General features: G+C 46.0%; 1 protein-coding gene across 4 annotated transcripts; it reads right to left on the bottom strand.

Annotated features, from left to right (window-relative positions):
• Positions 1 to 10,718: 10,718 nt before the first annotated feature.
• Positions 10,719 to 47,586, bottom strand: LOC119461367 (uncharacterized). Of its 4 annotated transcripts, none has more exons than XM_049672535.1 (10): positions 47,325 to 47,586; positions 46,593 to 46,807; positions 46,425 to 46,454; positions 39,613 to 40,002; positions 32,913 to 32,981; positions 32,717 to 32,821; positions 27,983 to 28,418; positions 17,073 to 17,142; positions 16,908 to 16,983; positions 10,719 to 11,477 (listed from the first exon to the last, which is right to left on the bottom strand). In XM_049672535.1, the coding sequence occupies exons 1-9, from the start codon at positions 47,420 to 47,422 to the stop codon at positions 16,981 to 16,983; spliced, it is 1,416 nt and encodes a 471-aa protein (XP_049528492.1). In that variant the 5' UTR covers positions 47,423 to 47,586; the 3' UTR covers positions 10,719 to 11,477; positions 16,908 to 16,980. The 4 variants fall into 4 exon arrangements, with proteins under 4 accessions (XP_049528492.1, XP_049528493.1, XP_049528494.1 ...); XM_049672536.1 differs by having other exon boundaries at positions 47,328 to 47,586; XM_049672537.1 differs by having other exon boundaries at positions 47,320 to 47,580.
• Positions 47,587 to 62,996: the final 15,410 nt, after the last annotated feature.

Below are 62,996 nucleotides of genomic sequence, written 5' to 3'. Positions count from 1 at the left end.
TGGCCAATCCTTGCAAAAACGGACGACATTCCTGGCAGCGATGGGTTTCTGGTTGGATGCTATTACGGAAACCAGAAGCTTGCATCTTGACTTGAGCTTTTGTGTCTGCTAGTCTCCAAGCTGTTTGAGCTTATGTATAGCGAAATACTGGTTTGCCATGCAGATTTCATGTGACATGCCAGCTCAAGCATGCAGAAAGGTGCATACAATAAGGGGAGGGTTGCGTTTCTGGAGACAACAGACTTTTAACAAGCGATGTTGACATTTTGCAGAAAGCTTAGGAAGAGTACCACGTGGCAGACACGCTTGCCAATTGGCCTTGTTTTCAGCCTTCCATTGGATTATATGCATTGGGTCTTCATTGGAGTGACAAAAATATTAATACAGCTATGGATGTGTTGTCCACTTCCTAAACTTCTGCCATCATTTTCAGTTTAGCTAATCTCAAACCAATTCTTGGTGCTTGCAAATATTCAGTGTGTGGTATTCAACTGCAAGCCAAAATCACTGAGAGAAATAGATTGGTGGAAAGCAACTCAGTTGTGTTGCTTCCTCTTCTATTTCAACCTAGCTGTGCTTTAAGACATTTTTTGCTCTAAAGATTTCTACACTCACTCTTTGATACTGCATGTGGCTGTCGTCATACTGTCCAGCAGTGATGTTCGTTATCAGTACTTTAACAATGCAAATGAGCTCCTAGTTTGCTTTGCGATGGCTTATGGACCACTTTACGGGAAGCAAAATGTATTGTACAATGTTTACTGCACTCTACTGATGTAATTAAGCACATGTTGATGTACGGACCTGCTGATAACTTTAGTGCATTTCGAAGAATTGTATGCAGCACCTGAAAAAGTTGCTAAACTATTCGAAGAAACAATTGCAACAGATGCTAACTGCACGGCAGAAGGCATCTTGGCTGGAACATTATTTCTACTAAAAGAACAGCCTCAGCAAGGAACAAATATACAATGGTGGGCCATTGGCAGAAGACTGTCATGGCCCTCAGTTTAGTGTTGCAAGTTTTCTTTTGTGCACCATGACTTCCAAAGGCAATATGACACTTTCAGCTTGACATATTCAAGTGCTGTCAAGATAGCAAACGTTCTCACGGCAATCACGGCTGTGAAGTGGTTGTTGGCAAGAAGCTTGAAATTTTCAGTAACTTATGCACAAGTCCTTTGCACCAAAGGTGGGCATATTTATTGTTAAACAAAGTGGTGGGCCTCTTCAGTGTTGGAAGCTAACCCATTTTAAAAGCAAATGTACTATGGGCTGGTATAATGTAGAACTATTCCAATCTGCTTTTCCAAATCGGCCATTAGCTCTTCGTGAGAGGTCAAAACGGCTCCAGCTCTGTATGGGCAGAGCTGGAGCCGTTCTGACCTATCACGGAGGGCTAATGGCCATGGTGCCTTTTGGGGAACTGCAGTCTCTTTTTCCTCTCATTCATTCAGTGAACGCATAGGCTTGCTGCAGGAAAATACCATACTTCCCAGTTTTGAATGTAAAACGTCTGTATTTCACATCAGTTAAAACCAGACCTGTTGCTGTAGATTATTGCACAGACACCATGTCTCCTGCTATGCAGTTCACCTTCTGTGCTTTTTGGACATGCCAGGCACATTATATACAGGGTGTTCTTTTTTAGATGATACAGAATTTAAAAAAATCACCTGTGGCATTCTAGCTATGGAGCTGGATTACTCAGAGATGGAAATTATTTTCACAATACATGAAACTGACTAATTAACAAAAAATTCTCAAATTAACTTTCTGATTAATTAATTTACAGCACATATTAAAATTAACTATTTGCAGCCGGTGAGCTTGCAATGAATTTTCAGGATAACACAAGTTTCAAGATATGAATTCCCAAAGTGTGTGACAAAATACATGGGCGTCCCAGCTACTTTGTGCCTCAGTGCATAAAACGGTTATGGAATAGGGCATTTTTACCACAAATTTCATGGCGCATATCTCGAAACCCGAATGATCCTCAGCGGGGCGCCTCGCTGAGAGATGGCAAGCCACCCTCCTCAGCGAGGCACCCGAGGACCAGGAGTGGGCCGTCCAACGGGCCAGGGCCATTGCCGAGGATCTCTAAAGATTTTTCTCCGGTGATGGACCCCTGGCAGCCTAGCCCCGGGCACCAACAGCTATAACCGTTGGACAAATAAAGTTTATTCCTATCCTATCCTTAAAATTTATTCAAAGTGGATATGCCTTGTAAGCTCATCAGCAACAATTTGTAAATTGCAATATGCGCCCTAGAGTAATTAGTGAATTTTAGTTAATTAGTCAATTGTGCATTCCAATTTATCTGAGTAATAACCACCGTTTTGCATAATCCAGCTCCAAGGCTAGAATTACACTATCTGCCACAGGTGATTTTTAAATATTGTGTATCGTCTAAACAAACCATGTAGGTATATACAAAGTGGTGCATATATGTAGAAGCAAATATGGAGTTGGGCTTCTGGTGCGTGAATGGACTCAGCTTTATGGGATCCTTGAAGTGACTTCCGTTCAAAAGTCACGCAGCTTTGTATAGCTTTAGTGGCAACAATACACTGACAGGGCTGCAAGCCACTAAGGTAATGGCAGGATCCAATTCTTATTTTGGAGCATTTAACCAATTTGTTCGAAATTCGTGACAACGGGTGTTGAGGGCTTAAATCGTGCCTATGTAATGCTCTTCACCCTTAATAGCTAACTACCATGCACTAAGCCCCAAAATACTAAAATGCAGTGCAAAATACCTGCTCTGGAGTTGCAGCTAGAATTATCTGTGCCGCAGACAAAGGGAAACATTAATCATTCATTCATGAAATGCCAGCTGTATTTTTGGTCCCCATTATTAATCTTTTCTGCGGAGTGGGTGGCAGTGCTATGTGCTTGAATAATTGAGTGGCTTCGAGAAATCGCACAGCCATGATCCACTGTTGCCGCTGCCCGACAAAGCACGGATGAGTTGAGAAACTGTGAAACGCCATCCCCGCTGGGCACGATGTGTACCTGTTGGTACAGCCAACTACGCAGCAATTCATTATTCCAATCAACTAGGCGTTAACGACGCGGTCATAGCATACGGGTCTCCTGCTCAGGTTCTCAACGCGTGTCTTCTCTGATAGCCGCGCGGCAGTGCACCATTCGCAGCGCACGGAATGCATATACTATATACATATAAAGATATCACCGTGGTACATATATATGCTGTATGCCTGATTGCAAAAAAAGATGTGTCGTTTGCCTTCAATTGTTAACCTGGCGTTCTGTGTTTACGCCACGAAATTTAATAACCAACAAAAGGTATACAGCTTCGCTGTAAAAATTATGCGTGGCTCTGCTACTGCAAACACCAGAGACCAGCGGAGCTGGGGAAAGCCTACTAAAGTAGTGCCAAACCACACACTTAGTTTCCTGGCGCTCAGGATTTATTCGCGATGTTCTGCGTAGTATCGCAATGAATTCTACCGGCCACGTTCACAAGCCTCCGGATCCTCATTTCTTCGCCTACGCGAACTCTCGGCTTCCCTCAATCTAAACTCGGGATGTTCTCTTCTGCGACGCTTGGTTTCAGCTTCCCTAGCTCTCGCTTCAGTCTTTCGGAAGCAACTAGCTTCCAGTTGTCTGGTCGAAACCTGCCGAGCTGCCGCCAGAGGCATCTTGTGCACTCACGGACAGGCGCGTTCGGCGCGAACGCAAGGAAACGCGATCGGCGTCGGCAGCAGCTCTACGCGTCCCACTACCACATGCCTCACTCCTATTCTCCACCTCGCATCCGCTATGCTGCGCGATGCTCTGCTTTCACTCTCCCCCAGCTCGGCGAAGCTATCGCACAGCTGGTATGGGGTATGGAGTTTTGTGTTTACGCCGCAAAATTTTCCGACTGAGAGGTATGCAGCTTCGCTGTAAAATGCGGGGGGCTGTACACTGCGCGACTGCTCCAAAGAAGACGCCCCCAACCACAGCCTACTCTGCTATCACTGCGGATAAGCGAGGCACATCTACCGCCCGCGCGAGATGGGACTACGAGGGTTCGCCGTCAATGCGCCGCATCCACAACAAGGCGAACGACCATGCGATACCGCCGATTACATCGCAGCAACCCGGTAGAGACCTTGATGCCCTTCCCATTCACCCCCGCCAGGCCGCTACCTCTCGCGGCAGTGCCGACCGTACACACGCCCTACCCGTGGCCAGTCCGCTAGCCCATATCCAGAAAACTATAAAGGCAGCAACCAATGGAAGTGTGGTTTCTGTTTGTCAAAATGTCACAGAGGACGACGCCGTTCTCGCCGACAGTGACAAAGACGTCGGCACTCGTCCTTTTACTTTATTTTGCGATGGTATTTTGCAGTAACAATGAATAAAGCCCTGCAGGTGCCTGCTTTTATGTGTTCTTTTCCGTTTCTTAGCGGCATCACTTTGCAGTATCATTTTCAAAAAATAAAATACAGGAGCCGACTATTATGTTTCCAGTGAATCCTTCGCTACCAAGTTGAAGAAAGTTGGGACATCTTTGGACGGCCCTCAAATCCGGACAGCAGGAGGTCACCTAATTTTATTTTTTATTTATTTTTATTTATTGATACTGCGATCTTATACAAGACCTTAGCAGGGTGGGCATACAATATACAAGTAAAGGTCCGTTGGAAACATCCAACGTAATTCCAAATAATAACGCTGACGCTAATAACGCTGATGGTAATCAGCACGGCAAGAGTCACACTTCATGACCAGCCTTACTCTGCAATCTTCGTAATCCTTGGCACGAACTTCCCTGAGTCAACACGGCGCAGTAATCAACTTAGAGCCTATGTTGACAGACCAAGCCGATACCACAGAATAAAATTCTCAGTCACCATGCCCTGAATATACTTGACGATCAAGTCAGTATCTGCATCGTGTCAGCATCATGATTTCTGTCGGCACAGAAGCAGCCAGAGATATGGAAGTTATCATTGAAAACAGCCGACACCTGCTGCTCGACTTTGAAATTGGCATTGCAAGGGGAATTGTTCAATTGCACAAAGGAAAAGCGCAGGTAATGATGACAAGCTTCAGCGAAGAATATAAACACCTGAACAAGGGTACGAAGATTGCATACATAAAATAGTGAGTCAGCAATGCATTTGTCCTTTCAGATTCTACCCCACCTACCTCAACAGCTCAAGTACCTGAACCAGTCCTACCAAGAATAAACAGGCCCTATGATACGACTGTTTTTCGTTGTCATCAAAAATTCTCCAAAATCCAGTTGCTAAGCATCGCATAATAATTGAACAATGTGCTTGACCACTCTGTAAGAGCCCATACCAAGTTTCAACACAAGAGAAGCCATAAAGTAACAAGTTGATGAAATGCGATGAAATTGTCTAACTGCTGAAGAGCCCATGGGTGTCTCCTGTAGTGTTAGAGAAGAATGGAACTGCACTTTTGCATCGATTACCGTCACCTGAACAAAGTCACAAAGGCGGACGTGTACTTCCTCCCAAGGACAGACTTGTAGGGCACTGAACCGACTCTGCAATGCTAAGTATTTCTTGTTGATCAATGTCGAGATTGGTTACTAGCAAACTGAAGTCGATGAGAGGGATCGAGAGAAGACCGCAGTTATCACATCAGACGGCCTCTTCAAGTTCAGTGTCCTGCCGTTCGGGCTTTGCTCATCACCTGCACTTTTCCAGTGCATGATGGACACTGTGTTGGCTGGCTTGAAGTGGCAGACCTGTCTCATGTACTTGGATGACGTCGTCACTGCTGCAAACTTCAACGATCACCTCAGCCGGCTTGGAAGCGTTCTGGAGGCAATAGCGACATCCAAACTCACTTTGAAGCATGAAAAGTGCTGCTTCATGTACGAAGAACTCCTGTTCCTGATCTACATCATTAGCAAGTCTGGAGTCTGTCCTGACCAAAGAGCTTTAAAGAAAATTCCTGGAGAGAAGGTGATGTCCTAAACGTGATGCTACACGGCTGCCATCTTACCACAGGCATGAGAAAACGTTAGCGAATAGTGGAAAATATATGAAGCACTTTCTTCCCACTCCATGCTATTTAAGATGACTAATTTTGTTGACAGATATTGTCTGGTGTCTTTCTGTAATCGGTTTGTAAAGGAAGCCTAAGCGTCTTGCAAATTTTTGTGCCACATTATGGTATCAGTAAGTAGCCAGAATGAGTGTTTTAGCCACAAATCATGAGCTTTTATTTCCCAATTAGCCCAGCATTTACAATACCTGAACAAAAGCAATTGACCTGCGAGCGGACTTAGCTGTCGCAGCCCTCTTTCAGAGGTGAAGTATGGGCAAGCTTTGGCTTTATCTCTACTGGTAAAAAACTGTGGGGGCTGCCACTCCAGCAGCTTTTTTTAAAACCTCCTTAGTCCAAACCTGCAGAAGACAGCCACCATCACAAAGTTCTTGCAGCATGTTGACAAAAGCTGGTATGCAGATTCCTTGGATTGTGTGCCTACTATAGGCCCTTTGTCACGTTTTCACACAAATAGCCGTGCCCATGACTCGCCTAACAAAATCAGACGTTGCCACCAAATTAATTTTTTTTTTTGATAAGGCTTGGGAGTAGATACTGAGGCAGTCATTTTGCACAGGCTGCCCAATTTATCCAGGGCAGAAAAAAAATTTTGACATTTATGTGCAGTGCGACTTTTTTCAAGTTGTGTGCGGTTCTGTGCATGTACAAAATTACTGCAGTTCTTTGTTTATTTCGAGGTGGTCCATTCAGACTTATATTCAAAATAGACAAGAAATTGCCCAGAAGGCCTTCAGCAACTGAGATTTGTACAAGGGTTGGGTAACCTGTCGTAGTTAACCTTTCAGATTGCTCATGGAAGCTGTCGATCATCTTGTGTTCGCAGGATTTTCTTAGGGAAATAGCATGAGCTAATAATGCCACGTTTTACAAGTTTAGAGTGTGTGGAGTTAAGTAGAAGTGACTTATTGCCACATGGATAGTATATCCAGCAAGAACGGCTTTCATGCAATAACTTAATGTCAAGGAATCTTGCTATGCCTTTGTCAGAAAATGTGTGTGTTAATTCTAGTGGCCTATGATTTACGCACTGTATCCAGAACATTAAAAGCATCAGACTTGTATGAGATGGCATCACGCATCAAGAAAAATGCCGTCAGTGTATCTAAAACCAGCTAAGATGTAAGTGTTAATGAACACATTCGAAGCAGATGTGAAGTTTAGCTAAAAACAAATCACTGATTATGGGAGCAATGCATGATCCGATGCAAATGCCTTCTTTTTGAAGGTGATGTTTTCCATACCAATGGATGTACGTAAACTGTAGATAAATGCCAATTCTAAGAAACCACTGACAATGATGCCAGACTGAGTATGTAAATTTGAAGGGCCGAACTCGTCAATACATTCATCAATCCATTAATGTATTAAATCCCTTGGTAAATAATAATTAAGGTCCTCGATGTCAATTGAAAGAGCAAACAGGCTTTCCTTACATTGGAAGCTGGCAAATTGCTGTAACGCACCAGAGTTTTTACAAAAAAACAGATCATCCATTTTGAAACAATTCAATTTTTTTTGCAAGAAAATAGTGACATTTCTGCTGGATTTCATTTTCTGAAATGATAAGCCTAAAAGGCATGTAAGCTTAGTGAGTTTTTGGATTGAAGGCAACTTCAAGAAAATCATTCTTTGAGCTGGACATGCTTTCTAGAACAGATTCCAAGTATAACCTGCGACAAATGCCCTTGGCCAGGTTTTCTACCTTTTGCAAAAAAACAGTGTTGTGACAGTAAAAAGAGAAGAAGAAGAGGATACCGTGCATCGTGCCTTCACTTGATACAATTGAACTGGCATTACTGCAAAACCATCATCTTTGTTCTCTGGGAGAACACACAAGGAATGTTCTTTTAGAAATGATGCAACATACTTTACCGGGAGTTTTGTAGTTAGTTGGCTTACCGTGGCTCAGAACATCAACACCATCTGATATGCAGCACTCGCCCTCTTGCTCGGAAGCATGCCGGGCGACCTGCCAGACGGTAACCAGGAGGTCTGGTGGAGAACGCTTCGGCTTAACCACAAACTTAGGTCCCAGAGAAGGCATTTCAGTGACATGCTGGGGCAAGTTCATGTTTTCTGGGTTGTGAATCGGGTACTTGGGCAGTTGCGAGCTGTGCTCTGTTTGCAACAGCGCTCCGTTCTCTCTGGTGTCCTTGTGCTGTTGATCAAAACTTTGCAGATAGAGTTAGTTCGGAACTTAAATATGTCTCGAACGAAAATCCCAGATTTACGGTACCGAAAGACCTGTGAAATTCTCCGACCGGAAAAATTGCGGAACTTGAGAGGACGTTGGATCATCAAAATGTTGTGACGTACAAATTTGTGCCCTTAACTTTGATGGATGTTTAGCATTCCTTTTCTGCATACAAAGCAACACTCGGAGAAGAAAGGTGCATCATGAAACATGAAGATCTTGAGATGGCGCTCGTGTGTCACTGCTTTCACAACTTTTCTCCTGGTGCATAGTCACAGTAAATTTCAAATAAAACTTGTAACCTACGCAACTTGCCTTATTCCCTTTTATTGAGAAAATAAATTGAATCTCAGAAAACGGAGGATTAGTGGGTTGTGTTCCTCAGAAAATCATAATTTAACCTCTAATACAGTGGTTGTTATTTTTGATTCAGCCTAAAGGACAGTATATGGCATCTATATGTGCCTTAAATGACAGGTTTAATGCCTGTTATAGGCGCCTAAAACAGCATTTTTTTGTTGTGCCTAAACCTCCGGTCTCTACATATATTGGCTTAGCTGGGGGGCAAAAATATGTGCAATGCGGAAACACAAAACCTGAAATTTTCTGCTTTCCCCTTGAGGGGACAGAAAAAAATCTGTTTTCTCTGTGTCCACAACAATGGGAAGCTGAAGCAGTTAGCTGCAGATGCCTAGCAAGTGTTGCTGAAAACTGGTCCATCAATGCTCCAACTTGTGAAGGTGATAACACAAAAATGTGACATGTTCAGACATCCATCAGGAAGACTTGCCAGAGATAGCTAGAAAGCTTAAACATTCATATCTGCAGCAATTTTCTGCCCATTACCTGTGAAGTGAAAGAACTTGTGATTGTCTGGCAAAAAGAAAGCAAGTTTTACACGTTTGCAAAATGTGAAGGAGAAAGCCTGCTAGCTGTGGAAGACGATGACGAACGCACAAGCAGTGGCACGAGCGTGAGCAGTGTGGGAACGCTGGCATGATCAGCGGCATCGGAGCCAGCTGTGGAAGAAGACGACAATTAACACGTGAGCAGTGGCACGAGTGCATCTCTGTGACCACGTGACGTGTGCAATCAGGCACGCACTAGGCCACGCTGTAAGATATATACTCTTTAGGCGAGGAAACTTGCGAGACACGATAAACCAGATAAAGTAGCAAAGGGGCGCGCCTATCGGCCCGGTGACTGCAGCGGATACTTGTCGGCAGGTCGACGAAACTTCAACGCAGAAAATGTTTTATCTCCCGTTGGTATAGCAACAGGCGCTGCGCGGGAAATCCGGAATGATTCAGTGACGCGCGAAAGTAGGTCACCACATGTTGAGGGGACAGCGTGGGGGAGAGGGCATGTGCACGTTCCTTGTCTGCGCAAGCTCTCGCCTGCGTTCTAACTGAAGTTGCGTTGTTCCGCCGATAAGTATCTGCTGCTGTCACTGGGCCGATAGACGCGCGCCGTTGCTACTTTATCTGGTCGATCGTGTCTCGCAAGCAAGCAGAGGAGTGTCTCCACCTAAAGAGTATATATCTTGCACCACGCACTAGGCACACCTTTCGCAGGCCAGAATCGTGGAGCAGCCGTGGCTTCAGGGAAGCATGTTTGTCTCACACCGCAGTGGCCTGGGTTCGATTACCACCTAAACTCAAATGTACCAAATTTTCTTTTCAAAGCCACTAATTTACTTTGTTTACAGGAACCTCCCTGAGAAATGCGACGTCAATCCGAGCATTTTTAGAGGTGTTTTTACTCTTTGCGGTGTAAGCGATTTTTCGTCACGGCACAGTTTTGCCATGGTCACCGCCAACATAGACACCTAAAGCTCTCGCCTTAAAAAGGCTCAGGAAGGATTGGTCGCCACAGCTCTACGGGCCTTTCTACTTTTATAGGGGTAAACATTTCAGTGGGTGTTCCTTGATTTGGAAGACTAGAAATAAAGAAAGAACTTGTGGAGGGAAGTGCTCATAGCACATGCAATATAGTGTTGTCGTAATCAAAAGTTTGACAAAACACCACCTGGTTAGGTAAAATAATCTATAATAGAACAGGCCACTAGCCAACACAAAAAAAGAAAAAGAAGTTTAGGAAAGTGCAGATGCATTATTCAACAAGAGTATCCTTTGACAAGGAATCTATTATAGTTAGTTCTACTAACTCTATGACTTGAACCAGATCTAACCCAGGGTATAAAGGTACCGTTGTCGAACAAGCGATTCATGTAGGTCCCAAAATGTCGTTTTGTTTTTTGACATTGCCTAGTTGGTAACCAGTTCTGTTGATGATACTGCATATTGTTATTTTCTCTTCATAGTAAATTGCTCTGGTGCTGGATAGAGAGATATGCAATACTTCAAAAGGAGGAATGGAATTCTGCAAAGTAAAGATGGTCACATCTGTGAAAATAAAACATATATGCTGTACCTTGACTGACATAAAACCACAAGTTTAAATAAATTTCACTTTTTATTGAAAAGCTTTGAACTGTACATATTTCAGTGTTCTTTCACTCCTATATTTTATTTCACCATATAAATATATTTACGAAATGTGTTTCAGAGTATCATATTCACAACATATACAGCACATGCAGTGCCTGCACATCATATTATTCAACGGCATTTTTAATTGCACTTATGAAAGTGATCGCTGCACTTTGCAAAACCCTACCAGGACAAGCATATTGAAGTGACATTCAATTTATGTGGCTAGCATGAAGATGAAATTTCATAATGCTGCTTTCTCAATGATTCCAGTAGCAGCATCATTGTATTTTACAAAACAATGAATTCAACCGAGATGGATGAGACACAGAATGCAGCTCAGAACTGGTTTTGGCACGTAAAACCCCAGAAAGAAGAAGAAAGTCCAACACAGTCAGCAAAGACAATGTGACCAAGCAAATGAAGTTCAGTGGTGCATACTTGTATAGCAAACAATCATTCAAAGCCAATAACTTAAAATCTCACTGATATCTCTGTGATCTTAATGGCAGAACTAGGTAGTTAATGCAAATAGCGCTCGCACTCAAGCAATGTTCAGTGTGTGGTGTTCTGACAAGAAGCACAGCATAAAACCGCAGCTATAGTTTGCGATGATTGTGCAGAAACTGGTCTACAAAAAATTTGCGCTGATGCAGTTGAACCATCCATGTTGCTTGTAAAAACATGAGCTCAGCCAGGGACCTGGGATCAAGTGAAACCAGCATTCCAACCTAAAAGGGGCAAGAAAAGACAGTAATGGCTTTGATGCTTGACAAAACCATATAAGTAATGTCGTTTCATATAAAAAAGTAATGGATGGACAAAAAAAAAAGAAAGGTAAGACGGACATGGACGAACATTACTAACAACTGTTTATTCACAAGCCGCCCCACCGATATAGGTACATCCTGCATCGGAAAAACATTAGGATAAGCGAATGATGGTCAGGGCAGAGAAATCGCGGAATGCGGCGCTTGTTTCTGAGCTCCCCGATAATGACAGTGCCAGGCACCCCCGCTTTGAAACATGGATCGTGCTGGCACTCTTGTTACCGGCATACTCGGGAACAAGAGCGCTGCATGTCGTTATTTCCCTGCTCTGGTCATTGGTCACTTGCGCTAATCTTTTTTCGTTGCAGCTGTACTACTTGGTACGCATGAGCACAGTCACATCACAGGCAGAAAAAACTGTGACATAAAGTTTTGCGCATGTTATTAAAAAGCGGCTTACATAAAATCACACTCACAAGAGTGCAGGTTCATGGAAGCTTCGCTGATACAGACAGAGGCGTTCATTTTGATTAAAAAAAAAAATGCCGCCAAGGCTAACCGAGATGTACAGCTTTTGCTGTTGCCTAGAATCATGGCATTGCTGCTCCCGAAGTCATGGTTCACAACTGCATGCGGTAACATGCGCGACCAAATGTGCGCACTTTGCATTGTTTACTTTTTGAGCATGCTCCCCAAGAAGGTCATTAAAGGGCCCCTAAACCACCTCAGATATTTTTTTAACATTTCAAGTAAACACGAGCATCGAGTTCAGAATGCCGTCACGATCAACGATGCCAAACACTGCAGCGCTACGCACCGCTGGAGCGCCACAAAATAAAAAAACAATGCCGTCCTCCACCCCTCGCCTTTCCGGTATCTCCAGCAGTCGTCACAATGTCAGCAGGGGGAATCTGGTGATGTCAACTGTGGAAACGATGTCCATTGGTGGAAAAAGAACCTACAACTTGCGGTTAGTCGGCTAGCAGGTACCCGCGCTTTCTGCTCTTCCTCGTCGTGTTGCTCGTTTGTGCGCCCTTGTGAATCGGTAATTACAGCCCGCAACACAAGTGCCAAATCGCTCGCGTTCCAACACAGTCGTGCTTAGCGGTCTGATTAGCTGCGTGAACAGAGTGCGACAGTGTTATCCTTTCCAGACGTGCGTGCAACACAGAGTCTATAGTGATACGCTTCACATAACCCGGGCTGGCACCGCAGCAACAGCGGGTAGCCGAGAAGCGCCAAGTCCACGTCCACGTTACCGGCACGGTAACTCGTCGCACGCCGTTTGCCATTCGCGGGTCACCGTTCGACAGCGGCTTTTGCTCGCGAACGGCGAGATTTCCTTGCCGTATGTAGAGAGGATGAGACCGGGACACATTTGTGCGGCAGCCGCACCGCCGCTGATTGCTCGACGGCGCCGATATCGTCGCTAGGCCTTTTCTGGTTCCCTTCAAAGCTAAAATGGATGGCGCTTCGAAATGAAATACCGATGCTCACAAGCCGCAATATTTTCTTATCGTTGTTATCGCTCTTCGCAATAATTGTACACAAAGAAGAAAAATACGCTGATATTAGTGGCGCCGTCGGCTGCGATGCGAGCACAGCCGATCCCTTCGTCTCCCGGCAGTAGCCGTGCACTGCAGCAGAGCTGCAGCCGATGTTTTCATTGCCGGTGGCGGAGGCGTGCAGCTTCGCGGTCATCGATTGACCCATTGATCGTGCAGCGGGCGGAGCGCCGGCGGAACTGGTGTCTACTTTGGACACCTCTTGCGTGGCAGACGTTCTACGGCACTGGCGGCCAGTTCGCCGTCGGTATATGTGCAGCTAGTGTGGACGTGCCTTAACCAGAAGTAGGCAGTGTTTTGAGAAGCGCATTGGCGATGACGTATGTCGCGTGACCTTTTGAGAAGCACTCGGCGAGGAGGGGAGACCAGCCGATGAGGAGAGTAGCGAAGGAAAGAGCAAAACGAGCGAGGGCCTTTTTAGATGCGAAGCAGCTTATGGTCGGGGCTATGTCACTCCCTCCCTCCCTCCGCCGTGCGGCGTCCACACCTCTACTGCGCATGTACGCCAAGCTCCGGCTTCCGGAAGCCAGCTTCCGGCTTCGAGAGAACGAATGATCCCCCGGTGCTTCACCCACTCATCATCATTCACTTCGTGGATATGCGGTGTTGAGAAGAGGGCTCGAGCCGCTGCCACGAAACGGCAGCAGCGACAGGCCGATCCCGAACTTCGGGCTCGCGAGGCCGAAAGGAAACGTCAACGCCGCTGAGAAGCTGCTACTGATGCAACGAGGGCTCGCGTAATGGGAACTTGAGTCAACCCCACGGCTCCTTCGCATACTACTCAGGGTTCCCCTACGGGAAAGATGGTGTAATTTTTTTTTATCATCAAACGCAAGTAACTCCGCTATTACGGCACTATTCCGAAAAACTCTCGTGGCTACGTGTTCGTTGTAGACTCGTGCACAACTGCAACACCACAACTAAATTTTGACATCTGAGTGGTTTAGGGGCCCTTTAACGCATAGTTCCATCAGGCCAATGTAAACTTTCCCACAGGACATGGGGATGGAGTAAACAACTCCAGTGGAGCATTTTACAAAGCAACACTTGTATCTTGTTTAGCATCCTCGTTTGCTTTGAAGTGTCCCTATCACAATATATAAACTTGCTACGCTGCTATGTTTTGGCAATGTCACTAAGAAGGAGACTGACAACAGGCACACAATGTTAAAAACTCACTAAAAGTTGCGACTGTGAGAGCACTCCCCAACATTACACACAATACCTAATCCCAGCATGCAGCAGTTATTGAGGACAAAGCTGGTTTTATTCAAGAGTCTTAGAAAACAGTGGTAAAACATTGCTAAAAAGTTCGAACTAATATTTTGATACTTGTTTGAAATATTCAAATTGTTCGTGAAGTCATCATTACGCACTCAAATACCTCGCGCACCCAGTCTCACAGGTTTTGAGAACTTATGAAATTCACTTGAATTACTTTTGCGGTGCAAAGCCACAACCATGGTTCCATGATCTGTCAGTAAGTATTTTCAATAGACAATTACTGATTTTTCTAAATGACTTCTTTAAAAAGTTGTTTTGAATCAAAAGAGAGTCTAAATGCTGTGGGATTAAAAATCGAATCAGGATCATGAAGTCAGAGCTACGCAACTGACAACACCACTCAGAACAAAGTATCTGTGGGATGGAAGAAGCTCTAGACAGTGAAAAGACTGCTAAACCAGGAGTGTTTGGCAACATTCTCGATCTATTGATGGAAGCAACAAAAGCTGATGGGGAGGTTGCTAGCAGACATATATATTTACTTGTGGGTAGACTGCCAATGGTGAACAGAGATTTGCATGCAAACAGAATGATGATGTATGGTGCATGAAGAAGCAGAACTGCTCGCATAGTTAAACTCTATCCTGGAAGAGGGAATACACCAGCAGCAAACAAATGTGACATTGATGCTGACATTGGCAAAAGGCCAGAGTTGAAGATGGGGTAGCTAGACTTTGCCAATGGTAGTTGCACTTGCCCGGGCTACAGCTGCTGCCTGAAGAGACTTACAGCCCCGCAACATGGCAGTAATAACAAGAATGAACTAATTTATTACATGAAATACAGCAGCTTATAATACATCAGAACATCACTCCTGCAACATGCACATGTGCATACACAGTTTGTAATGAGAGATTACTTAAAATACTAAAAATTACATAGTCAAGAGTTCGGCGAAAGCTCGTCTGGTCAGGTAGGCATGTTGGGTTAATGAAAATTACGGTCACTGACCAAGTCAAAAAGTTGTTTTGACGTTTCGGAGCCTGTACAGGTTCCTTGTTCAGAATGCAGCAGACGCAGTGTCGTTGTCCAGTTAAGTATGCAGTATATGACGTAATGAACGGGCATAAACTTGAGGCATGTTTCCATCTGTCCTGTTAATGGTATCTGGCGTCCTCTGTATCACCAGATTCCAGCAACAGTCTCGTTGTTGGATTTTTCTCTTTAGCCATGACTGCAGCATTTTCCCAAGCGATGTCAGCACAAGAGTCAGCACTCTATCACTTGGGAAAATGCTGCAGTCATGGCACAGCATCAGAACCAATTTCATGGCACAGCATCAGAACCAAAATTTATGCATTATCATATATGTTCTAAATAGGCCACTTTGTGATCACATAACGTAGAAGAGAGGCTAGCACACACATTGGCACATTTCATTATTCAAAGCAGCTCGGCTATTTTACAAGTTACCATACCTTTCGCATATGTAGCTCGCATCCCCATATAGCTCGCAAGATCATTTGCAATACCCCGATAAGACAAAAGAAAAAAAAAGTCTGTGCGTATAACTTGCAGAAATAACTGAACACAACACTAAAATCTTTACAATACAGCCTCGTGGATGCACAACTCTCCCATGTCGTGTCTTCGGCTAGTGGCTCTGCTCCCTACCTCTTTAGCAACGTTGATAGTCTTTTGTTATAATGTAAACTCCTGTGATCTGAATTCGTGCTTGCCAGCACCACGCGCACTATTCGCCAACTAGCTGCTAACACAGAGAAAATGCAAAATGGTGATCCGAAAGAAAGAGAATGATTGATCATGAGAGAGAGAGGAGAGGGAGCTTCAAGACGCGGGGGGGGGGGGGGGGGGGGCAGGGTTCCTTAGGAAATAACCTTTATAATGGCGGGGAACTCTGGCTTGAGGTGTGGCTTCATGTCAGTGCAGCTCACACTGCCATGAAGCCACACCTCTAGGCAGAATTGGCATAAAATTTACACCCTGACTTTGTTGCTAAATTTAAAAAAAAGTTATGGGGTTTTACGTGCCAAAACCACGAAAGTGTTTTTCTGAGCGTGAAAGAAGCCCGCGAATACATGTAAAATTGCCGCGCAACTGTCCGCTCAAGGCACATTGCGTGTCTTCGCAGGCATCCTTCACACTCGGAAAAACACTACTACGTAGCACGTATTGAGCAACAGAAAGCTGTATCGGATGTTTTTCATGTTGCTCTACAATTTTCTCGTTGACGCTTTTAATCTAATTATAATAAATGAGAAGTTGATTAATTAAGACGAATTATGTAATTAGGTGAAATTAAAAAAATAATCTGAGTATCTCCAAGCGATGGCAAAGAGCATTACCTTGCTTCTGTCCAGCTACGTAGCATTTGCAAATTTTAAAAGTCTGGTCCAAGTTAAATGAAACTCTCTGTATAAGATAGAACCCAAATAATCTTGGGAATGATTTTGCCATGCTGGCCATAGCTGTGGCCCTATCTTGGCTTGGGAATCCTCATTTGACTGTGCTGCTTGAACACTACACATCATGCTAATGGATCAAATAAATCTACACATGCACACTTGAAGCACATGCTCACCTCACATGCTGTCATATTGCCATGGTCTAGCAGTTGCAACTCCTTTGACTGCATGGCTGCCCCTGTTGGTTGTTCACTGCAGCGCGAAAAGAACAGGACATTTTTTACATAAAATTCAAGGGAGCACTGAATTATGCAGACAAACATATGCCTGAAGATTGATACCTGCTTGCATTCACCTTGTCCCTCAGCCCTGGATGGCTTGCCAGAACAACTTGCTTGCTTCTTCTTGACCCTTGAAACAATATTCAATATTGAACTCAATATATATTAAAAGGTCTACACAGATATCAGATAGATATATAAAGGAAAGCTTGGGATGTTAATGAGGTTTTAATGTGAACCGCTTTTCTTGGTTATATTTTGTTTTCTTCGTTGGATTTTTTCTGCTGAAGACACGCTCTCTCACGCAATCGAGTTGCGGCAACTAGCTCTTAGAGATGCACATGCTCTATCACATGTGGCGCCTGAATGTTGAGATACTGTGCTCGGTGGTGGAGCTGTGTCACAGTTTCCCCCATCTTAGCTGATGGCTGCAAGGCAACTTTATCGCTGAAGTCCTTTGTGCATCTCTTATCGAGATGCCGCCATTTCATATTGCTGACTCACCACAGCTTTGCTCAGACGGACTTCTACAGTGTATGGGTATTGGACGATTTTAACGCCAATGGCCGGAGGAGTATCTGGCTGCAGTGAAGTGAATGAGCAGAAAAGAAAGGCCAAGTGAACAGCCATTGTAATGCCACTGTCATCACGCTGTCGTCATTCTGTTGTCGCCAGGCCGTTGCCACCCTGCTGTTGTCGTCACACTGTCACGATTCCATTGTCGCCATGCCAGCTTGGTCATGATGCCATCGTTACCACATCCTCTCCATCATTATCACAGTGTTGTTGCTGTGCTGTCGTCATCCCCGTCACTATATCATGCCGTCTACCACAACATGCCAATGATAATTTGCCCTGCCATCATCAAACATCATTAGCAATGTCAGCAGCATACTTTAGCAGTACTGCAGGTGTGTCTATTTGATTTCTGTGGTTTGCATATGCTACGTGCTTACCTTGACAATCATCTTTGATGGTTAAAAATTAACATCAGAGATGGTTTTCGCAACATTTTTTTTTCCTGGTTTGCTACCTCCAAATTGGAGAGTAGTAGGGGTGTGCCAAAAAGGCAGCAGGGAAAATTTAAACACACATGACAGCATTACATGGACGTTCAAGGCACCTGCACAGCTCAGTTCTTCTCGACAACTACAGCAGGGCTCTAGTAGCCTTTTATGTCTTAGACTTGCTTCTGTGGCCATCAGTGACGTAGCCAGAAATTTTGTTCGAGGGGGGGGGGCTCACACTGCAGTGCAGCCTCCTCCTTATAAAATTTGTCGAGGGATCAAATACATAAATAATAACTGCATTGTCATTTCCAATGCCATTGTATATTAGACACTGCAAACGAATTATTCAACGCTACGCACTGTCCAGTAAAATATGTATCTTTTCATAAAAGAATGTATTCGTATGTCTCAAATATTGTGGCAGAAATAACTGATAGCAATGCTTCAAGTTTTTTTTTTTGTCTGTTTAATAAGTAAAGAAATAATCACACAAACTTTAGAACTATATCAGTTCGAAAAGTGCGAAACCAGCAAAGCAGTGCATGCAGCTGATATGAAAAACTTCAAGGCCATGAAATGAACAAGTTGAGGACAAATGTTTTGATGAATCTTTGTCATTCAAGAACCTTGTTTACATTTTTGTACATATGCAACGGCCAGGGAAAAACCTCAATGTCGACGTCCTTCATTGCAATAAACTGCGCAGAAGCAGCTGTTACTGGTCGTGTATTGTAATTACACCGAGATTATAGTCGCAACAGTGAGTACAAATAAAAATCAGGAGTAGGAGCGCAAGTAGTTTTTTAGTAAACTCTTGTTAACAAATATTCTCTCTGCGCTGGCAGTGGTCACTGGAAGGGTGACCAGAATCTGCAGCAGTATTTACACATTTACATAGAACCTGCAATCGCAATGAGAGAGGGCATCTATTCCGGTGCTAAAACCTAAAAACACTCCCTCGATGTCGTTGGCATCCTTGTTTAGGTACCTTGCACAAACAGTAAGCTGGTCGATTCCAGCAATATCTATCGTTTCGTCAGCAAGCATGGAGAAGCTGCCTGTAGCGTTTACTTTTTCATCTAGGCTTTCTTTGATAATTTCACCCACAAATTTCTATAATTTGGTTTTGTACATCTGGGCTTAAATACGAGGCATTACTGGGGCAACTTTCCAAACGATTCTTCGGATATGTATCTCCACAATCAGCTTGCATGCAAAGAAGCGCTCTGAAAAGAACAGTATTTTCAGCAGGGGGCTTTGCTTAAATCCATAGGACCACTGTCCTTATGGCCATGTAGAGCCAGACCTTGTCATCCGCAAAAAAGAACTGCCCCAATAATAGGCCGTTAACATTCTTCTGTGTTCTCTTATTTTAATTTGCCAGCCCTGGTCCATCTGAACCTGATTGATCACATTTAGCGCGCTTCGTGAAAATGTTTGTAGAAAATTATCAGCTGCCAGCTGACAGTCACGGTGATAATTAGTATTTTCACGTGTGGGTAAGATTGCGAGCGCGTGCTTCCATTTCTGGAACGGCTTGAACACGAGGTCTCCAGTGCGAGCATGTTGGCCCCAAGTTTATAAGAACATTAAACCCATAAAGTTCCAGAATTGAAAATCCAAAGCACGCCTCTGGAAATGTCAGTGCACCTTTCGCGTCAAAAGTTTATGAGAACTGTAAGTGAGTGAGTGAGTGAGTGAAATAACTTTTATTACAGGTCCGGCGAGGACGCGAACTCGTCGCGCACCCGGCTAGTCCCACGTCGGGACCGGCAGGTCTATCCCACCAGCCCGGTCGCGGGCACACCGGACAGCCAGGATTTGCTTGTCTAGAGCGGGGCTACGCAGAAGCGAGTCCCACTCATCCTTGCTGAACTTGGGGTATCTCGACTCGCACTCCCAGAGCATGTGTGCTAGAGTGGAGGTCTGCCCACAGGATGGGCAGGCGTCGTCGCAGTATACGTCAGGGTAAACTTCGTGCAGAACGGCCAGACACGGATATGTGCCGGTCTGTAAAAGTCTAAGCGAAACAGCTTGCGCCCTATTCAATTTGGGGTGAGGGGGTGGAAAGACCCTTCTGGACATGTAGAAAAATTTTGTCACCTCGTTGTGAGTAGCGGGAGCATCCCTGTGGCCGTAGGGGGGAGGGGTGTCGGCTCTCCTTACAGAGGAAGCGCGGTCGGTGAGGTCGCGCGCAGCCTCGTGAGCAGACTCATTGAGGTTCGGGGGAGCACCCTCGACCGACCCTACGTGAGCGGGAAACCAGTGAATCGAATGATGCGTGAGAGCATCCGGATTGGAGACGCTAAGAAGACGAGCAGCCTGCTCGGCGATGCGACCCTTCTGAAAAGCCCTAACTGCCGTTTTGGAATCGCTGTAGATCTCAGACCCACGACCGTCTAGCAGGGCGAGGGCGATGGCGGCTTGCTCGGCGACTTCGGGGTCTGAAGTGCGAATTGAAGCGCTATTGGTAAGCTTGCCGCTGGAGTCGACCACGACGACGGCAAAGGTCTTTCCATCGCTGTACTCCGCGGCGTCGACGAAGCGTGCTCTGATGCCTTGTTGATAGATCTGTTTCAGAATTGCTACTGCTCTCGCCTTGCGTCTGCCCTCGTTGTGGACGGGATGGACATTTCGAGGCACGGGGGCCACTTCGAACTTGCCTCGAATGCACCTAGGGATCGGGGTACTGACCCTCGAAGATACCACAGGAGGGTAACCCAGCTCCTCGAGGATGCGTTTACCTGCCGCTGTGGTGGTCAGGCGAGCGAGTTGCGCGCGTTCTTGGGCTTCGGCAATCTCCTCAGCGGTGTTGTGTACCCCCAGCTTGAGTAGATCTTCGGTATGGGTCCTAATGGGTAGCCCGAGAGCCCTTTTGACTACTTTTCGGATGAGAGCATTGAGCTTGTCTCGCTCCGCTCTGAGCCAGTTGTGCATAGAAATCGTGTACGTGAAGTGGCATAATACGAAGGCGTTAGAACTGTATACCCATAAAGTTTCAGAATTGAAATCCATGCGCTCCGTAGATTCCGCAGCCGCTGCGAGATGCAGCAACGCGCCCGCTCGCAATCAAAAAGCCCTTGAAAGTTTGTGCTCGGACGGGGCTCCCTGCGTTATGTGACTCCAGGTGCAAGGGCGCTGCCATGAAATCCAGCCCAAGTTCGCAATGTTCGTGCCAAAATGTCTTTTCGATCGTGAAAAGGACATTGTAGACAAAATCCAGAATGATTCCCGGCGCCAGTGGTTGTTTTGGTCGGCGGAGCATGCCAGCACGAAAGAATTTCGGGGGGGGGGGGGGGGAAATACCAAATAAGAGAGAATACACAATACAGTGTAGACCGCTGATAACGTAAGTCGCCGGAGTCGCGAATATCTGCACTATAAGCGGTACCGCACTATAACCAAAACACCGATTTTCAAGCCCTGCACATATGCAAAACATGTAGACCAAACATGCAGACACGCTTTGTACTATCGCGCGCACATCGCGATTACGTTTTCGCCAGTGAGTTGGCGAAAACGCAATCGCGATGTAGCCGTTGCTTTTCAAGCTCGACAGCTTTGTACCGAGTCAAAACAAAACAACTGTTTGCCGCAACCGCTGCGGAAAAAACCGTGACCGCTAACGACGCAATTATGAACGGCGACTTTGCGGTGCTGAAGGCACGCGCCCGATGCACGCAACGATTCTGAACGCATTAACTACCATTAGCTGCAACATCTGCAGTCGAAACCACGGTCGCTATCTATGCGATCATCGATGGCGACTACGTAGTTTTTTAGGCACGCGGCCGACGCGCGTACCGAGTAAAAACGAAACTACTGGTCGCCGCAACCGCTGCGGAGAAAACCGCGGCCGCTATCGACGGGATCGTGCATGATGACTACGCAGTTACGAAAGCCCGCGGCCAACGCAATGTTATACGCGGCGGTAAACGCAAGAATACAGGCTTTAAAGACACCAATAGGTTCGAAGCGTTCCGTGTTGCTGTCATTCACGTACGATTTCCACTGATGGCTGTGGCGATGCAGACTCCGCTGCTTCATTTCGGTTGGACGCTAGCGCCGTTCTTGCTCTTTTGCGTCGCACATTTGTGGCGCTTCTCACTCACCGAGCTCCAAAAGTAGTCCGAATTAACCGATGTGCGGCCAAATAAGTCCGAATTAACGAGAGTTTGATTGCATTGAATAATGCATACGTCGGCCGGGAGCATGCACCTTGTTGAGAAGCGTGCTCGCTGCCGCCCTTGTCGGCGAGATTTTCCTGCGGAAGCCGCATTATAACCGGTATTTCGTCTCACGCGGCTGCACTGTAAGCGGTATGCGTATACATGGAGTTCTATGGGAGGGTAAACGGGAGTCGGAAAAGGCCGCGTTGTAGCCAGTTCTGCACTATAAACGGTTACGCTATAAGTGGTCTATACTGTAATATTCTCAGTAACGAAGCACAGTGTTCATAAGGCATTTCACCTGTTTACGTTTTGACAGGTTCTGCCATACTTTCTTTTTCTTTTTTGCAGGTGCTGCTAGTTGCTGTTTATAGCCCTCACTGGCATACATTTCCTAGTTTTGCAGCCCTGTCTGAATAAATGATTGATTCTGAATACATCCATCAGGTAGATAGGGTGACATAAGAGAGAGTGAATTGAGTGAAGAACTTGTTCTTGCTGCAGTTGGTACTTACTGAACGACATGTTTACCGCTACAAGAACAAACACAGAAAGGACTGGAAATGATCACCCGTGTTGTCGCCCGTGTTAATACCAGTGTCGTCATTTTTGGTAGTGTCTGTGTTTGATTTTCGTAGCGGTAACCATGCCATTTCAAGATGAGTGAACTGGGTTTTTCATCTTTCTAGAAGTAACCCATTTTAGTAATAGCACTACAGTTATCATAAATGTTTGAATTTAGGCTGGCCTTGATACTAGGCCAACTGTCAAAAATTTGGAAAGTCAAAATTTTAAAAATACACCTTCTTTGAATGTAAGCGCAAAGAAAAGAGGCATTGTTGCAACATTGTTGAGATTTCACACTTTTGGAATTTGCACATTATCATATTGGCCAAAATTTTATCCAATGCAGCCGCAACCCAGTTCACTACCTAAGCAACAGTAGACATGTCAAAGGCATGCCAATGTAGACAGGCATCTGAACTTGTTCCAAGCAACATCTAGAATGTTTGAAACGCCCTTCACCTTTGCCTGTATGATCTCCGTCATTACAGACATTCCTGCTTGCCTTTGAGTCCCGATAAGGTCAGCAAATATCCTTTTCCATCTTGTGTTACAGACCTTTTCCTAACATCAGCAGTGCATGGCGGTTGCTGCCAAACCACATCTTCGGATCTAAGCTGGCTTCCAACTTTCATACATTATTTTTTAAAGTATTTGCTTAAATTTGAGTAAATGAGGCACTTATGTTCCAATGCTCTCGATAGAAAATTATGTTCCAAATATTGTCCTTGTACTTGGGAGTGTGGTCTAAGCATACTCGTAATTTTTGTTTTTGTTAAGCGAGAACTCTACAGCTCAAATGTTGGGCATGTGAAGGTTTTACCAGCTCCTGAGGTCTTCATTATGGTCAGAGGTGGGGTGTTCCCAATTAGATGTCACGGCGCCAACACTGATGTCATGAAAGACAGCAGGCTTTCAGTTAGCAAGCTCAGTGTTACTTTCAGAAAGCAAACAAGTGTGGGTCTTTGTCCAAGTTAGTGCACTCCACACTACAAATAAAGCAGCAATGTTTGATAACCATGCACTATACACGCCACACTTGTTCACTTGAAGTACTGAAACTAGCAGGGTGCTGTTTAGTGCAATAAAAGTTAAGGTTAACAAAAGACATCTACTTGGCAGGCTTGTGCAAGTGTGATACGTTGAAACCATAGAAAATTCCATTAATTCGACTTCGGTTAATTCGATTTTTCGGTTATTTCGATCCTGAAAAAAGGTCCCGGACAGCACTCATGCATTTTATGGGCCCAAACATTTATTATTTCGACCCTAAAATTGGCCTTCGCCGGATAATTCGAACTTGACCAGTCGGCATGCATACAGCTGACCTCTACGATGACCCCAGTAGTGACCCCTTTAATGGCAATGTCTGTTTCAGCGGATTTGAATTCGTTCAACAAATGCCATCTTCCGTCGAAAAGCGCTTCGTTTCAGCCTGCCCTAGGGAGATTTTCAAGCAATAACGAAATCTCGCCAACGTCTGATTACGATATTTGGCCAATTCTAACGAACACTTGTACATTTCTCAAGAAAATTCGTCCGAATATTGTCTCCGCGGCAGTGCAATCAGACACGAAACCAAAACTGCCTTCACAACATTCGTGTGCTTTGCTGCATAACACAAGCTTTACAGCACGACACAATTGTATTGTGGCGAAGCTAACAAAAAAATGTGGTCGATCCCTCTTATATAGGAATCGGTATAGAACACGAAAGTGAAACGTGTCTTCACAGAAGTAGTGTAATGTTTATTGCACATTGATATATAATGTCTATTGGTGTTTTGTGGCTAAAGCGCCCTTAGGCGTTGATGCACCCACGCTGACGCCTGGTTACAGTGTACTAGAAGGGGGCAGTGGGCTTACTCAGCCGCTCCTCTGACGCAGTCAGCGTCGCATCCAACAGGTGGCGCCACTGGCAACTTCAATGGAAGCTTTGCTTGCAGAAGCTTTTATTTTCCTTGCGTTCCTGACGGTTTCAGTTCGAAGCAGTTCACACTCTTATTTGTTTTTAATTTTGACATACTTGAGAGTCTACATATCTTTAGCAAGCACTATATTTGTTTAGGCCACATGATGTTTCCCATAATAGTACCTTGTGGAAAAGGAAGACGGCAACTCTTGGGCAATTTGCTGCCTATCCTAACTCTTAAACCTTTTTTGCAAAGAGGTCGTCGCTGACGGATTTTGCTTATGTGGAAGGGGCCTTCGAATTTTCCGAATTATCGGGCAATCGTAAAAAAATTGAAAGAAAATCTCGAATGAAAGGGACGGTGACCAAATATACGGTTTCATGCCGTGTCGACCTAATGTACAATTTTTTCAGACAGAAAACAGTGCGCACATACTACCCAGCTGGGCTAAAAAAAAAAAAAAAAAAAAAAAAAAAAAAAAAAAAAAAAAAACCATCAGGCATGCTAACCAGGTTTGTGCCTTTGCTTAGCCAAAATGAATTTGTATATATGGCTTTAATATTTCATTGTTTCACTTTAGTTGTTCCATGCTTCACAGTAGCCTTCTGCGTTTATTATTACCCATCATTACGCTGGCACACATTTGTTAAATCAGATCAGGTTGATTTTTTCCATAAAGAAATGGAGGGAGGCCTGATTAAAAAGTGAAAACTAGTTCACTTGACAATTAGGCTCAGGCCTATGCTTATTTTATGTACAGCTATATAAGGATAAGCAAAATGAAGATAACAGGGCTGTTGCTGACACAAAGCTTTTATTTGCAAGTACAGCAAGCCATTGTTTCATGCACTTCAACTCATAAGCAACGGTTCAACTTCAGCAGCTTGGCCCTCTGCCGCTTTCCTGCCTTGTCACAGTTAATTCCTTTCACATAAAAATGCAGACGTGTGAAAATGTAAAAACTAATTATTTTAGCTGTGAGGCTAAGAGCGTGCACATTGCAGCTAACTTCGAGGGGAAGCTTACTCTTAACTGCCAGCATGTCCATATAACGCTGTCAGAGTGTGGCTCACTCTGACAGAAGCATTCTGTGAAAAGATCCTCTAGCTTTTTCACGAAGCCGTACAGCTGACTGGAGGGATAAAGGAGGCCTCCTCGGTCACAGAAGTTTGTTAGCCGGGCATGAAAACTTTCGCCTGGTGGCGTCATAGTAAGCAGCTTTATGCATTCTTGGCATTTTGTGCTGGAATTGACAATACATTCCCGCGCAACATAGCCTGCAATGTGTTAAGTGAGTCTCGAGTCGCTTCTGGCCACGTGCTGGTTATGGTCGTTTGAAACCCGCAGGCCCGTGCAATGCTGGGGTACCTAAAGTCCCTTAGGGGTACCACGTTTTGTGTGGCCTCTGTGGCAGTAGCGCTAGCAGCAGTTTGACTGCACTCATTTCGGTCACATATGATGCTTCGAGATCAGTGTACAAGGAGGCCAGTGTACCTTCCTCGCAGTTTCCTTCGCTAACTGACCTAACTAGACCATAAAAAGAAAGACAATTCACAGTGATCAGGAACTGCGGTGGACATGAGCACAAAACGTGGCTCGAAATGGAGCTCGCATATAGCGCTCGTGACGTCCAGGGGCTTGTCAGCTCTGTGGAGGTTTCTTTCCCACTCTTTCCGCCTATTTTTATCCTTCGGGACGCCAAACAAGGACAACTTCGGCCAATCCTTCACATAAACATAGCCGGTTTGGCACCCAGGCGCGTAACAGTGATTTTGTCGATGCCGCGGCATGGCTCAGTTACTGCAAGGCATACTGACACGTATACATGTGACTACGTGACAATACTAATCTCTTGCAGGCTATGTGTGAAAAAAACACTGAATAAAAAAAAAAACCCTACGCGACGACGTCCACAAAAAAAAACACACACAAAAAAAAAAACAAAAAAAAAAAACAACGCAGCTCTGCAACTCCAACAAATATGATCGGGCACTGGGCGGGCACTGGGCAGCTGCGCCGTCGCACCCACACTCCATTGAAACTGACGCCAGCGCCGCCGCTTGGGCTATCGGAGAAGCTCATATCTGCGACATTCGTGGAGCCACCGCATCGCATAGCCTCCGCCGGAGAGTAAGCCCACTGCCCCCTTCTAGTACACTGTAGCCTGGTGGCACGTCTCCTCCATCACGACTACCAACGTTGATGACCATGAGCAACCGTCGTGCATATGGAAGCTGCACTACGCTGCACACGCTAGCACAACGCGAAAGACGAAGCACGTAACTGACACACTAATACAACGCGCAAGACAAAGCACGTAACTGAATCGTCACCGAGTCAAATCAGCGCGTACAGCGCGTCGTAATTGCAGCCTCCGCGATCAACTTCAGAAACATTTTCAGAGCTAATTGCGGAGGCCACGCTCCGCTGTGCTGAGTACGGTGAACGCCACCTGGCGTTGGTAGTGCTTCTTGATGCCAGCGTCCCTTCGAATGCTGGCATCGAGGCGTCGTAGTGCTGAGACCACCGAAGCGTTCACTGTCGGTGCGCGTTAGTGTCATAATGCAGTACTTCTCTTTTCTGCTCGTAGGCGGCGGCACCGCCCCGAGCAAGAGCGCGGGTACACGGAGGAGTGTTAGATATATAAAGCGCGTCTGTGTAGCTCTCTGCAAATGCGTTTGTGGCGCAATGGGTTAAACGCTCGGCGATCTATCGTCGCGGACCGAGAGGTCGTGGGTTCGATTTCCAGATTTTGCATGTTTGTGGAACTTTTTCTTCTGGTTTCTTTCTTTGTATTATGTTCGTGTACATTGTAAGCTGACGTATTTCCGTGACGGAAATACGTCAGTGAAGTCTTGGTGGACCCCGGCATAAAACACTTTCGTGTTAAAAAATAAGTGCAGCGATGCTGACTTTTGGAAACCGGCCACAGTGGTGGAACACGTATTAGACCTTTGCCAATTTTCCTTGCTAACACATTGGGTGCGCGTTTGATTTCTACTTTGTTTAGGCGCTTTATTGCTCTACACCGGACACAAAGAAAGTGGGAATGCAGTTGATTTGAGGGCGTGTTAGAATCGGGCAAATACTATAATGCCAAACGAATCAGTGATGTGTCTTGGCATTTCTTCTGCATCTTGTTTAACCTGACCCGCAGTATAAGTCGATCAATTCGTCAAATTAAGGAAAGTTGACCCTATAAGGGTTATCAAGGAGTTCTGCTGCTCACTTCCACGTTACGCAATGCCTTGTGGCCGTTAAGGCCAAATAAATGAAATAAAAATGCTGACATGCCTTATGCCAGCTCTGCCATACCTGTTGATGGATGGAAGACGAAGTTTGGCGCGCAGGACGTCCAGAAATTCTTTGCTGACATACTTGGCGGCTTCTGACGCAATTTTTTCACGGGTCATGACAGGCCTTGCTGGCCTATGATACCTTGAGGTGGCACGTACGAGATGAGACCTCCCTACCCAATAATGGCACCTCCTCCTTTTTCTATCATTTTGCAGTAGTTCCTTGGACACTTCACTTGCAGGGTCGTTCGTAATGTTTGACGGCTGCTGGGGTTGGCGAAGAAGTAGGGGAGTGGTCACTTGCCCATTACTGGGCTGCCTGGTCAAATTTAAGTACCACTGGTCATTTCGATGCAAAGGGGGGCGACCACGCTTTCTGGGTGTTGGTGTGGTCCCATGCTGCTGCGTGGGGCCTGGATGCTGCTGCGTGGTCCCACCACTTTTGACTGGTTTGCCTGAAAAATAAGATTGTGTCAGAGTGCACTAGAAATGCAAGAACGAGTGCTACAACATGTATGCATCCCAAGTCACATGCGAGTCTGTATAACTAAACAATCTGCAGTAATGAAGCAGATACGTGAGCATAAACATACTTATTATTATTGTGCTTATCAGTCACTCTGCACAGGTGACATGCTAAAGTGAGAATCTGATCAGATCAAGTGTAGCTTAAGAGGAAACTTTAGCTCAGCAGCTCCTATCTACATACATGGGAACGGAGAAAACGTAGTTCTCCACAACCACTGCACCAAATTTAAGCATTTAAAAGAAAAGGTTTAAATCTAGAGACAGTATGAAGCAGTTTCCTTTTTTAGGCCATCAGTCTTTGCCTCCAAGGTTCGATCTTTGACCTGAAGATTCAATCTTTGTCTCACAGTCTATCTCTGCCTTTGCACTGTCAAAACCTTCAGCCACTTCTACCGATGATGCTGCCGGCAGAAGTGGCAGAAGATTCTGACAGTGCATGAGAGTACGAGGCCTTTGACGGCTTAGAGTGAAGTTCAGTAAATATTGGTTTACTGCACATAAGAGGACTGTATATCAAAGATTTCTTTTGGATAGGACTTGCAGCTCATAAAAATTTAGTTTACGGAATTTTAGTGCACAGAAATGTGTAAGTTTGGCACCTCGCAATGAGTGGACATGCTTTTATCGTTTCATTATGCCGACTGTGATATGTGGATAGTGGCGTATGGCGGTGACTACAAGAAGAAAAGTGCTGATGGTGATTGCAAAGGAAGATGACGTGCCACAAACAAGAAAGCGGCGTGAGAGCATGAGAGCGAGCGGCAGCCTCGAACATCAGCTCGCAGAATGGTGGTTCAAGGCTCGGGTACCGGCGACCAGGTATCCTGCTACCGTGCGGACCTGGTCAGAGATCCCGCTCGTGGCTGGGCTCTCCTGCGCACCAGCGGCCTGCAGTTATAGCGGCCTGGTGCAGTGTTTCCTACTGGCCACCGGGGTGCCTGAGCTACCTGTCCGCCGACCGAGCCCGCCGTTTAGCCCCCCCGAGGCATTGCAGGTCAGGCGTTACTGGCCAGTTACAGCAGTGGCCTGGTACTTTACCGGCCTGCTGTTTCCCTGCTTCCACGTCGTGACAAGGTGCGGCGTGGTGGTGACGGCGTAGGACGTGGCCGTCACCACCACGCCGCACCTTGTCACGACCGTCGCAACATCACACCAGCTGAGCTGGTGCCCGACAGCAGCTACGTAGCCACAATGACCACCGTCTCGGGCACCACAACGACGATGCACACGGGCGAGTGGTAACGCATGAGTGCTAGGCACATGTTTATATGGAGGACAAACGATTTCCGAACTCTAGTCCGTGTGTACCTGTAAATCATCTGTATTCTGTTAGCGTGTCTGCCTAAGTCTGTGTTTCGTGTAAAAAGTTCCCGTCTGCTGTGTCATTAATAAAGGATCCTGGGCCCAAAGAAAACAGCGAGTTTGTTTTCCATCACACCGACCAAGTTGAAATGGGTGCATCTTATATACCAATGTGACTTATACAAAGGTGTGAATTATAATCTGGAAAATACAGTATGTTGAAGAAGTGTTTCTGGGCTCCTTTAAGGAACTACTGTCACGAAAATATTATGTCCCACATTTCTTGCTTCTCTATGTAACTGTCAGCTCTGTATTTGCATCACCAAGCCTCGATTCTTTGAGAGTTCCATAAATTATCAATTAGAGCATCTCTTACATGACCCACTTAAAATGCACTCAAAGTACAGCGCGGCTTCAGACTTAAGCAGGAGACTATTCATGTCACTGAAACCTGATGTGGCAGTCTTGTGGTACCTGACTACACTGGCATGTAGACATACACTATGACCCTGCTGCAGAAGCTGCAGTCAACAGCTATAAAAAAAAAAAGAGGAAAAAATAGAAATGAGACAAAAATTTTATATCAGCTCACATTTAATGACAACTTTGGCTTTTTGGTGTCTTAGTAAACTTTTGCTGGCCAGTTTGCATTGTGTTAATAACTGCTACACAGATTGCCAAAGAAGTCAACTGTAGACACAGCTAAATCACTAGATGTTTGACAAGGTTGCACCAAGCTGTAACCTAACCAGATATAAACCTGACCAGATTCAATACTGGTTGGCTGTTTTTTCTTTATTTTTTTCCTTAAAAAATTTTTTTTTCGTATGTTCTTCCTTTTCTTTTTTGCTAATGTCAGCTTTGCTCACATCTGTTTACCCTGGCACTGCTGGCATTGCTGCAATCGTTGCTCCCCACTGTTGTTAACATTATCCCCTAATGCTGTCATTCTCTGCTGTTGTTATCGTTACTGCAATCGTTGTTAATCAGAATTGTTGGTAATCATTGTTTTAATAGGCTTCCAGTTATGTTTTTAGTTGAGTTCTAGTGCTCTAGATCTATAGTGGAGACATGGATTTTTGAGATATTACGTAGTTGTATAGTTGGAAGGAACTTTTGCTGTCATACAATTTGGCCCTGGCTATATATATATAAATAATGGATGAGACCATGTGAATAATGGCGGTTTGCAATAAAATAATTTTGCGTGATATTGTTCACTAAGTCAAATGTGTTAATTTTATAGATAATTAAATGCTACACAAACAGGCAGTTAATTGCCCTGGTAAAATACGTACAGGCCTGAGCGTATCATTTTTCTCCGGAATTCAGACCCACCACCTGGCCAGAGCAAGAACAGTGCAGCCAAGCTGTCTCGAAATATGTACAGAGACTTCGGCTAAGTTCAGTGCCTAGCCCCCCTTTTATACCAAGGAGGATATGCGCATCATTTGTGGTTACATCTAAATGCACACCAAAGAGTTTATTAGTGAGCAGTCTAGACACATTAATGCTGCTTTTCAAGGCAAAACAACGTGATACTGCTTTATATTGCCTTTTCACATTCTAACCGCTGACTCACCACCGGAGGAAGCAATTCACCAGGCACTCAATACGGTGAGGGGGCGTGTCATAACAATCTATACATTACCACGGGTCTCCTCACCGTATAGTTGCTGAAGTGAGGGAGCCCCTCATCATTTCATTGCATGTTATGTGCACAGAGTTGTGCTAGTTAGTGGTTGACTTGTCTCCCTGGGGCGCACAGTAACAATGTGTCATTATTCATTGGTCTGCGGCAATGGCATCTACCAAATCGAACCACCTCTTTATCCCTAGGCAAAGCAACGGGCTCCCCTTTGCAGGAACCCTCTGTGTTAGGCATGGTGGTGAAGCATAGGACAAAAGAACACTTTCTGCAGCGCTTAAAAGAGAGAGAAAAAGGAAAAAAAAAAGGAAAGAAAAAGGAAAAAAAAAAAAACTTTGCCAATGACGCGATTCAATCTGGGGACTCCACAATCTGTAATAAGGGGGCCAAACACTTTGGTGAGGGGGTTAAACCCTATATTCCAACAATATAGTGACGGAGTCCAACACACTTGCACAGTGCCATGAAACCAGACACAGGTTCTGCATCAGCTCCTGTTACGCCGTCACTATAGTATTATAGCTATAGTGAAGGGCCTCCTCACTATCATCATCCTCAGCCTGCATCGTCCACTACAGGACGAAGGCCTCTCCCTGCAATCTCCAATTACCCCTGTCTTGGGCTAGCTGATTCCAACTTGCACCTGCAAATTTTCTAACTTCATCATCCCACCTAGTTTTCTGCCATCCTTGAATGCGCTTCCCTTCTCTTGCTGCCCATTCTGTAACTCTAATGGTCCGGTACACCAGTTATTCATCCTACGCATTACGTCGCCTGCCCACCTCCATTTTTTCCTCTTAATGTTAATTAGAATGTCGGCTATCCCCGTTTGCTCTCTGATCCACACCGCTCTCTTCCTGTCTCTTAACGTTAGGCCTAACATATTTCGTTCAACTGCTCTTTGTGGGGTCCTTAACTTGTTCTCGAGCTTTTTTTGTTAAGCTCTAAGTTCCTGCCCCATATGTTAGCACCGGTTAGCAACCACATGTTAGCACCCCTCACTAGTCAGTTTCAATTTACTAAAGCTATGGCTTAATCATTCACATGAAAAACATCTAGGAGCAACAAAAACAAACACAAAAAAGCCAAAATTCGAAGAAAGTTATCGCCATCAGTACTTATCAACATTTAACTAAAAATGGAGTGTTTAGGGGCACAGCCGGGCCACTTCATGCAAGAAAGAGTTAACACTCTTTTTAACGCCCCTCCAACGAGCATCATGATACTTCACAGCTTGATTTTGAACAGTACCAATGGCAAGCACCAAGGTCATACCTTTAAGATCTGTCTTGCAATGCTGTAGTGTACACTGTCCGGGCTGTTTGCAAATGGCTGAGTGTGCAATTGAAGCAGACACTAGTTCCTCCAAATACAGGACAGCTGAAAGAGTAAGGGAGTAGCCTCATTTTCAGTGATGCTGAGTGTGCCTCTGCTGCAACACACAAATGCACACATAGTGTGATGAACTCACTTTTGCAGTATGCATGGTCGTAATGGTCATAGGACGCTGATGTGTTAAGAGAGTGCTCGTCTTCGTGTTCTGCACAAGAACGATATCACATTACCTCAACAACAATTACACACATTAAAGTACACACTTTAAAAGTGTGGTAAGTATCCACCACACACTTTAAAGTGGGCAAGGACCACACTTTGAAGTACATTCCACATATGTAATTGACTACAATAAATAGAAAAAAGGAACAGCAAAGAGAAGAAAGAAATCAGTCTACGCTTCTACCAAAACTTTATTTAAATTTAAGAAACACGGAGAACTCACTCGCAAGTCTACTCAGACTCAATCGGATCGGGTAGTGCCCGAGTGTCCTGAGAAGAGCGTTGTTGTTTTTTCTATTGTGCAACGTCTCCGAAATGAAACCGAGCTGGTGGGCTTTGCCAGAACACGATGCCACCAGAGCAAAACTTTTCACCATCTGTAGCAGGCAAGTGTGGTGCCTTTAGGTTATTGCTATTTAAAAGCATGCGGTAGGTTTTCAATGGGGCTACGCCATGCGCTGCGACACGGATAGGTGAAGATGCTTGCTGCCATAAGGTTGGTGGCGATAGCTGTCAATGCAGCATGAGACGATCCGCGAAGAGATTGACCGATACCGGAATAGGAAACTGAGTGCGCGCCAGCGTTTTCACATGACACGGGCGGGCGAGTACTGCGGCGAACGGCTGCTGTTAGCGATCGTGCACGCCTCACGCCTGTTCTTTTTTACATGGGATCTAGTCGCCTCAAAATGTATCATACGATCCCAGTTTGGCGATGTTCTGGACGTCAGTGCCAAAAGATTGTGTTTTCTGAAAACGTATCAACAGGCAAGAAAGAAGTGTAGCTATATTGGGTAATTTCTTGCGTTCTTGCGTTTTTGGCACCAGGAAATCATATGAAACGGGATCATATCAATGAGGTTCTACTGTATTTGGCTCACATGTTCAAAGCAGCATCTACGACAGATCGGCAGTGTTTTCTTACTATGTTCAAGAAGGGTTTCAGGATCCCTTTAAAGTATTTACAAGGACAAGCAAGAGTGGTAAGGTGGTTTTCACAATTTCATAGACAGCAATAACATGGACACTCGATGCGCGTTTTTGCCATCACTGTCGGCGCCACCATGCTGTCATGGTATTTGACATCACATGTGAGGCCCATGCATGGAGTGTTAGAAGGTCTCGGGAGATGTAAGCTACATGGAGTTTGTTTGGCTACAAAAATGGCCTAGTCAATTTGATGCTCCATTACACTCCAGCGAACCAGCTCAAGTGGGGAAACTACGTACCGCTGCTGGCACAGGTGTTGCACGCACACATAATAGTGTTCCTGCTGGCCATCTGTGTGGTTGCCACATCATGGTGCACTCACTGGCCTGAGTGAAATGGACAGCAAACATCAAGCTAACACTATGTAATCTGTTGTATTCTGCCTTGTTTCGGTTTCGAATGAATCCTGACCACTGGTGCCCTGCCATGCCTAATGTTGTAATCAGCGTTCGCGCTGATCCCTTTCCACTCTCTGAATAAACTGGGTCGTCGTTTGGTCCTCAAAGGAATAAGTCTCATTTCTCTGCGGTGCTCAGTGCCCCGGCCGTTAGGCCTCACCACGTAGGTATCGCGTCCGGCCGCCTCGCCATGCAAAGCCTGATACCACATAATCCTTTCATTGGGCGCTGATAAACGCGGATTCTTTGCATCATGTGCCTCTCATAGAAGCAGTTAAGGAGTGCTTTGTGAAAGATGACTATTTAGGGATAAGTGTGGTATATCAGTGGAAAGTTTTCTAGAGTTATTGTCCTTTTGTCTGTCGTCTTTTATTATTTCCTGGGGAGGGAACATTTCCGTTCAGATATCCGAGAACTGCATTAATTCTCGTGCAGCCTCCATGTTTAGGAATATTTTCCTATGCAAAGAGAATTGGCTAGTGGCAGATGGTGTGAATACCACAGTCTTGAAATAGTTTAGATATGTGGATGATCACTTGGTTATCATTCACAAGACAATGCATGCTTCAGCATGACTGTGGTCAATGCAGTGAAGGCTTTTAAAGAGAGTGCAAAAAACAATGCTTTCACCCTTGAGGTAGTGAATTGCAGGTAAATACAATTTCTGGACCTGCGCCTTACTGTGAAAAGGACCACCTATGCTGGTATGAAAGCCCTAGAAGTAGTAAGTCGGCACATTCCAAGGTAGTGAAGAATGCAATAACGGTGTCTTGCCTGCGGTGAGCGTTATTGGAATCATGTTTTCCCCGCTGTAACAAATGCTTTTGCCTCACAGTCGAAAAGCTTGAGGGAGCGGGCTTTCCCGTTACAGCTTTTTGTCAGCATCTGAAAAGGCTTTGACACGCTTAAAGAAATGCAACATAAATTTGCAGTGCCCAGTAAGCAGCAATTGTTTGTCAAAGGTTGTAATATCTCACTGACTAAAGAAAGCGGCACCCAAATATGGCACACGAAGCTGGGCGCACAAAGCCCGCCTTTTCCATTGATCGGCACAGCCCCCGGTTGCAGACGTAATGATCGTGGAACTCCTGCGCGGGCTTCATACTTTTTTGAGTCTTACAAAATTTGCAGCTTCGTCTCAAGCAACACAGCTTTGCGCTTTATCGGCACCATCTTCTACTAACTTGGCTGTCTGCTGCTTTGGGGCTGCTTCCACAGTGCATTGCCGCAGTCGCTGAGAGAGTGTAGAAAGGGTGAGCGCCGCTTCGTTTTTGCAGTAAAGCTCTATACCTGTTCCCCAGTGCCCCTGTCGTGACCAATGGTAAAAACTCAACCAATCAGCGGAAGGTGCGCACTGCACGCACTGCTGGGTTTCTTGCAGCACCACCAGATGGAGCTCGCCCCCGCTCATGGACAGCACCGGTTGTGCCGAGGAAAGAAAAAAGAAAGAACCAAAAAGCTCGCCTTTGCACATAGTGTTCGCCTCAAGTGTTGCCCGGTAAAGATTACGGTTGCATAAGCTGCAGTTGCCATGAAGCAGCAACTGTAGCATAAGAAGCAGTAAGTGACGGAATTACACTTTCATATGTAAAAGAACTTGCCTAGCAACTGATTTGTGTTGTGACAGTGCTATGGGAAGGCCATGTATAGTGAGGACTCCTGAAGAGCAGCGTGCATACGAGGCGCGGAATTCCTCTTGTCTCTAGTCCACTCTTCGCAAGCGCATGAAGTAGTGGCACAAGCCAAGTTGCAGGCCGGTGAAACATTTTAGACTAATAATTAGGTAAAGTACATGCAAATATTGCCATGTGAATAATTTCAAGCTACGTCACAATGGGTAATCGTTCTAGGTGTCGTTTACAGCTGCACTGTCCAACCACCTTCACAATGCGGATTGTAGACCATTTTTTTTTGCTTTTTTTTCTCCTCTCTCTCTCTTCATGTGTGGAACTTAGTTCCATAGCATAGTGGAGCACGATCGCGGATGACGCGGAGGCGAGGCGGCTGGCACCATCTTGTGGCACGCTGTGCCAACTTGCGATATTCTTTGTGGTTCTTACAATCGGCATGCGCGCAGGACGCGATGCACGGTAATGGCAGCAGATACGAACTCGTGTAGGCAATCTTTTCGCCCCGTCTCGGCATCGTTCGTTTAAGGGAAACTTAGCAATGCAAATGTCGCAATTATTCTGCATAGAAAATGCTGTCCAGAAGGCAAAACTTTGATTGTTATATCCAATATACGGTTAATAAAATATTGTTATAATGTTACTTTTGTCTCATAGCACTAATACGCAAGTTGATACTCTTAAGTCGACTCATCATTATAACCGATATATCGTTATATGTGCTATCTCTATAAGTGGACTGCACTGTAGTGGATGCATATTTTATTGTCAGATCACTAGACACGTGTATCAATCAGCCCTCCATACCTATAGACCCTGATGAGATTTCATATCTCGATTGAAAATGACACTGCTCACACTTTTGATGGTGTTCCATTTTTTTGTAAAATTGATTTTTTTTTTTGTTGTACTGTACGTGTGCGTACGCTCCTGGTTTTTACTGAAGCTCACAGTTTCCTAATCAAACTTTAGTTGTATGTGTAACAATCGTGTGTGCCTCCTTCTACAGTGCTCCGTCTTTTGCGCTACAGTTCAATATGGTCAACCTAAATTAATTCGCCCACTTTCCAGTTTTGTTGGGCCCGTTTACAGAGAGTAGACTCCTGGTTAGCCAGGAGACAATGAAACAAATAATATGTCACTTGTGAATTCCTAAAGTAAGTTTCTGTTGCATCAAAGGCTGTGGCAATGAATGATTCATGCAAGCTTATTGCTTATTAAGGAAGCTGAAGCAGTTTTGAAAACGGAAGTTTCATGGTCTTTTGGGAAGCTGTCAAAGTATTATTGAACTCTTGAAATTATTTTCTCGATAGTGCGTGTCGCTTCTTTTGAGAGGAAGCCAGGATGAAAGAAGAACCACCGGAAGTGGGGTCAACATGGGAGCCACATGAGTCGTAATTCCGCCCAGCTTCCTAGCTTGGGAACAGCTGGTTACACATATTTTTCAGGCTCTCTGCACTGACCTTTCGCGAGAAAGTGTGCTTAATAAGCACACATTTTTCAGTAATCAACCTGCTCCTGGCATTGCAAGTTTGTGATGACTGCGCTTTGGGCAGTGTTTCATTGTGTAATTACCGGTGGTGCTGGCAGTATGGTATTTAATTTAATGACAATAAGTTGAATAGTTCTTTTTCCGCTGTGGTGAAAAAGAGAGAAGTTCAACACTATTAAAACAGTAGTTTGTTAAAGTACTGTGGGTTCTTGGTGTCTCACAGGAGACCAACCACCGCGGGTTCGAGCTTAGCGAGCCACAGGGCCGCGTCAGCCGTCGCCTCCAGCACCGCTCACGCGCGAGCTCAGAGGCCGCAAGGGGCTACCGAGCGACGCACGCAAAAACACAGTAAAGCCCTGAGTTGACGGAAACCATTTACTGAAACCATCGGCACCAGCACTGCACCAACGCCCGCACGGAGGGGAGCCAAAGGGGTCCCGCACCAGGGCGAAAATACAATAACAGGCGCCTATAGCACGTCGCGGCGAGAGCACAGGCTCAAGCTGGGACACGCCGCTAGGAAAAGTCCTGGCGGCTATGCTACTTTCTCTGGCGATAACCAATGGGTCAACTCGCAAGAGCATGGGCAATATCCTTCGGCTTAGGCTTTCGGCAAGTGTGGCTCGGCGAGGTACGACCTCGCGCGAGCACTGACCTCGCGCGAGCACTAATGGCACCGCTCGTCGGCTTAGCGTCGGGAAAGGATCAGCACAAAGTACGCGCTCCCCGCACGGGCAAAGGCACCATGCGCGAGCTCCAGTCCTAGTCACAAAGGTGTCGGCGGACGAGAGGAAAGCATGAACGTACCGTGTGCTGGTCCCGGAGAGAAGTCGAACGCTTTGCCGCTAGCAGCCGACAACCGGCCGCGTAGTTACGTCAGCGCCCCGCCCTCACCGCCAACCGCCGCGTGCGCAGCGCCACCGCGGGAACCGGTTAGGCGGCGCGGGCGGAGAAGGAGGCCAGCAGGGAACGATGGCGAGGGATGGCAGAGCAGTGAAGCCCGCGCAATCATGCCGGCGCAACTCTCAATCCCCACAGTACTCTATCAGCAGCTATTACCACCAAAGCTTATCGCTCATGTGTATGAAATGACCACGACTACAATTTAACTTCGTCACAAATGCAGCACGCGGCAGTGGCCGGGAGAAGCCCACATTCACACTGCCGTTTTGATTTACAGTTGATCATGATAACGCTATGCTAGCACAAGGTTGTCGTTTACCATTACCACAATGGCCGCACAGGCAGTGCTTGGTGCTCCCGCTGCTCCTATCGGAATATACACCGAGTAGCTATGGCGCGATTAACATGGCAAATGTCTGGCATGGCAAAGCTGGGTTATAGCACAGCAATATTGTTACCGGCATCAGTAACCCTTGCCAGCTTTGTGCATTCTAGCTGAAGGTAACAAATACACTAGCGGAAAGCTACCTGCAATGGCGTGCCGCGCTCTGGCGCAAAAGATCATGACAAGTTTTGGAAAGAATACAATATTAAAACATCACCACAATGATGGCAGCTCAGATCCAGTGGAGCCACTATGTATTGTCCACTTCGATCCAAAAGCATTCTGGACCGCGCTTATTAAAGAATTACTGCCAATGGTGACAAAAATGCACAGCTTCTGTCACCAGTTATTATCTACCCCCTCACTCTAATATAAACCTGTTTCGGTTTTGGTACTAAGGAGAAGGATGAATTATGATGTTGCGATACATTAGTTGGCCTCACTCCTGCTATTGCTGCAGCTGCCACAAGCAAACACAGCGAGAATAAACGCATGCAACTCTCTTGTTCACTTTTATGATCAACGTCACCGTACCTAGACTCACTGTTTCCTACACGGTGTCAGCAAACTGTGCTCTGTATCGCGACGCAACAATAGTGTTGACCGATGTCAGGTTAGCAGTTTTCAAGTCAAACTTCAACATCAAATTTAAATAGCGTTAAGCATTTCCCAGCCTCCACACTCACCAAGTGTCATATTTACATCTTTGAGAATTATGTAGCAAATGTTCTACAATTTAGAAAAAATGAGTCAGTACGCATTTAAACTTTTTCCTTAGTGTATCTTTTACAGTTGTTTCAAATGTCGGTGCCACATACCACAGACTTCCTCTGGACCTGCTGATGACTGCTGTGAGAGCTCCTTTGAAGAGCCTCCGAAATCTTCTGTCTTCAGTGTCAAAAGTGTGAATTGACCAGAGGTGATGGCAAGGGACAAGGGTGCAGCAGGGGATGGAGGTTCAGCAGCGGACACGGATCCAGCAGGGGACGGGAGTTCAGCAGGGGATGGAGGTGCAGCAGGGGACATGGGTGCAGCTGGGGACATGGGTGCAGCTGGGGACATGGGTGCAGCAGGGGATGGGGGTGCAGTTGGGGACAGAGGGGATGGAGGGGAGGCAAGGGATGCAGCGGGGAACAACGATTTAAGGGGAGGTAAGGCAGGTAAAGAGATTGTGTGGGGTGGAACGTTTGCTGAAGACAAGTGTGGACCTGGAAAAAGAGAGCAATGCAAGCAAAGTGCGTATAACATACTGCGTTTCAAATGGAGCAACGTGTGCACCATCATACTCTAACCATGTGCTGATTCAAGTTAGACTGTGCTCAGCAAACTGATTTGTTGACGAGTTACACTTCATCATGGTTTCTGTAAAGCATGTCAGTAGCGGTAGTCCTCAGCCTGCTGAAAGGCAGCTATGGTAAAAATCACAATTTGTTTGTACCGTGACAAATATGTGTAGACCTTAAGATCAAAACAAAGGGAGGCAAAAATAAAAATATTCTGCGAAAGGAGTGGGGTTGAGGAGATGTACCACCACACTCCCCATAAAATTCTCTAGGAAAATTCACACTGGAAATTTTCCTTCGCATTCCACACAATGCTTCGTTGAACCCAACTACAGCGGTGAAGTGGTGAGGACTACTGTCATCGTGGTGCCAGCAGGACTGCTGTGCATGTAATCTGAACGTGGTGAAAGCGCTTTATTCCTCAGGCATTCAGCATGAAAGAACAGATACACAACAACTTAAGCCCTAGCAGGTCACTTTTGCTCGCAACCAACGATGTTTCCCAAGGTAGCTTATGTAGTCCTCAGTTCTGTGCTTAATGCAGCCATGCAACACTTTTTAATAGAAAACACATTTGCTTGGTCGCTAGACAATAGAGAGTTTCAGAATAGGGTTTGGGGCCTCAAAAAAAATAGCGTCGCCGCCACTGCGCATGCGCGAGATGCAAACTGCGTCTGGGTTTTGCGTCGGGCACGCTATTTCACTGATTTAGCGGGAGCCCCAAAATCTGCCCCAAAAGCTTTGCATCAACAAATATGGCACCACCAATCAAAACAACAGCTCTAACCTAGCACCAAACTGGGCTTGATTCATGGTAACGTGTGAAGTTTGTAAGCTAGGAAAAGTGACGGCCATTATTGCTTTCTCTTAACTAATGTATTTTATAAAGAGTGATTCATTAGACGCCACTGATTCCGAATTCGATTGTGGATTTCATGGCTCGTAGGCCTAACATGAATTAGCCTGGCTGGTGAAGGCACGTAGTTGCTTACTCAAGATTAAGCGTAACAAATCGCTTGCTGCTAGTAGAATAACCTCTAAAATTACTTTTATTATCATAAAATGGTATAGTTTATTTTAATCTTTATAATAGTTTTTATTTAACACCGTAGTGACGCTGCAAACGCAAGACGCTATTCGCCAACGGAAAGCTCTATTCTGAATTTCTTCACTCCTGCATGCCCCAGCGCTAACACCCGCAGAGCTCTTTGGGGCCCCAAACTTTTGGGGCCCCTATTCTAAAACTCTCTAATACGGTCATGATACTATTGTTCAAAACACTGCCTGCTCTTTCTCTCAATTTCCTGAAATCTTTGCTACTTTTTGAGCACGTCTTTATGTACTTATGAACATGGTGGCCCCATTGGCTGGATTTCTTTAGATGTTTTGACTAAGCAGTGCCTTCTACAAAAGTTAGAACAGAGAGGCCTCCTCTGTGATTAGGTGGTAGCAGAGGATACACTGTGTCAATACTATAGCTTCAGAGTTCTGATGGCACAATGGAATGTCAACAACAGTGCTACATATCTGAGTACAGTTCAAACAATGAAAAGAAGAAAAACGCAATGAGGGCATGGCATTGGCAAAGTTTGGCTGTGATAATAGTTTTACAAATTGCACGAAAAACTTTTAGTTGGAAAGGTTTTGTGAGAAGTTACCCCACATTAATTACCAGACACATTCTGCACCTTTCAAAAGAGGCACTGCGATCTCCTTTTAAAATGTGCACTGTTGTTTTCCATTGTCAATCAATTGACTGAATTTGTTATAGAAAGCAGTGGCAAGTCCACCTGCCCGCAAATGATAAGGGGCGGGTGAGGGTAGTTTTGGTATCTTTCACAATGCAAGAGCACAAAAAATACTGACTTGTCAGTTCTTGTTTATGTTACTTGAGCATTCATTCTTTGTTTCATTTATGCCAAATGTTGTAGGCACAGTCATACATATCTAGGAATAGCAAAGAAAATTAGTGTGCTGAGTTTTATAATCACACACAGCATGTCCACTTCTGCTACACTGATGTAGGGTTTGTTACTTGAAGGTGAAACAAGCTTTGCAAGAGAGATTTAACTAGCAGGAAAACTCCATACAATTTTGGTCACAACAAAAAATCTCCACGAGACGTCTATTGGTAAATGGTAAAATGAGAAAACCAGGGTGCCACAAGTTTTTGAGAACTTGTGGCCCCACTAGTATTGTGGTGGAAACCAATGAGATGATTTTATCTGCACGGTAATGCATAAACATGCAGTTTTCTTTTGTGCCCATGACAGTTAGTGGGGTGCCATTCTCTTTGTCATGTGAGACAAAGAGAGGTGCAGGCAAATGCCAGAAACTGAGGGGACGAAACGATACAGCAATTCACTCAGATGCATTCTTCCCACATCAGTTTGAGCACATGCACCTTATTGCAGTGTTCATTTTCCACATAAAGTAAGCAGATACCTCAAACAGGTACTCTTTGCAACAAGGAAAGAGGCTGATTACCATTATTTCCAGGCGACAGTCCACACCTATTGTATAGCCTGCGGGCATCAATTTCAGCTAAAAGTGGCAACATTCTATCACATACCACCACATAAGCAATATGTGTAGAGTTGCATAAGCCATCCTGCAAATACATGCACTATTATTCATTTCCCTTATTAATTCCAAAGAGCTTGCTGGTAAAGCAAATGAACAAACCATGGTTGTAAGACGGGCTACCCAAATGCGGTAGCATATGAGCAAATGTGAAAGCACTACTCTTACCACCCTAAGGCAATCTCCATCGGGAGAAGCATGATAACGAGCACATGTTACTAAGATCACCTTCTGAACAAAGCTTGACAGAAACAGCAGATTAAAAAAGATACATTTATATATTTAAAGAGCCAGGATGCCCGTTTCACATCAGTTTTTAATTCTACTGGTCTTTTTCACTGAGATGAGAAGATTAAATTAATGACAAAAATAAGTGCTTGTTATACGGTTTCTGACAAACGTACAACCTCTCATGGAGGCTTCTTGTGCTCAACATTATCTGCAACAGGCCAAAGCATGTCTCCATTGCAAGGCGTGGTGTCATCTTTCAGTGGTGAAATTCTGCACTATCAGGCGACACCTGTTCAAACAAATGGGTTTGTCTGGTCATACATAGGTCAGACGATGTCATATATGCCACAGGAGCTGTCTGCATCATACCATTGTTGAATGATAAACTAAACAATAGGCTGTTCTAGGTCATAAGTTATATAGTCTGCTCTGCTGACATTTCATGTGCACAGCCCCCGCAGTAAACTTCATTAATTTTGCCTTTTCAACACGTGTTCATTCAAGCGAGGTGGTCACACCATTACATTTGGGTCAGTTGACACAGCAGCGGAGCAACAGCAGTGATCAGCTTTCTGCTGCCGCCGATAACGTTTCGCACAAGTACACAAGCATTCCCGCTGAGCAGTTTTGTGCGACTAGTTTAAAGTGCACAACTTTGAGTAGAGTGGTCTGTAAACACTACATGTCCAATGAATCACTATGCACGTCAGTAACCATGGTCTGCCGGTGAGCAGTAAGTTGCCGTTTTGTTGCTGTGCCTTGTTTTAGAGTGGGTGCTCTCATTCAATTTCCAGCAACAGGTAAAAATATTTTCCAAACACACGAACCATTACATGCAAGATAGCAGAAGCACGCATGGTTGTGAGCATCAGCACGAGATAGGCTCTCGTCTGCTGAAGGGGTTGTACAAGCTAGCAGAAAAATAACCTCATCACTTTGTTCTAGTGTCGTTTTTATTACCAATAATTTCAGCTTTTTGACATATTTAAAGGGCTATGTACTTCAACAAGTCTACTTTTGAAAAGCAAGTAAGCACTGACACATGTATGCACATGTGCCAACGTTTCTCTGGCATAGAAAAATTAAAAGGAGAAGTAGACAATGTTGCATAAATAGCGCAAGGTACAGCGGTTAACAAAAGTAAAATACATGCCAGTGCAACCTGGTGCCGTGCCACTCAAGGTCGCGCGATGTTGATTCCGGCGCAGATTGGTGAATTCTACAAAAGCCGCCCCTGCCTTCCAAGTGTAGCTCAATGAGGGCCCACTGTAGCAGCTGCTCGCGTAGAATTCGTGAAGCAATAGTGCACGCGTTTTGGAAAGAGATCGGTCATGCCGACAAATAACAGAGGAATAAACAAGTGCACTGCACCAGCATTGACACCACGCAATCTTGAGTGGTGCAGCACCAGGTTGTGCTGCCACGGTCTTCGGCACGCATTCACAGGGGTTTGTCACATTTGTTCACCAATGTACCAGGTGCGCGAGGTATTTGGGAACACAATGCTGGCTTCAGGCAGACAAGAAAATCTCCAGCAAAAATAGACATATTTTGACCGAACTTTGGGAAATACTTCTCTTACGGTTTATTTACACAATTACTCAATAAATCCGCCATCCGCAGCAATAACCGATTCAATTCAGCTTCGAAAACGGCTGCATGTACGGATCTGGTGGTCCTTAAAGATGTTGGCCATTGAGTCAGCAATGGCGGCCTTCCGTGAGTCTTTTGTATTATGTGGCTGCTTGTTGGCCTCTCTCTCAACGACGCCCCAGATAGTAGTCGAGCAGATTTAAATCTGGAGAACTAGGAGGCCGCAAGTTGGGAGTGACATGGTCGTAGAAGTTATCAGCCAGTCACTCCTGGGTGACGCAGGCGGTGCGAGCGGGAGCCGAATCTTGCTGAAAGATATAAGGTCTTTCTTTCGAAATAGTCTCTATCCAGGACTTTACAAAGGTGGCAAGCACATCCACGTACATGGCAGCATTTATGCGGAGTCCCTCTGCAAAAAAGTAAGGCGGCATGACGTCACCCTCGTTGCTGACAACAGCTAACACCATCACAGACGACGGAAATTTTGTGTGCATCACTGTAGGCACCTCATCAGTGCTTGAGCAAAGCCACCTGCCGTTTCGGCGGTTAACTTTTTGGTCTTGGTCAAAGTACTTTGCACCTGAAAAAAAAAAAAAGACAGAATTCCAGGCTCCTCAGGTCTCTTCACTCTTGCTGACCTCGAGGCCCAGAAGGGCCTCTCGATCTAGCTGGGCGTATCGCATTGGCTACTGGAGTCTTGGAATAGGGACCCACCCTGAACCGCTCCCTTCCTTTGTCTTTTTTCATCAATAAGTGTTTATTCATCCTCCTTCAACTTGGTTAGCAAGCACTTGGACCGGAGCAGACGATTCTCCCGAGTTTTATCGGACAAGAATTGCCCCTTCCTAATGATACAGGAATGGTACCTCAAGACCTCGTGCACAGCTAGCCTGACAGTCGACTCTGCGACTTGGAGCTCCTTTGCAATGGCCCGCATTGACTTCCCTGGGTCATCACTCACGATGACTTGCAGTCGCCTGAGAAAATCAGGGGTTCTGATGATGTCTGACCCCTGACTGTGCTTTTGCCTTTTCGCAACAGATCCCATGTCACCGCCAGAACACATCAGTTCCGTCCGCACTTAGTAAACGAAAGACTTCGCTACGTTCAAAAAGGTGGCAATTTCCATCTTCTTTCTGGGGTTTTACGTGCCAAAACCAGTTCTGATTATGAGGCACGCCGTAGTGGAGGGCTCCGGATTAATTTTGACCACCTGGGGTTCTTTAACGTGCACGTTGCTGTGGTGTGCGTCCAGGGCGACGAGGACTGCATGGCGTTTCATTTCCTGCGTCAACCTGTATGCTTCCATCTTTGAACAAAATGCACAGTATGAATGATAAGGGGTCAACCAACAAGAAGCTGCATACCTAGATAGATATGATGAGCCTGCTGGTGTCTATGGCGATAAGGAACAGTGTTCTTAAACACCTCGCGCACCTGGTACACGAGACAGTTCTGGTTGAACCACTCACCAATTCACATTCAAGTTTCACACAGAGGTGGCACTTCGACATGAGTGCATTTTAATGCCATGTTTGGATTCACTATACCCTGTTTCACCCTCCAAAAATATAAATTTTCCTGCGGCAATGCCAGAGGAAACTTGAATTTATGGGAAATGGACAATCTGTCATTGTTAGGGTGAAACCATCAGGCCATGGGCAAAACCAAGCATGCACCTTGCATCACTACTACAGTGACAAACTGTGCCACAGTTCCGTTCCCTTAAATTCTATGCATACTGTATGGCACTGCTGTAGGCCAAACAAACTTCTTGTTTATTCTAGATGAAACACAAATAAGGCACTCGCTGCAAAGTGCAACCTGTGTGCAAAATTTGAGTCTGGACTAGCGAACAGTTGAGCCAGAAGAGTCATGTACGCCTGTCGCTCCTACACGTGCAACATTTGGTATATGTCTATGCACAAAAACAAACATACCATCTTGTCCCACTGGTCCTTTGTAGAACTCTGGAAGAGAGAGGGTAAAAAAAAGTTTTAAATGTGTTTGTGCATCCTCCTAAGCAAATCAGGTGAGAGGTGTGGTTGTAGAAGCAGATCAAATCAACATGCAATTCCACACGACTTTTAAGTACCTGCTGAACTTACGTGGCGGAACAAATGGTCTCAGTTCCGGGTCATACACAGGGACGGTAGGCACGGCACATTTTTTAAGAGACCTTCTTATGCCGCATGATGTCGGCCCTGGTTTCAGGATCATGTCAGGTGTAAAATGAAGGCTACACAACCTGAATTGGACCAGCTGCTCGTTTGTAACATCCTTGATCCTCGGGTTGTTTGCGTATTCGATCCATTGATTGGAGCTGCACGGAGAAGTGTCCAATCAGTACTGTGAAACTAGTATTGGGGAAATCGCACATCACACCCTGTCTATGCCCAGCGTATCATATAAGCTACGCTGTCCATTATACATAAAGTCGTGATTGAAGAACGGCAAATTTAACGGGCAGCTATAGTAGCGTTCTTGATACGCTAAACTTGCGAAACACGCAGGCGCTGACGCTCATTTTCAAAAAATAACACAGACTTGATAGCATAGAAATCGGACGACTTGTACACCACCGTGCCTGTCGCGCTGATAATTCGGCATGGAACTATGCAGTTCGCTTGCAGTATCAACGATCTACGGCAAACTGCCGAGGAGAAAGGGGTCGTTCTTGCCCGTGCGACATGCATGCCTGCGACAAATATTTCCAGACTCAACAGGGTGTTTCACATGCACTAAACCGCCGCAGGCAATACGAAGGACCTTTTCACATCATCTCATGCACGCAAAATGAAACGAAGCGCGAATAAAAAGCGAATGGAAGAGCACACTGCTACTTGCGGTTCGGAGGGAACCTGAAGAAGGAAATGCCGCTTTCAGGTTCCGAGCGCCTGCGGCACCAGACCGCCGCGCATCTGTTCCCCGAAGCCATTGCGAGCAATAAAATGCAACTGAGTCACGCTGGTCAAACTATTCAGCATTCGTCTACATTTGCTCCCAAGCTCATGTCACCCATGTTCCCGCTGGGCTTTTAAAGCCAAAACTGCCAAAACGGTTTCCTAGCCGCCTGAAATGCGCAGCTGGCACCATTTAGAGCCGACAATTTTGGGCAACAATTTTCCAGCTGTGTTTGAGTGAGAACGTAGAAAAATAGTAGCACTCAAAAAGTCAATATTGTTGCATATTTAAGCACGTAGTAATCAATTTGTGTAAACAGCGTTAAACGATAGCAGACGGCCTTCAAGATTGAACACGCAGGTTTGCAGGATCTCGGAGGTCGTAATATCTACAAGCATGTTTTGTCCTTTCTGTTCCAGATGGCGACACTAGATCTAGTAAGTTGTCCTGGTGTCCTGGTTAGTAGATTTTACTACTAACGCTCAAACCCAAGCCGGGCTGGCGGACTGGGTGGCGAAGGTCGCGGCCAGCTGGACGCCACTTTAGCCCCCTCTGCCTGACCTCGGCTCCCCCCCCCCCCCCTCCCCTTGTCTTCAATAAAGTTTATTTCCTCCTTCCTCTTGGTGTCCTGGTTGTCTCATAACAGTGACGTCAGTGGTTTACAGATTATAAAGGACAGACTGCAGGCATGGGTGGAGGGCGAGGAGGTGCTGGGGGAACTACAAAATGGGTTCCGGAAACAAAGGAGGTTAGAAGATAATCTTTTCTCATTGTCATTGACGCAGAGTATTGAAATAGAAGAAAAGGAACACAGGCCCCTATGGCTCGCATTTCTGAATATCAAGGGAGCATATGACAGTGTAATCCAAAAGGATTTGTGGTACATACTGGGCACTCTAGATGTGGAAGATGGAGTAAGTAAGCTTTTAAAAGGTATATATAAAAGTAACAAGGTGCTTATAAAATGAGAAAAGAAGGTATCTGAGCCTATAGATATATAGCAGGGGCTTATGCAGGGGTGCACTCTGTCACCTTTGGTGTTCATGCTGTATTTACAATTAGGATTAGAGAAAATGAGAGAGGAGCGGACTTGGCTTCATAGGTCGGCGCACCCACTCATGAGTGCACTCACTCACACTCACTCGCACTCATTTCAAAGGCGGGAGTGCGAGTGAGTGCCAGTGAGTGCCAGTGAGTGTGAGTGCAGGTGAGTGCGACTGCGTGTGAGTGGAAGTGAGTGCGGGTGAGAGTGAGTGCCAGTGAGTGTGAGTGCGAGTGCGAGTAAGTGCCAGTGAGTGCGAGTAAGTGCCAGTGAGTGTGAGTGCAGGTGAGTGCGAGAGTGAGTGAGTGCCAGTGAGTTTGAGTGCAGGTGAGTGCGAGTGCGAGTGAGTGCCTGTGAGTGTGAGTGGAGGAGTGTGCGTGTGAGTGCCAGTGAGTGTGAGTGGAAGTGAGTGCGAGTGAGGATGAGTGTCAGTGAGTGTGAGTGGATGTGAGTGAGTGCCAGTGAGCGTGAGTGGAGGTGAGTACCAGTGAGTGTGAGTGGAGGTGAGTGCCAGTGAGTATGAGTGGAGAGCCAATGAGTGTGAGTGGAAGTGAGTGTGAACGTGGTGAGTGCCTGTGAGTGTGAGTGGAGATGAGTGTGAACGTGACTGAGTGCTGCGAGTGTGAACGTGGTGAGTGCTTCTGTGTGTATAGAGGTGAGTGTGAACGTGAGTGTGAGTACAGGTGAGTGTGAACAAGAGTGAGTGCTTGTGAGTGGAAGTGAGGGTGAACGTGGTGAGTGCTTGACCGATAAGCAGAGGTGATATCGGTTCACCTTGCTTGCGGAAAAATGGAGGCACGTTGTGCGCACATGGTCACTCGCGGTGATGACTTATCGCGCTAGCAGATTGCGCACGCCAAGATAGAAACCACTCACTAAGGTCGTAATAATCCAAGGTTCAGGTATGAGTGAGACAATGTATAATGCAATGAGCTAATATATTATATTGCGATAGCAATTATATGGACACTCCAAGCGAACTTCTGCCGTGGTCGTGGACGTCGTTGTGAGGTTTCGTATAAAGTGCAAACACGGTAAAATCGTCGCCGCGTGCCGGCGGTACGCTGCGTATGCGAGTGCAAGCTTGCAAGGGTCAGCCGACGCTTGCTGCTCAATCTCGTGCGCGCGAGGGAAAAGGCAGGGCGGAAGCGCGCTGCTTCTGTCGCGCGTCAGGCACGGGGGGGGGGGGGGGGGGGGGTGTCGTCTTGCTCCGCGGCAGCCGCATGGGTGTCGTATCTCGAAAGCGATCTGCGACGTGGACAAAGTGCGCGCCCGCGCGGGCCTCCACTTCAAAGCGATTTGCGACGTGCACAATGTTCAACTAGAGCCGGTAATTTCGTATGCGCTGTGTTTTCGACGTTTAGTTCGCTTTGAAGCGAGAGGCGGCACGAAGGTCAATTCGCTCGCGGCTATAGCTGCGCTTCCTTACTCCAGCGTTCTGACAGCGAGTTACCGCGGTCATCGAGCGAGATGCGTTAATGTTTACCTGTGCGCGCGTGCCACCGTGCTTGTCTATTTAGTTCGTAGGCGAATATTTACAACTTTATACGGCCCATTAAACTACTATCCTTGCTTCGTATAGCTCTCTACTAATTTGCTATCGCAATCGAAGCGTTGCCTTTCGGGCGAAACTGCGACATTTTCTTTAATACGCCGGGGAATATCTATGGGCTGGAGCGCTGATGGCAGACATATCCAAATCATGACCGGCAAATTTCGCCATGACTTACACAGAGTGAAGACGCTTAATACCGTGTGATTTGCTACACCTTCGCTGGTCATCCGCCTTCCGAGGGTGGAATGGCTCCTCATTTTCTTCCTGCTTCCCTCTTAAACGTACACGTACAGGCTCCTTATATTTATAAACAGGCAGAGCGGAAGAGGAACTAGCCAAGTTAGCACAGAGTAACAGACACACACGCTCGCATACATGGAGAAAAAGCGAAGATGCAATGATATTGTTACGGGCCGCCTCCTTGCATCAAGGAAGAAGACGACGATCGCCGGGGGACGCTGCGCGTGTTCAGCCATCTTGGTCATCTCTGCCAACAGTCCCTGTTTATAAATCTTGTCCCGCTTTTATCTATCTGACACCCCGTCACAATATATACCGCTTTGTTCTCCATTTTGTGTTTGTTTCGGCGTTAAGTGGTTGACTAAGTATACGGACAGTCAATCTCTCCCTCTATTTCCCGTTCTCTTGGCTCAATCCGACCGAAGGGGAGCTTAGCGAGCATGGGCGGCAAGCATGCACACGTCTAATGTCAATGACAGAGAGATGGACACAGAGAGGTTGGGGCTGACGTCAATGTTGATGTCACCATGAATAAATTGAAATGAAAACTTTACTCGGGTTAGTTCTGCTCTACTTTGCAGTGTTAATAAACCAGCTCTCTTTAATAATTCAGTCATTGAATCCGTTAACTTGTATTTATTAAAACAGAACCTTATCGCCTTCCTCTGCACCCCTTCCATTCTTGCAATGAGTTCTTTTGTGTACGGAAACCAAACAATATTGGTGTGCTCCAGCACTGTTCGAACAAGCATTTTGTAGGCCAGCAAATTTTATCTGGGGGCGCAAGACGAAGGTGTCTTCTCAGAAAGAAGAGTCGCTTTAGTGCTCAGCATGTACATTGATTTCCACTTGAGGTTATTTTGTTAACATGGTTTTCCCATCGGAGAGCGTGTGTTAAAGTGACACCTAAATATTTACGCTGAAATGCACAAGTGAGAGGTGTGTCATTAATAATGTAAGTAAACTCAGATATCTGTTTCTTACCGTTAGCGTTGCAGATTTTTGGGCATTTAGCCATCTGCCACTCCTGACACCAAGAAAAGGCAGAACTTTGTACATGCTGATTATCACTGTGATTAATTTCGCGGTACGAAATACAATAGTCAGCGAATAGACGGATGTTACCATGCAATCCGGAAGGCAAATCGTTTATGTATATTAAAAATAAAACTGGGTCCAAAACACTGAATTGGCTCACTCCCGATGCAACAGGTTCTAAATTGGAAGCTTCGTTATGAATATACACGAATTGTGAGCGGTATAAATCGGCACAGTGACTCATCAGTGCACTCACTCACACTGGCACTCATTTCAAAGGGGTGAGTGCGAGTGAGTGCCAGTGAATGTGAGTGAAAGTGAGTGCGAGTGCGAGTGAGTGCCAGTTAGTGTGAGTGCAGGGGAGTGCGAGTGAGTGCCTGTAAGTGTGAGTGCAGGTGAGTGCGAATGCGAGTGAGGGCCAGTGAGTGCGAGTGGAGGTGAGTGCGAGTGCTAGTGAGTACCAGTGAGTGTGAGTGCAGGTGAGTGCGAGTGAGTGCTAGTGAGTGTGAGTGGAAGTGAGTGCGAGTGCGAGTGAGTGCTGTGGGTGTGAACGTGAGTGACTGCGGGGCCTGGAAAAAATTGTGGTGAGTGTGAGTATTCTCCCACACTGCCGACCTATGCTTGGCTTCAACCTTTTTCAAACAAGGAGAATGGATTAAACAGTCATTACCAGGACGGATGTATGCGGATGACATTGTACTTATGGCTGAAAGCAAGGAAGACTTGCAGGGATTAATGGACATCTGTGGTAATGAGGGAAATAGCTTAGGTTTGAATTTTACTAAAGAAAAATCGGCAGTCATGATTTTTAATGATAATCAGGGCAACGAGCATAGGATACAGGAGATTACGCTGGAGGTAGTGGATAAGTACAATTATCTTGGAGTGTGGATAAACAGTGGGGCTGAGTACCTAACGGAAGATGAAAAATATGTAACGACTAAAGGTAGCAGGAATGCAGCTGTGATGAAAAATAGGGCACTGTGGAATTACAATATTTAGGTAGAAGGGAGCGGGATGGCAGCGGTGTCTTTCAGTCGCGCGCAACGCTCTGTAGGGACGGCAGGAAGGGGGGTGGGGGGCACGTTCTACTCCGGGCGGCCCCAGCGGCCACGCGCGCCCGCCTTCAAGGCTACGGGAGGAGGGTAGGGAGAGAGAGAGAGGGGGATCACGCGTGCTACGCCGCGCGCGGCCATTCAGGCCGCTTATCTTGAAATCCATCTGCGACGGGGACAGACTCCGCCCTCGTCCGCCCTACGCTGTGTTTTCGCGGCTTAGTTCGCGTTGATGCGAGCGGCGGCACGAAGGTCAATTCGCTCGCAGCATCTGCCGCGCTTACTACACTCCTATCTCACTCCAGCGTTTTCACAGCGTTTTGGCCGTGCAAGCGCTCCTGCGGTTCCTGAAGTCCACTGGCCTGTGTGAACGTCTGTGATTGGAACGCCTCCTTTGTTACCTATGCCTGTGTCTTTTTTGTGTTTTTTTTTCGCTCTCTCTCTCTCTCTCTCTCTCTTTGCACTTTCTCCAACCCTTTATCCCCCACACCAGTGTAGGGTAGCAAACCGGAAACTGACTTCTGGTTAACCTCCCTGCCTTTCCTCTCTAGCTTGCTGTCTCTCTTGACAGCGAGTCTCCTCGGTCATCTAGTGAGGTGCGCTCATGTTTGCTTGTGCGAGCGTGGCACCATGCATGCTAATTTAGTTAGTATGCCTATGTTCACAAGTTTATACGGCCGATAACACTACTATCCTTACTTCTTATAGCTGTCCACTAATTTGCTATCACAATCGATGCTTCGCCTTTGTGGCGAAACTGCGACTTTTTTTTTCTTTTTTTTTCTGGGACATTTTTTCCGGGGACATGTTTTCCGTCATGTTTCCCGGGGCCATGTTTTCCGGCGACATTCTCTCAGGGTACATTTTTTCCGAAACTCGAGAGTGGTGCGTATGAATCATATAAGTTATCTTGAGAGGCCCGCAGTGCCTCAAACATCAGCATCTGCGTCTTCGACCAGAGGCACAGTGTCTCAAACACCAGCTTCCACGACGGGAGAATGTGAGAACGCGCCCCTGGTACCACCGATACCACACGGTGGTATCACAAGTACCACATCTCTCTTCGGGATCGGCGCACATTTTCGGCGCTAAGCACGACTGTGTTGGAACGCGAGTGATTTGGCACTTGCGTTGCGGGCTGCAATTACCGATTCGCAAGGGCGCACAAGCGAGCAACACGACAAGGAAGAGCAGGGAGCGCGCGTACCTGCTAAAAGACGAACCGGAAGTCGTAGGCTTTTGTTCGACCAATGGGCATCGTCACCGACGCTGACATCACCAGGGGCCGTATTCTGAAACGTTCCACTTCGGTGATATTTCTTTTTCGCTTTCAGGCGCGCGCTGATTGGCTGGTTGAGCAAAATTGAATCACGTCGGGCTCAAACAGCCAATCAGCTCATCCAATTTCGCTAAAACAGCCAATCATCGCGCGCCTGAAAGCGAAAAAGAAATATCGCCGAAGTAGAACGTTTCAGAATACGGTCCCAGATTCACCCTGCTGACATCGTATGACGGGGGGATACCAGAAAGGCCAGGAGAGGAGGACGACATTTTTTTTTTTTAAATTTTGTGGTGCGCCCGCGGCGCGTAGCGCTGCAGCGTTTGGCATCGTTGATCGTGACGGCATTCTGAACTCGATGCGCATATTTACTTGAAATGTTCAAAAAATATCTGAGGTGGTTTAGGGGCCCTTTAAGCCGGCCGTAAGTCCAGTGGCGCGTTAACAGAAAATGTGGGCCGATCCTGGCGGTAGTGCAGAAAGGGTCCAAGCGCAATGGCACATACCCCTGTGAACTAGCGAAGCTGAGCCGGCCTAAGTCTAGCTAAGCATGGTGGGGCTACTTAAGCTTAGGTAGTCATCGATAGCCAATCGATAGCCAATAAATAGCTAATCGATAATCGACAATAATCAATAAATTTTGGGAAGTGCTGGGGATGACTTGGTAGTGCTTAGCCTAGCCCAAATACGTGGCCTAGCCCAAAAGTCAGGACTAGCTAGGTGCCCATCAGCTCCGTTGTCTCTTTAGCATTGCGCCTCCAGTGCAAGCTAAGCAAATTTTTTAGACTACCTCCTGGATCGGATATATATATGTGCTATCATTAGGGTTCAGCGTTTTTGGTTTAAACCTACAAAATATAAATATACTAAAAAAAAGTATACTGATCTTTTTTACGTGCAATGTCCAAGGTATATGTAAACTGGTATACCGAAGCTTTCATGGAAGCCCACATGCCCAGAAAATGGCGGCGTGTTGCAGCCATCGCCATCTTTGTGGGGGGACAACTCTTGTAAAAAAAGTAATAAATAAACAATAATGACGTCTCACCAGGAAGTGGAAGTGAAGTGATTTACATTTCTTGGCGCGAATTACTTTAAGGCCTTTCGATAGCTTCTCGAATTTTTTTTTTTTCGGAGCCAGCAGCTCGCCTCAGTTTATGCGACAACAGGGCTCTATAAGAGTGACCTGTGTCTCAAGGTGAACATAGGCTACAGTAAACTGTAGTTAGGCTGCTAATGACTGGCCATTTGTTTTGTACGTTCCATATGAACGCGAGGGACTAGTATTGGAATGAATGACAGTGCAAAGAGGTTTCAAAAGCCACTTCACTCTTGTTAGCATAGACCTATAAAGCCAATTTACACGACCGAATAACAAAATATGTTTCAATTAATGAAAAGTAGTATGGCCAACATACAGTCACAATATCGCAATATATGCGAAACCTATTCACAGAGCCCTCGAAGTCCTCAAAATTATTTGCAACGCAATGTATTCATATGAGACAGTTATCAGACAAGACAGTGTTGTACCATATTATCATTTTAAAAAAGTATTTCTACCTACCAATACTGCTGCTTGTAGTGTGCTCAGAGCTTCTGTTATGAAGAGTGAACAAATACTGCACCTCCTTTCCTCGCGTAGTTCTCCACTTTCATCATCACGGCAGGACATAGATTGTCGGATGCAGCAGCGTCAAGGTGCACTATAACGCACAATCGGCAGTCACATCTTCCTATATGTCAATAAATGCCGTGTGCTAGCGCCAGCAAGATTTGAAATCAAGAGCACGCCACGCCTTGCACAAACACGCAAAGAAGTGAAAAAAGTTGGACCAATCTCAAACGGCCAGCCCCCTACAGCAGGACATAAAAGCTAGCCTCTATTGACCCTTTTCACGGAGCAGTTTTCTCTAGAGGAACGAGATGGCGCTTTCGGCGGCGTGCTGCACGTTGCCTCAGCGAAAGCGCACGAATACGAAACCATTGCCGCTTCTGCCCTGCTACTGTGCGATCAGCTGTCGGAAACGCAACTGGGTGTTCGCTAACGTACTGTGCCCAGTTCATGCTGCAAAGTATGGAACGATAGAGGGAAGATGTGTGCGGTAGTTGGCTGCAAAAATAGTGACTCGCATATTAAGGAATGTAATCAATCTGTGCGGCCACTGCTAAATAAGGACTGCTTGTGTTGCCGGCCCTTCGCGATGCACGGCTATCCTTGAGGATAAAAAAAATCACTCATCCGCCAGCACTGTACTGCTAAACCCCAAAGAAAGGACTTCAACCCCGGGACGTCGACAATTAAAAGCGAGTGCCTCACGTTACAAAAACAAGTAGTGCCACATTACTGGTATAGTAAGTTTCTCGCACGTTATCTACACACATCCACCCCTACTCAAACGCAAACTTACGCCCACTATATCGCCAACGTATCAAGAATGAGTGAATAGGTGCACACTTGAATCAATGCGCCGAAGCATGAGTGACGGCGACTACACCGACAACACACGAATGTTCGAAGCTGAACGTTTCGTGACGGTCCACAGAGTAAGCGTGTTACTGGCGATAGTACGTCTTTGCTACAAGCTATCACAAAGTACAAAACATTTATGTTCCAAGCCTTGTGCGCAGCAGGAACAAATCTATCGCAACTGATCACACCAGCGAGCGATCAGGCTGAAAATAAACAATCAGATAGTGACCGCACCGAGGAAGGCTCTCAGGAAGGTTCCTGTAAACAAAGTAAATTTGTGGCTTTGAGAAGAAAATTTTGTACATTTCAGTCTGGGTGGGAATCGAACCCGGGCCCTCCGGGGTGCGAGACGAGCACACTTCCCTAAAGCAACAGCTGCATTTTTTTCTTTATTACCTTCATCGCTACACTATATATACGTACACATGTACAAAACAAGTCACTTGGTGCTAAACAATATTATTACATCATTTGGAAAGACTATACTGATTTAAACACCTTCAAAGAGGCCATCATAGACACCAAACTGTCAAACTCCTGAAACCACTCTGGCGGTTCAATCATGTGATTTAGGGCATCACGAGTGTACGTAAGACTTTCGATTAGGTGTTGGCTCGCAGACCTCGCATCTACGCTGGCATTCCTGACAGCCAAGGGCGTTTTACAAACACTGCTCATACACAAAATCATTATCATGTCAGCTGGCACTCCCCCTGCGTTTGCGCATGGCAAGAACCGAATACCGAAAGTGCTTATCAGCAGTTCTTTTTTCAGAGTTCGTTTGAGAACCTCCCACAAGAACACGGAGTCATGGCAATCCAAGAAGATGTGCTCAATAGTGTCAGGTTTGTTACATATGATGCCGCTAACAGACCACGGAACAAAGAAGCCCTTGATTTGTAACCATGGCTTCACTTCACTCTGATATCCTTAAAGACCCCTCACTGGTGGTATTACGTAAGGGGTGGGGCTTACAAATCTTGATTGTTCTAATTAGTGGCCACATGTGTTCAATGAAGAATTTAGTATCAAGCTTATCAGCAAATGTCTATGAACAGGTGATTTCGGCGATGTGACGGGACAGGCCGTTCCAGTGGTCGATGATCGTCAAAAGAAAGATGCAGAGAAGGTTGTAGTATGGCTGCGTGGACGGAACTGCTCTCCCTTCACATGGAGAGTGCCAGAATGTAATTGAAGAAAGAAGGTTTTCGCTGAAAATCTAACCGGCATGATTTTCACGCGTTTCCGTACATAGCGTTCAGGTCCTAAGTTATACATCGTGTGATATACAGGAAGCGGCTAGAAACCATGGACAAGATCCTGATAGAGTTTCTTTCGCGACACAAAAGACAAAAATGCATTCGAAAAATGTGCTTTCAGTAAAGATAAGGACATAACTTCCCTCAGAAAACCAATTGGTGTTGGTGTTCGTTCATTTCTTGATGAGACCATCCACTTAGGCAAGGAAGAACTTAATCTCACTTGATTAACAGTACGCAGAAATACATCACTTTGATCCCGTAAGAAAAAGAACCGACTGACAGTCTGTTTCAATAACAAATGTGTTCGCACCAGTCCCCAATTCTTCATCGAATGAAGCAAGTTACACCAGCTAGTTCTTTCCCAAGTGGATCCCCATATATATTTACCGCGAACACTATTAAATTTCTGCACCGAACACTTGTATACACATGCGTAACACTTGTAGTAGATAACACACTTTTGCAACTAAAACCAAATTGCAAACACTTAAAAAATTATGCACGTCCCACATTTCTGTCTCATCCTTAACTCTTTTTATTTATTCGATTCAATACTCTGCACTGTCCCAACAATGTTGCAATGGCACCCCAAGATATTTCCCAGCTCGGTAACGCTACAGTTCATGTTACAAAAATACTCTTGTGTGGGCTTTGATGTGGGCTTTATCATTCCAACATCATTAGTGACTTGCCCTTGATACCTTATTTCTGTTATTTCTTAGGGAACAGCATGTTTTTCCCCGTTGTTTATTGCTCGCTTGGTTGGAGTTTCTCCCATCCATAAACGCTCGGCCCGCACCCCTAGCTGTACTATTCAACACCCATAACTTGAAGCCCCGACTTTCATTAATTTTGAAAATAAGCCCAGGGAAGAGCTTTCTGCGCAGAGCATGTATTTTAACGTAAGATGCAATTCCTTTTCACGCTCTTTGTCTTTATGCTGGACTACGCATGCTCTTTCAATTGCGACGAAATTAACGTCTTTTTTGAAGAGTTCCCATTCTGCAATGAAGAACGTTGACGCAGTTGTGCTGAACAAATGTTTTGAGCTTTTCTTGCACTGCCTTTCGGAAGGCACTCTTGCAAAAGCTTATCGTTTAGCTTCCATAAGTACCAGCTGCATTTTGATGTTCTTTGTTTCTTTCCTACGGTTGAAATAACCAGGCAACGATCACTAAAACTAACATGCAACACTTCATAATTTGAAAATATAGGTCCAAAGGTTAACGGAGCATAAATTCTGTCTAGCCTGCTATGACAATCACCTTGGATGAGTGTGTTGTGTTATGTGCTCTCTCTCTCTCCCCTCCCCATCTTTCATTCCCCCTCATCCCGCTCCCATGTGTAGGGTAGCAAACCGGTTGTGCTGAACTGGTTAACCTCCCTGCCTTTCCTTCTCCACTTTTCCTTCCTTCCTTCCTTGGTAGTGCGTATACACGGCATGATTTTAGTTTGACAACACATAATCAATGTCTTTAAGGTCTTGTTCCCTTACAAGCAAACTTAAAAGCAAAGCACTTTTATCGCAAACACTGGGCAATTTAGATTGATCTTCTGGAAAGCAAACAGAATTAAAATGAAAGTACTGCAGAACTTGACCAAAAAAGACTTCCCGCTGCCATGCTACGTTTGGAGCGTAAACGCATATTGCCATCCAAGGAATCTCTGAAAAACTAAAATCATAGAGGACCAATCTACCGCCCTCGGATGACGTGACCGATTCAACTACAGCAATGCTGCTACGCAGAAAAACATATATACATATACGGTATATCTGGGGCGGAAAACGTTAACCATTTGCTCCATGTGTTCATCACTCGCAATTTTTGTTTCTTGAACGGCCAATAAGTCAATATTATTTTCAACAAGAATACGGTTAACTTGGCAATGCGTTCTATGCCCGCTTAGTCCACGCACGTTCAACGTCGCGACACAAAGACCACTCGAAAAGTTAGCTACCATTTAAAGAAAAGAGAATCTAAACCAGTTACCGCACATCGCTCGCCTCGCATCTCCTTCGTTGACTCGATGGTCTAGTCAGGTGGACCATGGTTTTCTGGCCTTCAAACCACAATGACGAAGGCCGAGGAACACGCTGCCCACAAACCCTAGTCCCCACACCCCGAGTACACTTTTGCTCTCCTAGGAATGCCGCCGCGTTAGCGGAGGCAGTGGGGTTGCAGTGCGGCGTTTGGTTGAAACGCCAAGCTTGGGCTTGAACGCTGGTCGGCGTCCAGGGCTAGAGTTCGATTGAGGCTCGTCACTCCCTGTCTGTTGATCCTTTTCCTCCTGCTCATCCACCTCCTTGTACTACTTGACGGGCGCACTACTTTGCGTTGGCATAAGGGTGTAGACAGTGTCGTGTTGTTCCCCGCTCGTCACTTCTGCTGAGGTGCAAGTTTCCTTGACGTCTTTTACCTCGATCTCCGGCGAGTTCTTTGGTTCTGCCGTGTCATCCCATGGCTATTTCCCGCCGTCCAATGACTTGGCTTTATCAACAGGCGCAGCCTTCTTCAGGGTTTTAAACACCGAGGGCTGAACATCTCGCCCTTCACCAGCGGCTTCCACTGCGTCTGCCACGACCATCAGGTGATCTGTGACGTCTTCCTTCAATGCCGGGCCTGTCACTGTGGCATAGGTTTGTACGCACTGGATCCCGCCGTGGCCGTAACGACGACAAAGCCCGCAGCGTGTTACACGACACTCAGTCGTATGTGCCCGATGCCACGACATCGGAGGCAGAGGGGCGGAGCTCTGCCTGAGACGTTCACGAGCTCAACATCTTCCGCAACCCGCAGCTGTTGGGGCAAGTCCTCGGTGATGACTGCCACCTTCAACTTCAAATGTCACAGAAAGGGTGGTTGACCCCTTGTCAACGCATCCTTGCACCCGCCACTTGTCCCTGATGATTTCAGTAACTTTTCAAAAAATGTCACAGTTTCGCCCTAAGGGCGAAGCAATGAATGCGATAGCAACAGAGCAATGTCATACGAAGTAAGGTGAGCGGCTTTGGTAGCAACAACACGCAGAACTGTTGTCGACGCCATCGGCGTTTTGCCCGCGTTAGCTCAAAATGCGTGCGGCGTTGGTGACTGTTGCTGGAGCCTCTGATATAAATAGCCACTTGGTGCCGCAGCTAAACGTCGGCTCCCTTCCCTCCCCCTCCCCCACGGACTCTCGCGCGTCTGAAGAAGGCGCGTTTGCTCTACATATATGGTCATTGTAAAGGAGAAAAGAGACGCCTACTTCTGCAGCCCCTAAGCGAGCACGGCGCAGAACGCGCGTTTGTTCTCCGCCGTGCGTTCACTCCCTGTGAAAGCGCGCGTCCCTCGCGCCCTTTCGCTCGCACATACAGCGTTCGGCGGCGCGCGGCGACGATTTCATCTCCAAATGACGTCATACGGAACCTCACGGCGACGGCGACGCCGACGGCAGAAATCTGCTTTTGAGTGTCCATATAATTGCTATCGCAATAAAAGGTGACAAAGCAGTGCGAACGTCGTCGTCAGGTACTCCGTGAAGAAGCCAGTAGAGCTTGATTCGGACACCTCGGTTACACGCGTCGACGACCACACAGCGGTGGTCCTTGAGATGAAACGCTTCTGTAGCGAGAACCTTCTTTTAAAGACGATAGTCTTTTAAAGACGATAGTCTTTCTTGGGGAACTTAAACGCTGAAAATTTGGTCTGTCTGTCTGTTTGTCTGTTTGTCAACCGATTCAGCCACCCGGCCAAAGTTGGACCACTTGCTTACCGCCCACACTGCTTAAACTGGTACGGCTGTTCATACTTGTGAACGTTATCGATCAAAAAGTAAATATTACGCATATCTGAGGCGCAACATCACTAGGTAAGTATTAGGAGGTGTGTTCCTTTAATAGAAAATACATAGATACGTAACTCTAAAGACCCTAGTTTCTTAAGCTGCGCTGAAAATGCCATGCTATGCGCGCCGACGAACGACGTCTGCCACGAAGGGAGGGAACCCTCTGCACAAGCTCATGTTTCCCGATGTATTGCCAGATGGCGTCCATGTCTCACGCAGCGCCTCCTCAATTTTATCAATGCCAGCCAGATGCGGCCGATTCAACATAAAGGAAGCGCTGTCTGAGGCAGGGCAAAACATAAATGGCCGCTTGATGAAATACAACCCACTCTACAAGACATGCCCAGACAACGCAGGGAAAAGACCGACGACCAAATTGCAGCGGAGAAGCGCCGGCGTTCACAAATGGTTCTTCTTTGCAAACTATCATGCTATACAGTATACCACACGCGACCGAAACATTGCTGACATATCGTGGAGGTACGAACACATGGCATGCCAGCAGTGATAATGCGGTAAAATGAAATCTGTTCAAACAAACCTCCATTGAATTTATCATGCCAGGACGGAAATGGTACGAGAACAGCATCACGGGTGGCCGCGGATCAGACCAGCACTCATGTAGTACGGCCGGCAGAAGACTATCGTCTTTCGACGACATTTGCAGCGAAGCACGCAGATACGCGGCCATTTTTTTCCTTCTTCGTCTTTGAAAGCCGCCACCCACAGATGGTTCATCTGATATGCGCCCAGCCCAACCACTTCCGGTTTGAGAGCCAGTCGTGTAAGAGCGTATCGAAAATGTTCCCATCTGTAAGGCCTTGCCTTAACGTCACCATGTCAAAAAAAAAAAAAAAAAAAAACTGCAGAACGGACGCACCTATTGGCAGTGATGGCAAAATCAATTTATAGTCCTGGTCAGGTTTTTCTGTTGTCCTGATACCGCGGACCCACGGAGCCGCTCAATCCACTACTTGGGAGCTCATGCTACGCACGACCGTTCACCACGGACGGTCCACGGTTCTGGCTTACTAAAGGTGTGCCTATGCGTGCGTCATTGCACACGTCACGTGGCAGCCATCTCGCTGACTAACGGTGTGACCTAGCGCGTGCGCTTTAAGTACTACGTTATGCTGCACTTTAGGTACTACGTCAAGCTTTCATATGTGGCGTTCAGGAGGTCGCCTTAGTGCCACACGTGTACTTCCCATTGCGGCTCGTTATGTCTTGAAAAAAGTCCAGCCCCGATTGTATAACTGAATGTATTACCAATGTGTCTTACAAAGAAGTCTAACCCCGATTTTTTCACTTTTTTACTTAAAGGGGACCATTAAAGATGCTTTTGAAAAGTCATGGAGAGCAGCATACGAAAAGCCTGGCACGAGCGAAGATACTGTTCCAGGAGAGCAGGCCCGGGGCGGCTTGCACATACATTTAATAACGAAAATAATAACGAATTTAATAATGCGTTCTAGTGCTGGCTTGGAGTCGTCGATGGGACATTTAAGAACGCGTTCTTAAATTCGTTATTATTTCCGTTATTAAAGGTTCGTGCAAGCTGCCTCCGGTCTCTACAACGGCCCCAACTGCTCCTCCGGGAAAATCAACGTTGTTATTTTGAAGGTAGAGCGCCGTAAGGCGCGAGAAAGGTATAATCCGGCATGATTGACCCAGCACGAACGCCGCTAGTGCGAGAAAGTTGGTCTGACGTACCTTTAGCTTCTGGGATTTGCGTACGTCCGACGTACCTTTAGACACAGCGATCACCAAATGGGGCGTCAGTTCCCACTCTTTCACCTGGTTTACCACGCCGGCAGCCAGCGTCGGAGCGTAAACAAG

The sequence above is a fragment of the Dermacentor silvarum genome, chromosome 8 (assembly GCF_013339745.2).
Source record: "Dermacentor silvarum isolate Dsil-2018 chromosome 8, BIME_Dsil_1.4, whole genome shotgun sequence".
In the NCBI taxonomy this organism is placed as follows: Eukaryota; Metazoa; Arthropoda; class Arachnida; order Ixodida; family Ixodidae; genus Dermacentor; species Dermacentor silvarum.
This window is presented reverse-complemented; position numbering and strand designations above follow the sequence as displayed.

What these genes read in the sequence shown, in the direction of transcription:
- LOC119461367 (XM_049672535.1), bottom strand. Translation starts at nt 47,422, where the DNA reads ATGGCTTCGGGGAACAGATGCGCGGCGGTCTGGTGCCGCAGGCGCTCG. An exon ending in AGGACCAGTGGGACAAGATG is followed by an intron (nt 40,003 to 46,424) that starts GTATGTTTGTTT and finishes CTCTTTTTCCAG; the next exon opens with GTCCACACTTGTCTTCAGCA. An exon ending in AGGTCCAGAGGAAGTCTGTG is followed by an intron (nt 32,982 to 39,612) that starts GTATGTGGCACC and finishes GTTCTTGTGCAG; the next exon opens with AACACGAAGACGAGCACTCT.